At 49.6% G+C, this 71,048-nt stretch overlaps 1 protein-coding gene across 2 annotated transcripts; it reads right to left on the bottom strand.

The window, feature by feature from the left end:
- Window positions 1-21,745: 21,745 nt before the first annotated feature.
- On the bottom strand, window positions 21,746-63,571 carry RSPO4 (R-spondin 4). 2 transcript variants are annotated; one of them, XM_023220185.1, is made up of 5 exons: window positions 63,415-63,493; window positions 29,262-29,450; window positions 28,489-28,629; window positions 25,237-25,422; window positions 21,846-21,955 (listed from the first exon to the last, which is right to left on the bottom strand). In XM_023220185.1, the coding sequence occupies exons 1-5, from the start codon at window positions 63,491-63,493 to the stop codon at window positions 21,846-21,848; spliced, it is 705 nt and encodes a 234-aa protein (XP_023075953.1). The 2 variants fall into 2 exon arrangements, with proteins under 2 accessions (XP_023075954.1, XP_023075953.1); XM_023220186.1 differs by lacking the exon at window positions 25,237-25,422 and having other exon boundaries at window positions 21,746-21,955; window positions 63,415-63,571.
- Between the last annotated feature and the right edge of the window lie 7,477 nt (window positions 63,572-71,048).

Below are 71,048 nucleotides of genomic sequence, written 5' to 3'. Positions count from 1 at the left end.
CAGCCTGACCAACATGGTGAAACTCCATCTCCACAAGAATACAAAAATAAGCTGGGTGTAGTGGTGCACACCTGTGGTCCCAGCTACTTGGGAGGGTGAGGCAGTTGAATGGCTTGAACTCAGGAGGTGGAGGTTGCAGTGAGCCGAGATCGAGACACTGCACTCCAGCCTGGGCAACTGGGTAAGACTCCGTCTCAAAAAAAAAAAAATTAAAAAATAAATTTATTTTCACAGTTCTGGAGGCTGGAAATTCTAAGATCAGGGCATGGGTAGGTTTGATGCCTACTGAGGGCCTGCTTTCTGGCTCGCAGATGGAGCCTTTTAGCTGAGTCTACATATGGTGGAATGGGTAAGAGGCTGTTCTGGGGCCTCTTTCATAAGGGCACGAATTCCATTCATGAGGTCTCCACTCCCATGACGTGGTTCCCTCTCATTGTCTTCCACAGTGGTTGAAATAATTTACATTCCCACCAACAGTGTGAAAGTGTTCCTATTTCTCAAGGAGGATTTCTAATGAATGGTTTTGTACCATCTCCTTGGTACTGTCCCTGTGATAGTGAGGGACTTCTTGTGAGAGCTGGTCATTTGAAAGTGTGTGGCCCCCACTGCCTCTTTCTCTTGCTCCTGCTTCACCAGGTGGTGTGCCTGGTCCCCCTCTGCCTTCCATCAGGATTGGAAACTTCCTGAGACCTCCCCAGAAGCTGATGCCACCTTGTTTCCTGTGCAGCCTACAGAACCATTAGCCAATTAAACCTATTTTCTTTTTGCTCCTCAGACAACAGGAGCAGTTGTGGCTGGAGCTGCCCCTTCCCATGTTGCCTTGATCACAGACATGATATTTGAAGCACAGACCATCTTGCAACCAGGAGGAAAGGCCGAGGAAAAAAAATCATCACTATTTTTCAGCCCGGACATTGTTAAGTTGCTGGACTCCTAACGTCAGACTTCTTCCTAAGAGAAAAACAAACATCCGATGTTTAAGCCACTGCATTAAATTCCTTGTTACTTGCAGCTGAAAGCATCCCTGACTAATACAACTCTCTGTCTCAGGTCCCCATAAAATTCCTGGGAAAGCATCATATTGGTTCTAATGGGGTCATGCTCTCATTCTGGAATGGACTGTGGTGGCCAGCAGAGGTGGGATGTGCCAGTTGACCACTCCAGTGGCCACCCTTACTACGTAGGCTTCGAGTGGGTAAGGTTGTTCTCCAGCACAAAAGTTAGTAGAGTTGGGAAGTGGTGGCTACACTCCCCATACCTCTGAATCAGTGGAGGCAATACATTCCTTGTTCTTGGCTTAAAGTTTCTTCTGTTATTTCTAGGAACATGAAGATATTGACTTATTTACCCTCCAGGATTTTTATTTGGAATGCGAGGGGAGGATAATTCAGTGAACTGTCTAACTAGGGGATCTTCCTGGGAATAAAGGACAAGTAATAAAAACTGCATTACATGCCAGTGTGCACAATGTCCTTTCTATGCACCATTCTGTGCCCCCAAGACACTTTGCCTGCATGAGTTCTTGAGCCAGACAGACCTGAGTTCAAAGCCGTCTCCACCATGCCAGTGAGTGGGCAGCCTCGCCATGTCACCTCACCTCTCTGCACCTGCATCTCTAGGACTGGGGATGGAAGGACCTACTTCAAGGATCCAGTCTTCAAGAAAGAGTGGACCAAGTGCCTGCCTCATGGTGGCCCTTTGACCAGCAGCAACACCCAGAGTGCTTTCTCTGTGAACCCTTCCCTGGCAATCCCAGAATCCCAGGGAGAAAATCTGCTCCCACCTGAAACAGGAACCATCCAGCCATGAGTGAACCCACTGCCATTTCCTCCTGGCATATGGTTAGGCCATATTCCACAGCCTCCCTTGCAGTCAGGAGTGGCGCCGTGCCTGAGTTCCAATCCACTGCACTCCTTCCCCTTTGGTGGGCTTGATGCACACAGGTCTGAGGACCTCAGCAGCCACAGTGGAAGATAGAGCCGCAGGATACCAGGAGCTTGGGTCCTGAAATCATTGCGCGCTAGAGCTGCTCACTCACCAGGGGCACCCATGTTGGGCTTTCGGCGAGTAAGGAAAAAACCTCTTTGGTGTTTGGTGCATGGTGCCTCTTGGGCTTACTAACGTTACCCACATGCACCACTTCGGGGGCACCTGTACAAGTCTGCAGATGGTCAGCCCGGGAGGGCATTCCATGTGAGCACCAGCGAAGGCAGAGGGTGGGAGGTGAGGAGGTCTGAAGAGCCAATGGCAGCCACACTGTGGTGTTGGAGGAGCCAGATTGTCTTTCTTTCTTTTCTTTTTTTTTTTTTTTTTTTTTGAGACAGAGTCTCGCTCTGTTGGCCGGGCTGGAGTGCAGTGGCCGGATCTCAGCTCACTGCAAGCTCCGCCTCCCAGGTTCACGCCATTCTCCTGCTTCAGCCTCCCGAGTAGCTGGGACTACAGGCGCCCGCCACCTCGCCCAGCTAGTTTTTTGTATTTTTTAGTAGAGACGGGGTTTCACCGTGTTAGCCAGGATGGTCTCGATCTCCTGACCTTGTGATCCGCCCGTCTCGGCCTCCCAAAGTGCTGGGATTACAGGCTTGAGCCACCGCGCCCGGCCCAGATTGTCTTTCAATCCTCCCGCCTTGACCCCCAGATAGCAGCCCATGATCAGGATCACATCAAGCCTGTAGGCAGGGTAAGAGATTAATAACAATAACAACAGTAATAATAGGAGACTCTGCCAATATTCAAGAGCACTTACCACTCACCAGCTGCGAGCTGGTTGCTTTCTAGGCCTGATCTCATTTAATCCTTGCCATGGCCCAGCAATGAAGGCACTACTGATGTCAGTCCCATTTTACAGACAAGAATACAGAGGCCCATAAAGCGTCGGAGGACATTCTCCAAAGGGCATGTTCTTGAGCTCAGCTTCTTTCCAGCACAGCCTTTCATCAGGGCTTGGAGCTTCATTCCATTATATGTCCAGCATTATTCATAGGCTGAGGACACAGCAGTGAACAAAATAGATAGAAATATGGACCTCGAGGGGCTGTGACTCTAGTAGGAGAAAATGGGCAATAAACACACAGAGACATAAATACACAAAAGGAGTTTGGTGAAGGATGAGTGACATGAAGACAGCAGGTCAGGATGCTGCGGTGGGTGAAGGGAGGAGGTGGTGCTGTGCATCTCGAGGTCGGAGGAAACCTCTCTGACACGGAGCTGAAAGCATTGCAGCAAACGAGTGAGCCACGTGAAAATCTGGGGCAGGTTGTTCCTGGCAGAGGGAACAGCAAGGGCAAAGTGCAAGTGCTAAGGCCCTGAGGCTGGAAGGATCTTGTCATGTTCAGGAACAGAAAAGGGAGCAGTGAGACTGGAGTGAAGTGAGGACGGGGAGGGGAAGGATGAGGCTGCAGAGCAAGTGGGCTGGGACAAGTGGCAAGTTTTGGTGGGCAATGGTGAGAGGGGTAGAGGATCCTCCGAAAAGACTCATCTGGATGCCAGCTCTGGGGGGTGCAAGGAAGGTATTCCAAGGAGGAGGGGAGACAGTCTTGTGATGATGCCTCCGACCCTGAGAGTCAGCGCCCTCACAGCCCCTGCCTGGCCTCTCACTCGCTGTGTGACCTGGAGCCGACCACTGCTCCACTCTGGGCTTCCCTTTCCTCCTCTGTTTGAGGAGGGAGCTGGTCTGGTGCCACCATGTTCCAGCTGTCTGTCCTTAGGCAAATTATTCAGCATCCCTGTACCTCAGTTTCCTTACTCGTGAAATGAGGATGGCCCAGTTCCAGGCTTATGGTGAGTATTAAATGCACACTGCCTGGTCTCAGTGGCTGCTGGGAATTACCATCATTACTGTTGTTTTGCCATTCTATTGCTATTGCCAGTGTTGCTATTAGTATTCAAAATGCAGATTGGTGGCTGGGTGCAGTGGCTCATGCCTGTCATCTCAGCACTTTGGGAGGCAGAGGTTAGGGGATTGCCCAGGGGTTCAAGACCAGCCTGGGCAACACGGTGAAATCTGATCTCTACAAAAAAATACAAAAATTAGCCAGGCATGGTGGCACATACCTGTAGTCCTTACCTGAGCCCAAGGAGGTTGAGGCTGTAGTGAGCTGTGATTGCGCCACTGCACTACAGTCTGGGGGACAGAGAGAGACCTGTTTAAAGAGGTATATTCTGAGCCAAGCATAAGTGATCAAGACCTGTGACACAGTCCAAAGAGGTCCTGAGAACATGTGCCCAAGGTGGTCGGGTTCTAGCTTGATTTCATACATTTTATGGATACAGAAGTTACGGGCAGACATCAGTCAATCCATGTAGGGTGTACATTGGTTTTGTTGGGAAAGGCAGGACAACTTGAAAAGGGGACAGCTTCCAGGTTATAGGTGAATTCAAAGATTTTCTGATAGGTAATTGGTTGAAAGAGTTTTTATCTAAAGACCTGGAATCAATCGAAAGGAATGTCTGGGTTGAGATAAGGGGTTTTGGAGACCAAAGTTCTTATTATGCAAATGAAGTCTGCAGGTAGCAGGCTTCAGAGACAATGGAGGTAAAGGTCCCAGACTCTTCCTTAAATCTCTCCTGCATCAGGAAAAGCCCTGGAAAGGGAAAAGGATTCTCTACAGGATGAAGATTTTCTCCACAAGAGACAGATTTGCAGGGCCATTTCAAAAATATGTCAAAGAAATATCTTTTGGGGTAAAACACTTCAATGTCTTTCAGGTCTTGCTATCTGTTGTGTGATGCTGTACGAGAAATTTGGTATCTTATTGCTACAGAGAGTCTGCTTTGTCAGTCTTAAGCTCTCTCTCTCTCTTTTTTTTTTTTTTTTTTTTGAGACAGAGTGTTGCTCTGTCACCCAGGCTGGAGTACAGTGGCGGATCTTGGCTCCATGCAGCTTCTGCCTCCCAGGTTTCAGTGATTCTCCTGCCCCAGCCTCCTGAGTAGCTGGGATTACAGGCATGTGCCACCACACCTGGCTAATTTTTGTATTTTTAGTAGAGATGGGATTTCACCATGTTGGCCAGGCTGGTCTCGAACTCCCGACCTCAGGTGATCCACCCACCTCAGCCCCTCAAAGTGCTGGGATTAAAAGCGTGAGCCACTGTGCCCAGCCCATTTCTATGAATGAAAAAACCTCATAAACTACGGAACATCCCTACACGCGTTACAAGGATTCACACGTATTCAAGCCCAGAAAACAGACTCACAGGAGCCCGTGAGTCTGATCCGCCAGTCTTGGCCTTCCAGGCATGAGCCACCAAGACCTGCCAAGTTCTCTGTTTTCATGTTAATGTTGGTCAACTGTGCCTGAATTCCTAAGGGAGGAGGGTATGAGGCAGGCCTGATCCCCACTTTCCATCATGGCCTGAACTAGATTTTCAGGGTTTGTTGGGTCCCCTTGGCTGAGAGGGGGATCCATTCAGTCAGTTAGGGGACTTGGAATTTTATTTTTGGTTCACAGTTCTGAGGTCTCTTCTGGCTTTCAGACTGGCCTGGTTGCTTCCCATCTGGTCACCTCTCTGTCAGTGTTGGGGATCAGCGTTCATCTCCCCACGGATGTTCTGCCTGGAGTGGGGGTGGGAAATGGGACTGGACCTCCCTCCATGGGATGCACCCAGGCCCTCTGCTCCAGCCTTCCAGTGCTCCTCACCCAGATACCCTTCTGCAGGGACCCCAGTTTTACTCCCCTGAAAAAGAAAGTTTCCATCAGTAGGAGAAGACAGGACCTGAAATAGTCCCTGAGCCTACATGTCTACTAGAGTAGATATTTTTGAAAGCCTGGAGAGAGGAGGAAGCAGGCAGGAAGGAGACGAAACCCCAGGCCTGTCTGCGGCCTCCAGGAGGACTGGTCTTCAGGACCCAGGGGCCCTCTGCATTCCTCCTGCCTCCCTATCTCATCCTAGCTCCTGCCCCGTCCCCACACCGCTTCTCTCCCCTTTCCTAACGGGATGCCCTTTTCTCTACTCCAGTCCAGCCCAGTCCTACTGGAGAACAGCAACTTGAGCTGGTCTTTCTGTGCTCCGGTTGATTAAAATGTAGAAGATGCCTCTGTCCAGAAGACTTGGGTTGGCCCTAATCACTCCCAGCTCCCTTGGCTGAGTGACCACCCTCTGCTGGCTGCTGTCATCGCACATTGGAAGTGATGGAGGAGCAGAAGCACTAGTGGGTCACCAGTCGGTCTTCAGGCTCCAGGGCCAGCATTCAGACTGGGCAGGAGGTTTATGGGTGGAAGGTGAGGTGGGCAGCCCATTGGCCACTCCTCAGGGCTGGATGGAAATAGTGATTAGGAATGTGGGCTTTGATGTCAGACGGCTTGGGGTTGCAGCCTGATTTTGCTATTTACTATTTGTGAGTTAAGTCCTCTGCGTTTCAGTTTCTCCATCTGTAAAAGGGGACTGATATTGGAAGACGTCCTACTTAGAATGGCACCTGAGCCATTGTAAACACTCAGTGAATCCACGGTAAGACTTCAACCCCCAGACTCCCACTGCTCCCTTGCCCCAGCTTCCCTGCACCTCTCTTGCCGCTTCCCTCAAAGTTGCTCTCAGTCAGGCCTGGGGAGCCACAATCCAGAAATGAGGACTGTGACATCCCTCTTCACAGCTGTACCCAGCATCAAACAGTCAGTAGAGACTCAAAACACGGAGCCCCTACCATGTGCCGGGCACGGCATGGCATGCCTGTTCTCTTTCTTGTTTTGATACCGCAATGATTAATTCTGTGAAAAAAGTTCTAGAAGGATATAAGGCAAAGAGTTAGGCTGTGTCCCGTCCATTCGCTCATGGCTCCGCTCCCACCCATGGCTGCACTGTGGACACTGCTCTGCATCTTCTTTTGTCCGCTGCACAATGGGCTCTGGATGGAGCCCTGTTGGCACAATGAGTGAGCCCTATATCAAGCTTTGTCATTGCTGCATCGTTTTCCACTGTGTAGCTGGGCCACCGTCAGTACAGCCAGCTGTCTCTGATGGACAGCTGGGCTGCAGCCAGATTCCTTCTAACAGGGCTTCAGGGAAAGTCCTTCTCAGTGTCTCTTTGCACACAGGGCACGTTTCTCTAAGGCATGTTTCTGGACGTGAGACTGATGGGCAGCATGTGCTCCTTACATGTGGGGGCCCTGTCAATCCCCACCTCTCCCGCAGGCTGTTCTAGACTCCAGCCCCCGTGTGGGAGGATACCTATTGCCCTCTCTCTTCCATCCTGGCAGTCCCCAGCCTCCTTGCCTCTCTTGTTTTCTTGTTCCGACCAGTTCCAGGAGGCCAGAGGGTCGAGACTCCTCTCACAGTCGTGCAGTAGATGCTTGTCTCTCAACTGGTCAACTCTGGCTGAGATCAATGTTTGTCTTCATGTCAGTGGACATCATCACAGGCACCCGCAAGAATCAGCGATCGGCGAGGAAGAGGTTTGGGTGTATGGAGGAGTGCTTTGCAGTGAGGGCTTTGCAGCATTGTGCCCTGGTTCAAGTCCTGGCTGTGTTCCTTGCTGGCTGTGTGACTTCGGATAAATTATTTGATGCCTCTGAGCATAAAAGCTGGGTCATCAGAAAAGCCAAGGTAGTAAGAGCACGTAGCTCAGATGGCTGCTGTAAAGTTCAGTTAAGTTGATATATGCTTAGTGCTGGAAAGGGTGCCGGGCACATTAGCTGTTGGTATTATTTGGGCACCTCCAGCCCACATAATAATAAAGAGACTAGGAGGGATGTTGGGAGATATCAGATGTTGCTCATTGGAGGCTATACGGAGTGTGCAGAGAGCTTCAGGGAACCTGGAGCTTTGAGAGGTAAAGGAACTTGCCAACTGGAACTAGAAACCCACTGCCGCCTGCAGCTCTCTGGGCTGTTTCTCTGCGTGCAAGGTGGGGTTGTTTGGGTCCCAGTCGGGAGGGTGGCTGGTATGAGGGTAGCCTGGCCTGGATGGGAACTGGGATTTCCGAGGCTGGCGCTCAGTCCAGAGCACGAGCTTTGATGAGGAACAGATGCACTCACAGTCCGGGGTCCCCGCCCTCCCCTCCTCCACAGACCAGGGTTGGGGTGGCGATAGCTTCCAGATGGACTTGGCTCTGAGTGGTGCCTTAAATGACTCCCTCTGAGTCCCTGAGAGGAGGGGCCGAGGGCCTCTTCCCTGGTTCTCAACCCCCCTGGCCCTGGGGGATACCTGCGGTAGCTGGATTCAGGCCAGGTGACCTTGGGACTGTCAGCCCAGCTCAGAGCTTCAGTTTCCCCATCTGAGAAATGGGCATTGTCCATCAAGCTGGCTTGGCAGAGCTGCTGTGTCCTATGATAGCTAAGAAGAAACGTGAAGGAGGACCAGGAAGCCCCAGGGAAGTAAGGCTTCTTTGGTTTTATTTTCTTTTTGTATTTACTTTCTGAATGTATAGTACATATCCATAGCATAAAATGTCAAAGGTACAAAAGGGGTCATAGGTAAAAGTAAGCCTGTCTCCCAACCCTGCCCTCCAGACTGGTGGGGCTGTTCGGGTCTCTTCCCCGAGGCAAAATCCCTGTCACCAATTTCTTGAGAATCTGCCCAGAGATACTGTATGCATACGTAGGAATTTTTTACCCAATGATGACAAACTTTACACACACTATTTCACGTTGTCCTTTTGTTACTTTAACAATACCCTTTAGAGATCTTCCTATGTGACTCCATAAAGTGCTTCATTTTGTTTTCTTTGGATGCCTGGCTAAGATGGTTTCAGAATATTACACAACTATTCAACTGACCAATCGGGATGGACCCAAGCAGCGGATACCCCTACAGTTGTATATGGCTGCCGGCTGGATGCCAGCTCTGTGTCTTCACGGTTCACCATTGCATAGATGGGCCAATTGCAGGGATGGGTAATTTATAAAGGAAAGAGTTTTAATTGACTCACAGTTCCTCATAAGTGGGGAGACCTCAGGAAACCTACAATCACGGCAGAAAGGGAGGCAGGCAGGTCTTACATGGCAGCAGGCAACACAGTGTGTGAAGAAGCAAACGGGGAAGAGCCCCTTAACCAGTCTTCAAGAGATGAGCACTGGCTGTTTCCAACATTTTACTCTTTAAATGAAGGTTACAATACATACCCATTCTGTACATTTGTGGGAGAATATATGTAGAATAACTTTCTAGAAGTGAAATTGCATTTTACATCCATATGTTTAAAAAAAAAATCAATTTCCACTCCCTACCACACACAAGAATTAACTTGAAATCTACCATATATCTAAATGTAAAACCTAAAACAGTAAAACTTCCAGACAGCAACATAGAAGGGAAATCTTTGTGACCTTGAGTTAGGCAAAGATTTTTTTAGGTACGACACAAAAAGCATAAACAATAAAAGAAAATAAGATAAATTTGACTTAATCAAAAATCAAAACTTCTGCTCTTCAAATGATGCTATCAAGAAAATGAAAAGACAAGCCACAGATTAGGTGAAGATATTTGTAAAAGTCATACCTGTTATAAGACTTATATCCAGAATATATGTTCAGTGCTTTCACAACTCAATAATAAGAACAAATAATCCAATAACAAATGGGCAAAAGGTTTAAAAAGACATTTCACCCAAAAACCGATATTGATGGCAAATACACATGAGAAGATACTCAATGTTATTGGTCATCAGGGAAATATATTAGAACCACAGTGGGCTACCACTACATACCTGTTAAAATGGCTAACATGAAAAACAACTGATAATACCTGGAGAGGGTATCTAACAACTGGAACTTAGAAAAACAGTTTGGCAATTTCTTACAAAATGACCCAGCTGTCCTACTCTTAGATACAAAGAGTAATGAAACAGAAACTTGTGCTTTTAAAAAAAAACCTATATGCAAATATTATAGCAGCTTTTCTCATAATCACCAAAACCTGGAAATAACTGTTGTATTAGTCTATAAAGATACTACTCGAGATTGGCTGATTTATAAAGTAAAGAGGTTTAATTGACTGACAGTTCTGTGTGGCTGGGGAGGCCTCAGGAAGCTCACAATCATGGTGGAAGGGGGAAGCAGGGGAAGCAGGCACATCTTACATGGCAGCAGGTGAAAGAGCCTGTGAAGGAGGCGAAGGGGAAAAGCATCAGATCTTGTGAGAACTCGCTCACTATCATAAGAATAGCATGGAGGAAACTGCCTCCACAATCCAATCACCTCCTGCCAGGTACCACCCTCAACATGTGGGAAGTATGGGGATTACAATTTGAGATGAGATTTGAGTGAGGACACAGAGCCGAACCATATCAACTGTCCACCAACAGGTGAATGACTAAACAATGGACTACTATTCAGCAATACAAGGGAATGAATTAGGGAATGAATTATTGATACATGCAAAATACAGACGCATCTCAAATGCATTGTGTGGAATGAAAGAAGCCAGACTCAAAAGGTTGCGTCACTGGGGGAGGAGAACGGGAAGGCATGCAAGATGGACAGGGGGCCTTTGCAAGTGGCCACAGGGCTCAAGATGCGATGGTGTCGCGGTCTGAAGAAAGGGACCCCCACTGGTAGCGGGGCAGGGATATGGGGTGATAGGGAGCTATTTGGGACAGGAGGCCCTCTTAGTGCAGTACAGAAAGTATGAGAAACTGATACTATGTGCAGCCTAAAACCCTCCCACCCTAAGCTGTGTGGCCTCAAGCAAGAGACTGAATCCCTGTGACTCAGTTGACTCTTCTATGAAGTGCTCCCTTCTCTGTTGGGTTGCCTCAGGAGTCAACTGTGCCTTGGACAGAGGGAGCAGCCTCACTGCATTCCTTCTCTCCTTCTCCTTCTCTCCTTCTCCTCCTTCTCCTTCTCCTTCTCCTTCTCCTTCTTCTTCTTCTTTTTTAGACAGAGTCTCACTCCGTCACCCAGGCTGGAGTGCAGTGGCTCTATCGTGGCTCATTTCAACCTCTGCCCCCGGGTTCAAGCAATTCTCCTGCCTCAGCCTCCTGAGTAGCTGGGATTACAGGTGCCAGCCACTGCAGTCGGCTAATTTTTGTATTTTTAGTAGAGACAGGGTTTCACCATCTAGACCAGGCTGGGCTTGAACTCCTGACCTCGTGATCCACCCGCCTTGGGCTCCCAAAGTGCTGGGATTACAGGCATGAGCCACCACACCCGGCCTCCTTCCTTCCTTCTTTCATTCATTCCACAACTATAGATTGTCTGCCAAGTGCCAGGTGCTCTTCTGGGTGCTTGGGACATGGTGGTAAACAAAGCAGATACAGTCCCCATGCACAGTCTAGTGGGGAAGACAAGTACAGTCAGGTGAGGGAGGCAAACTATAAAGAGGTAAACTGGCCGGGCGCGGCGGCTCATGCCTGTAATCCCAGCACTTTGGGAGGCTGAGGAGGGCAGATCACTTGAGGTCAGGAGTTCAAGACCAGCCTGGCCAACATGGTGAAACCCTGTCTCTACTAAAAATACAAAATTTAGCTGAGTGTGGTGGTGCATGCCTGTAATCCCAGCTACATGGGAGGCTGAGGCAGGAGGATCACTTGAACCTGGGAGGTAGAGGTTGCAGTGAACCCAGATCATGCTGTTACACTCCAGCCTGGGTGACAGAGTGAGACTCCCTCTCAAAAGAAAAAAAATGAGGTAAACAGATAAAGAAAATAATTTTAGATCATGATAAAAGTTAGGAAGAAAATATTTTCAAGGCACTAAATAGAGAATGACTTGGAGGGGGTATGGTATTTAGAGAAGGTTATCAGCAAAAGCCTCTCTGAAGAGGTAACATTTGAACAGAGATTTAGAGGGAGAGAAGGAACCAGCCATGTGGAGATCTGGGGGAAGAGTATTCCAGGCAGAGGGGATAGCAAGCGCAAGGGCCCTGAGGCCAGAATGAGTTTGGTGTTTTTAAGGAAAGAAAAACACCAGTGGATGGGGCAAGGAGGAGAGGGCAGGAGGTCAGGTCAGAGGAGTGGGGAAAGTCTAGCTTGCACCAGCCCTGACATGGGACAAGACGCCCTCTATGCCCTCGGTCCTGGTGGCTCCTGCTTCCTCCTTTGTGTCCACCCAACATGATGGGTGGGCTTGGCCATCCCCAGATCCCTCTTGATGCCCCAATACTTGCCCTGCCCAGCCCAACAGTGAGGTCCAGCCTCCCAAACAGCTCCTCTTGCTTGTCATTGGATTAATGGGCAGGAATTTCTTCTGTTTTTTCAAAGCCATTGCCCCCAACCACAGTCCCCTAAGATCATGACGGTGCCATCAATCATACATGAACTGTTGGATGATGAATGCATCACTGTTGATGTGCAGGTGGCGCCCCAATGTGAGGGCTCGGAGCAGAGTCTCAGCCTCTCACAGACCTGGCTGTGCCCTTGGCTCCACCTCCTATGACCTAGGGCCCTGAGCCTCAGTCGCCTCACCTGTAAAATGAGGCAAAAAAACATGCAAATAGATGTCCAACCTCAGTAGTAGTCAGAGAAACAAGAACTAAATAGCAGTGAGGCGCACCCTTTACCTCCATTTCCTGGATTAGCAAATAGTAGAGTCAGGAACTTCCAAGTATTCATGAGGATGTGGGCCATGGGAATTCCATGTTCTGCTGCTGGGTGTTTGGACTGGTTTAGTACCTAGGAGCTTAAGAAAGAGCGTATCTGATGACCCAGGCATTTTCCTCCTGGGTGTATACCCCAGAGAACTTCTCCTGCAGCTCCAGAAGGAGCCCATTCGAGGTCATGGGTCACTGTGATGGTGTTTGAGGATGTGAGCAGTAGATGAGAATCCATGTCAATGCCTGGAAGAGCAAACTGCAGGGGCCTCTAAAAAATACCAGATGAGGGCCGGACGCAGTGGCTCATGCCTGTGATCCCAGCACTTTGGGAGGCCAAGGCAAATGGATCATTTGAGGTCAGGAGTTTAAGACCAACCTGGCCAGCATGATGAGACCCAATTTCTACTAAAAATACAAAAATTAGCCAAGTGTTGTGGTGTGCACTTGTTATCCCAGCTACTGGGGAGGCTGAGGCAGGAGAACTGCTTGAATCTGGGAGACTGAGGCTGCAGTGAGCCAAGATCACAGCACTGCACTCCAGCCTGGGCGACAGAGTGAGACTCCATCTGAAAATAAATAAATAAATAAAAATAAACAAAAAAATGAATAAAAAACACCAGATTAAAAAAGGAAACCAAAAAGTAAAAATAAAAAACACCAGGTGCATGGGAGAAAAAAATTGAAGACGGGGAAATCTGTAGCACAAGATCATTTATGTGAATTTTTTTTTTTTTTTTGAGACAGAGTTTTACTTTGTTGCCCAGACTGGAGTGCAGTAGCACAATCTTGGCTAACTGCAACCTCTGCCTCCTGGGTTCAAGCGATTCTCCTGCCTCAACCTCCCGAGTAGCTGGGATTACCAGCATGCACCACCATGCCCGGCTAACGTTTGTAGTTTTAGTAGAAACGGGGTTTCGCCATATTGGCATGGCTGATCTTTAACTCCTGACCTCAGGTGATCCACCTGCCTCAGCCCTTCAAAGTGCTGGGATTACAAGCATGAGCCACCATGCCCGGCCCATTTCTATGAATGAAAAAAACCTCACAAACTACAGAACATCCCTACACACATTAAAGGATTCGCAGGTATTCAAGCCCAGAGAACAGACTCACAGGAGCAGACGCTTGGGTGGGAGGGGGAGGGGCTAGGGCAGAAAAGCGTCAAGAGCGAAATCCAATTCAATCCAGTTGTGCAACAGACAGTTTGCAGAATTGATGAGAATGTTTAACCCAGGTCTTGGTGCCCAAAGTCCAAGTAAAAAAATAAATACGATAAAGCAGATAAAATGGGGGATGATGAAAGGGTGGCGATAGTAGTGCCTTTCTCATGGTGAATCCTCAAGGCTCCAATGAGCGAAGCCATGCAGAGTACTCAGCCAGGTGCCTGGCACGCGGCAAAGTGTCCGGTGCACAGTAGGGCTGCCCAGCTGTGAGCGGTGTGTGTATTTTCTCCAGCCTTGAATTCTGGCCTGGCTCTTTCCGCTTCTTGCGCAGTGCTGTCCTCTTGTGGCCTACACAGTGATAGGACTTAGACTAAACAGAGATTGGCCATGGTCCAAGGTATCTGATGGAGGGTCGGAGGAGGGAAGGGAGGGAGTCACACGGGGGAGATGGGATCACAGGAGGGAGATGGGGTCACAGGAGGGAGATGGGGTCACAGGAGGAAGAGCGACTTCCGATCGGGGAAGAGATGGTGGATCAGGCCTCCTGGAGAACGAGTGTCTAGGCTGAAGGACAGATTCGAATGGGAGTCAAAGGGATTGATGAGCAAATGAAAGAATGAATGGAGTTAGCATATTGAGCTTGAGCATTACTTAGCCCTACTGTGTGCCAGGGCTTTACATGCCTCATATCATTTCATCCTCTACCATCCCTGGGAAGGGGAGTTATTGCTTCTGTCTCCTTTGCAGCTGCAGAAAGGGAGGCTCAGCGGGTTAGTGACTCGTCCAAAGTCAAGCCGCCAACTGCACACAGAGCTTGGATACACACCCAGGTCAGTGTGACTTGCTGGGGGACTCTACCTTCTCCACTTTAGGGTGGACCGAGGGACCCCAGTGAGTATAGGCACGGACCACCCCTGAGTCTGTCTGGACCATGTCTTAGCAGAAGTTTAATACTAGACCTGCACAGCAGGTGGAGATGGGTGGGACCTGTGTGGACAGCAGGAAGCAGATCATGGGACAGTGTGCAGGGGCTCACTCCAGGGCTGGACCCTCACTCTTTGGCAGGCAGCTGGGGCACCACACCCAGGGGTTAAAGGTGGAGGCTCACTTCTTAAGCTAAAGGATGTGTCTCCAAGGCACTCTCTGAAAAATGCCTCATTTTGGAATTTACGTCAAAGCCATTTAAAATCCTTATTAAGAATATTTAAAGATCAGTTTTCAAAATGTCTCCTAAGTATTTCATTTTTATTTTTCTTGACTTGGTAATATATTCCCATGGCTAAAAGTTCAAAAGGAACCAAAGAGAAAGGTAAGTCTCCTTTCTTTCCTCCCAGTCTAACCTCTCCCCACCCCAGAGCCATCACTGTTACTGGTTTCTAGAGTGTTTTGTCACCTGTAGGTTTTGTGAATTCATGAATCATACACACATGTGTATTTTCACTCCTTCCCTTCCCCCTACGTGGGGGCTTACTATGCACACTGTTTTGCAACTTACTTTTTTCACTTAACAATTCATCTCAGGGATGCCCCGTCATTGTGTCAAATCCTTCCTCATGGTGCTTCTTGGCCATGCGGTGTTGCACTGAGTGCTGTGAGATTGCATCGCAATGCCTCTCCTCTATATATTTAGGATGTTTCCAGCGTTTTGTGATCATGCACAGGACTGCAGGGAACAGCTGTGTAAGCAGGTACACCTGTTCTGCTGCACGTGGGCCAGGCTAATTGGAGGATAAATCCCTAGAAGTGGATTGCTGGGACAGGGGACATGTGCACTGTGATCTGAATAGATGTCGACTCACCTTCTGTAGAGGTTGGGTCAAGTCACTCTCCTGAGGAAGGTAGGGGAGGGTGGCGACTTATCCCCACCCAGCCAAGGCCCTGTGGTTTCATTTTTTTTGTTTTTCTTTCTTTTTTTTTTTTTTTTGGCTCTTAGCCAATCAGATAGGTGGAAAATGGTAGCTCTGTGTGGCTTATTGTCATCTAATTTGAGTCAGGGTGACTGTTTGGAGTTCCTTTTCTGGATGAAGCATTTTTGCCTCACGGGGACAGTGCTGAGCTGATGACATGGCAGTGCCACTCTGGACACACTGATTCCCCCTGACACTCATCTTCTCGGGCTGAGTGGCACGTGCGCCTGTGGAGGCCTGCTCATGGAGTGGTCGCCTGGTGGAGGGCAAGGTTTTTGAGTTCCCATTGCACTACTTACTTTCTGAGCCTCAGATTCCCCTTCTGTAAAAAGTGGAAAGAATAATAGAACCCACTTCAGATGGCTCTGAGGAGGATGAATTTAGGTTTTTAATGTGAAATACCTGGCACAGTTCCTGGCTCAGAGTTAGTGCTTAGGAAATGTTTGTTGAATGAAGAAATGAAAGAGATATAATCATCTAAAAAACTTTTATTGAGTACGTATTGTGAAGGCTTGCTCATGTATTCATATATTTAAACCTCACAGTGACACCATGAGGGGTACTTTTCTTATCCTCCTTTAAAGATGAGAAAACTGAGGCACAGAGAAAGATACAGGATCTTGCCTAAAGGCTCATAGCCGGTCATTGGTGGCGACGGGATTTGTGATCTTCTGTCTGCTCTTACCCATCTCCCTTCCCTGCCTCCCACTCTAGGAGAGAGGTACCACCCTAAACCCCATTCCAGCTGTCCATTGCATGAAACAACCTCCCCAACCTCAGAGGCATAAACAAACAACCATTTTGTCATGTTCCTGGGTTCTGAGGATCAGGAGTTCAGACAGGATAAGGTAGGCAGCTTATCTCTGCTGGGCCTTAGATGGGAGGACTCTGTGGCTGGGAGGATTCTGCAGTGGGGAGGTAGGACAGCAAGGACTAGAAGACCCACTTGTGTGAAGGCTTCTTCAGCTGCAAGTCTGGCTGGAGGATCCATTCCACCTTGGGGATGGTAGGTTGGCTATGGCTATGGGTGAGGGTGGGAGTCGTGGGGGGCTGAGTGGGAACCATCAGACCCCGGGCTGAGTCCACATGTTCCAAGTCTGACAGCTTAGGAGGCTTAGAAATTCCAGGGCTAGCGCCCCAATCAGTAGCTTCTCCAGAATTTTGCAAGAGCCGTTTGCTCCCTCTCCCCACCCATCTCATTAACACCTCGAACGCTTTGGTTCTCAGCTTGGCTATCGGGTCCTGGAGGAGGAGCTCCCTAACCCCTGTATGCCTTAGATGGGATATGCTAGATCCTGAACTCATGGAAGGTCTTATCACATTGTTGGGATTGACTGTCTGCAGACTGAATGCTTGGAGGACAAGGCAGGGTCTTTATCACCAGCACCCAGCACAGTACCAGGCACACAGTAGGCACTTTATGCATATTCACTGAATGAATGAATGGGTGAGACTGATGGATTTTGAACGACTTGAACTTGAGCCTGTTTTTCCTCCTAGAAGTTAGCTGGCAACGTAGCTGTGAAGGTGGCAGGAGATAGGTGGGAAATGCGAGGTTAGTAAGAGGAATTGGTAGAAAAATGGTAGTCATGATTTATGCTGAGGAGAGAAAAGCAAAGGAAATTAGATACTGCACCTGAAATACTTAGCAATGTTTGGTGCATAATAGGTGCTCCATAAATATAAGATGATGTCATCATCCTCATCCTCATCATTACTATGATTTATATTATAAGAATGCACATTTCCTGAGTTAGAAGGTCCACATAGGATGGCTTGAAATATTCCTCTGGGCTGGGTGTGGTGGCTCACACCTGTCATCCCAGTACTTTGGGAGGCTGAAGCAGGAGGATCACTTGACCCCAGGAGTTCAAGACCAGTCTAAGCAACATAGCAAGACTCTGTCTCTACAAATAATTTAAAAAGTAGCTGGGTGTTGTGGTGTGCATCTGTAGTCCCAGTTACTCGGGAGGCTGAGGTGGGAGGATCACCTGATCCCTGGAGGTTGAGGCTGCAGTGAGCTGGGATCATGTCACTGACCTCATCTGGGCGACAGAGCTATTACCTATCTTTAAAAAAAAAAAAACAGAAAAAAGAAATTTTCTTCCAAGTGAAAATGGAGAGGTGTAATCCCCACAGGTCACCTGGGCCAGATGTCTGGGCAGGAGGTCATGCTGCAGTGACTCACTCAGGGATGCTGGGCTTGGGTCATCCTCTGAGTCAGATTTCCCTTCTGTGCAAGGAAGGGCCTGAGACAGGGAGCTGTGAGTCTGACACTCTCTACACAGCTGAGAAGGCAATTCAGCTGAAGTCCTCATTGCAACTATTGTTCCTTCAGCCTGAGGCAGTCAGTCCTTCGGTCTGAGGCAGCCTGTCCCCTGCCCTCCGCTGCCCTCCACCCTGCTCCAGTCCTGCTAGGAGAGAACAGCAACAAGTCCCCGTTTCAGAAATGCGCTCGTTTAGAAGCCTGGCTGCGAGCTGTTCCTGATTGATTGGCGCCATCCAGTGGCAGAATCTGGGAATGACATGCAGGGCTGGGGTGAGGGGTCAGGCAAAGATGAGGATGGAGTGAGCAGGTGGGGGAATCCGCAGAGAGGGCCCTAGTGTGACCCAGTTGGAAGCGGTGACAGGAAGAACCCAGCAGGGATTCCTTATCTCTGGCCGAGGGGTTGTTCTCTCCCGCTGGCGTAGCATCCGGAAGGTCAATAGCAGCGGAACCTCCCCCTGGGCTCTGCCCAGACTGCCCTTCTTTGGCTGTGTGACCCCACCCTGTTTCTGAGCTTCTCTGTGAACTTCTCCAAGCTTGGCTTGTAAGAAGGGAGTGGATGATGCCCACCTGACAGCAGGGTCTCCTTCCCAGAGAGGTGCCTCAGTCCTCCAGAGAATGTGGGAGAAGCTGAGATTTGAAAGGATTGGAGCTGGGGGACAGGGAATGTCTGAGATGGAAAGGTTATAGGAGGGGCTTGGGCCCTGAAGAAATTTCATCTTGTAATCTGAAAATATTAAAAAACCGCCACAGCCCCCACCTGAGGACAGAGGACCAGGCCCCCCGAGGGGAAAGAACATGGCCAGGGGATTGCAGGACTGGAAACTTCCACTCTTATCTTGGTCTTTTAGAACCGTGAAAATTAGAACGCTCAGCATCCTACAATTGGAATCTTAACAGGAAACACTATATAGTGTATGTATGTGTGTGTGTGTGTATACATACATATATTTATTTGTATATGGGCTGGACATGGTGGCTCATGCCTGTAATCCCAGCACTTTGGGAGGCTGAGGTGGGAAGATCATTTGAGGCCAGGAGTTCAAAACCAGCCTGGGCAACCTATTGAGACCCCCCATCTCTACAAAAAAAATTAAAAATTAGCTGGGTGTGGTGGTGTACGCCTGTAGTCCCAGCTACTTGGGAGGCTGAGGCAGGAGGCTTGCTTGAGGCCAGGAGTTTGAGGCTGCAGTGAGTTGTGATTGCACCACTGCACTCCAACCTGGGTGACAGACCAAGATCCTGCCTTAAAATAAAAATAAAAATAAAAAGATACATATACATACACACACACATACACACTAAACTCTATAGCATCAGATCATTGAGCCTTGAGGTCAGAATCAGAATTGCAGGCACAAATCTAGACTCAGCCCTCTGAGCTGGAAGTCATCTGAGAGCCACCTCTCCCCTCAGCTTGTCTTTGAATGAATGTTTGCTCCTAAACGTGTTCACAATGAATAGATCTGGGGGAGGGCCCTAAAATCTGAATTTCTAAAAAGCTCTCCAGGGGATGCTGTTGCTGGGTCTTCCAGATTTCGGCAACAGATTCAATTTAGTCATGCTTCCTCTTCATCACATGGGGAAACTGAGGCCCGGGAAGTGGAAGTGACTTGACCTAGACCCTACCAGACAGCTGGTGACAGGCTGGAGCTCCCAACTTGCCTCCCAATGCCAAGGCCACTCTCACTAGCACCCCAGGGTGTTTAGATGGCCCCGTGGGACTGTCAGCCTCCTAGGTGCCCCTGGTCCCTGAGACATGTGGCTCGTGAGACTGCGAGGTTCTGGGGCTCGAGGTGTTACCCTCTTCTGCCTCTGGCTGAACCTGCTTCTTGAGAGTGGCCTGGAGGGGCTAAGGGCCCGTCTTCTTTTGTCAGCTCCCCCCAAGCTGAAACCCCACCCCATCCCCAATACACCCTGACCCCTCTCAGCCCCAAGCATTCCTGCAAAAACCACTGCACATGTTTTAAATTCTGCTACTCCAAACTCATCAGTATCATGGTTTTGCAACACCCTCTTGATGCTCGAGAAGCATTTGCAAGTTTCTTTTCCCTTTATTAAAAAAATTTTTAAAAAAGTTAGGGTCTTGAAACAATAACAACAGAGCATTTCAGAGGCACAAACGTTTGCAGAAGAGAAGCTGGTGGCCTGGCCAGGCGAAGGAGGGGGCTCTAACTGTTCTCAGGGAGGTGAGAGGAGGGAAGTCAGAGAGAGAGTGGGCCTGGGGAGGGTCAGCCAGGGGCTCCCCAGCTGCCAGGTGGAGGGCAGGTCTGAGGGTGGGTGCTCTCTTGGGGTAGGGGATATAATATTTCGTCACCTAGAGCCTCTCCCCCAGCCTGCTGACCACTTTCCTTCCCCAGGCCACCCCTGGGCCCCTTGGAGCTCCGACTCTGGCTTCTCCTGCCCATTCCTGTCCCAGCCACAGAGCCCTATGTGTTCAGGCCAGCCAGTCACAGCAAATACAAATCCCCTTTCTGAAGATTCCGGGGAGCAGGGCAGGAAGAGGGTGTTATGATGGCAGAAGGACAGGCAGGGAGGACAGACTGGTTTCCAAGCTGGGTCTGACCTGGAGACTCCCCGCAGCGTCCTTCCTGCCTAGGGCGAGGGGCATCACAGCGAAGCACAGATGCTCAAGTCACTGGTGGTGGGTGTGGGCGAGTGCGGTGGTGGGTGTGGGTGAGTGCGGTGGTGGTAGTGGGTATGGGCGAGTGCGCGGATTTTGCCTTGCTCCCAACCCACAATTTCCTATATTTCCCCCCTCAAATGACCCCCAAAGTCTCCTCTCGGCTGTGAATGTGCTGAGCAGAGCCGTCAGGTAGAAGCAGAGCCTGAAGGATTCCTGTGTGACCCTGGGCAAGCCCCTTCCTTCTCCGGCCTGTTTCCCCACACGGGCAGGAGGCGCTGAAGTGGTGAACGGAGCCGCTGGATAATCTCAGCTTTCCTTTCCATTTCAATGGCCTCTTCTGGGCTGGGCAGGTGGATCCCCCAGCAGTGACAGTTCACCTGATCCAGCTCGGGAAAAAGGGGCATGGGACCCATGAGACGGAGGCCTGTCGGGCATTGCTGATGAGGGTGGCAGGCAGCGTGCAGAGGATGACCTGGCTGGCCCAGGGCTGGCAGCCCAGCCAGAGGCCAGGTCGTGGGCCCCATGGCCAGCTGGGGGAAGTGTCCAGGCCAGGCTTCTGGAAGCCCTGGAGCCTTGCCCAGCCAGTTCCTCGGGGTGGCTGGTGGCTGAGGGCTGTGGAAATGGCCTCCGGGGACTGTCCAGAGAACCAGGTACTCACAGCTCAGGGTCCTGGAGCCTCCCCCAGAGCAGAAGCAAGGCCCTCAGGACTCACCCTTGCTGTGCCCCAGCTTTGCCCTCTGGAAACCCTTTCTCTGCAAAGATGGGGTCAGGGAAAGTCCTGGGAAAAGATGTTTGCTCACTGCAAGCTCCGCCTCCCGGGTTTACGCCATTCTCCTGCCTCAGCCTCCGGAGTAGCTGGGACTACAGGCGCCCGCCACCTCGCCCGGCTAGTTTTTGTATTTTTAGTAGAGACGGGGTGGATGGTCTCGATCTCCTGACCTCGTGATCCGCCCGTCTCGGCCTCCCAAAGTGCTGGGATTACAGGCTTGAGCCACCGCGCCCGGCCGATGTTTGCTTTCTTTAAGTTGTAGTTAGAGAGAGCTGCAGGGGAGGGCACAGGCTTATGGTCCCTCTTAAAGTGTGTGTGAGAGGGAGAGAAGACGAGGGAGAGAGAGAAGGACGTGGTGAAGGACAGGAAGAAACACAGAAAGAAAAAGAAAGATAAAAGACAAGTGAGAAAGAAGAGGAAAGAAGGGAAGGAGGGAGGGAGAAAGGAGAGGAGAATGCAGGTGGAAGAAGTAAAGTAAATAAAAAAGAAAAAGAAAGGGAAGGTAGATTGACAGAAAAATGATAGAAGGGTGGAAAGAAAGAGAGGACAAATGGAGAAGACGGAGGAGGAAGGGTAAAAGGAGAGGAGGAGGAGCAGGAGGAGGTGCACAGGGGCCGAGGACTAGGACCAGAGAGCCGGGACAGCTGGCGGTCAGGGCTGCAGGCCGGGCTGGCGCGGCCTCACGTCCAGCCTGTGGTCCAGCTTCCTGTCCTTGCGTGGGCGCCGGTCCTTCCTGCCCTTCTTCTGGCCGGAGCTCCTCTCTGCAACGAGAGCACAGGGCACTCATTTAGGCACTGACCTTGCAGTCCCTCCTGTTGAGAGTTTGGACCGCGGGCTAAGTTACCCCAAACTGAACCTTTCTCTCTAGTTCTTCAGGGAGTGCTGAGGGCCACTAACTTGCTAGTTTAGGCCACTAACTTGCTCAGGGCTCTTTTGTGCTGGAGATCTGGCTTGGCCAGGCCTGCAGGTTCACCTGGGGCCCCCCAGTCAGCACGTAGGGTGGCCTCATGGGAGTCCCATGCTTTCTCCAGCACACTCCTTCCATAGCCACGCAGGCTCTGTGCTGGACACTGGGCACCTTTCATCTGTGTCCCTGCACCAACTTCTCCATAACACTGTGACAACAATACTTGAGCATTTAGCAAGTGCTCACCGTATGCAGGTCACAGCCCCAAGCGCTTTATGTATATGAAACTCACAACAGCCGGGAGAGGCAGGTAGGGTCTGAGCCGCACCCAGTCCCGTCTTCTACAATTGTCTTCTCTTTCTCTCCACCCTTCTATCATTTTTCTGTGCCAGTCTACCTTTCCTTTCTTTTTCTTCTTTATTTCCTTTATTCCTTCCACCTCCATTCTGGCTGTGCCTGCTGCCCGGGGAGTTCTTCGGAGCAGTTGCTTGTCATTGTTATTGACAGGTGAGAAGACCACAGCATGGTTGGGAGCAAGGCCAGCCCTACGTTTCTGCTTTACAAAGTGTCTCCACACCCAGGACATTCTTCTACATTGCTTGGGCCCCCTTCAGTTCCCTGCAAGGAGCTGTGTGTCCATTTGAACACGATGAACCTCAGGCTCCACAAGTCACTTTCTGAAGGTGTCAGCTAGGCTGTTAGAGACCCTCCCAGCCTAGTGGCAAGGAAAGGGCAGTTTTATTCCTTAGGTGTCAACTGTGTGCCTGTCTCCCCAAGAGTCAGGACTGTGCAGAGCTAAGGCCAGGCTGCCCACTTTTGGGACTCCCCACGCCCACTCTGAGCCCTTAGGGAGCACTGAATCCAACTCCCACTCTGTGCTGCAGAACTGACTCTGCAGGCCTCAGGTAGGACTGCATCTGGAGATGGGGTGTGGGTGCTGCCTGAGTGGCCCTGCCAGCTCTGATGTGGGGGTGTGGGGTCCAGTGGCTTTGTGTCCCTACCCCTTCCCTAGGCCTGCCTGACAGCTGCTCATGTACCCATACAGTCACCCACCCATCCCTCCACTTATTTACCCACCTACCCGATTGCCGTCCACTGAATTGCCGTCCACCTGTTAACTCATCTGCTTACCTCCACACCCACCCCCATACCCAATGACCCATCCATCCACCTAGGCACCCACCCATCAGCCATCCATCCACCTGTTCACCTACCGACCTACCTACCCACCCACCCATCCATCCACTCATCCAACAAATATTAACTGGACACCGACTATGTGCCAGACTCTGTTAGAGGCACTAGAGAGACAGCTGTGAACAAGGCAGACAAAGCCCTTGCCCTCACTGGAGATCACACTCTAGTAAGGAAAACAAACACTGAACAAAGCAAACACGAGAATGAGCAGGCTCGTTTCAGAAGGGTGCAAGTGCTACCATGTGATACGATGGAAAATGACTCCTGGGAGGGGGACTCGTGGGAAGCCTCTCTGAGGAGGAGCCGCTGCAGCCGAGACCCGGATGATGCAGGGAGCTACAGTGGGGTTGTTGCAAGGATTAGAGTCATGTTTCACAGCACTGCACACAGCCAGCACATAGTAGGTGCTTTACGAATGTTTGCTGCTGTTGTGATTATTATTCTCCGGGGGAAAAGTTTTCCCCTCATGACCCCCCACAGCCATTCACCCCCAGCTCTTGGAGCCATGAGAGGTGCGATGTGGTAATGAGTGCGGGAGAACTGTCTGCCTCCTGTGTGAGTGCTTCCCTGGCTCTGGGGTCTCTTAGGTTCTCTGGTTCCATCTGAACCTCACTCCATCCTCACCTGCCCAGTATGACTCCCAAAGGCTCCCATCTCTGCTATCTGCACTCCCAACCCAAACAGCACAAGTCCTTCTGAAAGAGGAGTGTCCCTGAGTTCAAATCCTGGCTCCACTACATCCCACCTGGGTGCCCCGGGTGGCCTGGCTCCAGGTCCCTCATCCTTCATCATGACTTTAGATTCCTGTTTGCATGACGAGTTATGTTTGAATTCTAGGTCCACAGCTTCCTGGCTTTGTGACCCTTAGGTGAATGACTCAACCGCTCTGGGCCTCAGTCCCCTCATCTGTAAAATGGGGATAATGTTAGTAACACCTACTGCACAGTATCATTGTGAAGATTACATGAGTTAACGATTATAGAAATTCGGCACAGTGCCCAGTCAACACTGCCAATTCCGCGTAATTACTACTCACCATTCACATCTTACAAATACACCCTGTGGCCTCTCTTCTATGTAAATCAGTGGTCCTTAATAGCTCCCAGGCATTTTGGAAATACGTGTAGTGGTCTTGGATGCCACAGTGAAGGGGGTTCCTGTGGCATTCAGTGGACGGCAATCGGGATGCGGCGTGGGACCGTCCCCCACAAAGACGAGTTGTCCCCCATTCCATCCAGTTCTCTCACATCGTGCCCCACCCTCATGTAGCTGAAAAGTCTGCTTGCTGGGAGCTGAATTCTGTTTTACTCATGAATGCCGAGTGATTTCGAACACTTGCACTCACTGAAGACTCTAGGGCACCGCGAGTGTGATGTCAATCAGAGATCAGTCTGGTTGGACCTTACTAACCGCTGGTCACTTTTGGGAAATCGCATCTCTGATGGCAATGCGGCCACGCACTTGGGGCGCTGACCACGGCTGCGGTCTTCGCTGGGATTATGCTTCCCTAAGTGTCTGCTGGTATGTTGGGCCAAGCGCTTCCATCATGAAATTTCTTTTCTTTCTCCTCTATATTACACTTAGGGCACTATACTGATAAAAAAATTTACCTTTGCAAGTAGGCTACATTCTCCATGAACTTCATTAAGAATGGTATAGAAGGTACTCCCAAATCCTTCTTATTAAAAGGGGGGTGTTCAGTTTGAGAAGATTGGGAACTGCTGGCCAGCTCAATTTCCCTAATGTATTTGGGACTGAAGCCAGCAAGGAAGGTCCTCCTTTGAAAGGACACCAGGGAAGACGATGTGTACTCCACATGATGGTATGGCTAATGGTGGCCTTTCAGTCAGTCTCATAGGTACTATTTGTGGGGCAGTGTCCTGAGTCCACTCTGTCCCTGTGCCCACCACAGCCTCATGTGCCTGTCCTGGCGCTCACCTCCTGGGCAGGGCCTCTGGATGGGACATTTCCTTGACTCAGAAAGCACCTGGCAGGTGGTTGTCTCTTCATGCCCAGCCCGGCCCGCCTCTCGTACCCTGGTCTCCAGGCCCCAAGCTGAGCCGCAGGTCTTTCCGTTGTATGCGCAGGGGCTCCAGCTGCCCCAGGGACCCGGTTCACACTGCCCTGTGGAGTGAAAGGAGAGACAGACAGACAGGGTCAGCCGGCAGTGAGGGTCCTTCAGTAGGCACAGAATAAGGGCAGGGTTTGAGGGGTTCAGCTCTCTGAAGACTGAAGACACCACTTCCACCTGCTAGGAGCAGAGGGGGAACATTTAAAAGTTATTTATAAGAGCCTGGAATGAGAGCTAAACTAATGCATGCACAGACTAATATGGGCCTGAAGACAGAGCAGCCGACTGCCTAGCTTTAAAGGGGAAGGCTTCCTGGAGGAAGTATGAGTGATGTATGAGTGAAAGGGAGAGACAGGAGCTCACCAGGTGAGAAGAAGGAAGCCCATTCCAGGCAAGTGTGTAAAGCCTTGGGAGCTGGCCCAGCATGTTTGGGAGATGGGGCAGCATGAGTTGGGAGTGAAGTCTCAGGAAGTGGGGGGCGGGAGAGGAGGCTGGAAGGTTGCCTGGGACGTCCTCAGGACGCAGACACAGGTTTTAAACTTGATCATGTGTCTTTCATCAACATTGGAAGGAGGAAAAAGGAGGCCATGGACATAAAAGTTCTTAATACATATATATGTATTTTAATTTAATAACATTTTAATTTAATAATTAATGATTAATAATTAATAATAATTAATAAATATATAGTTGATAAATAATAAATAAATAATTAATAAAATAATATAATTAATAATTAATAATATTTAATTTAATAGCACATAAAACAATATATGTGTGTGTGTGTGTGTGTGTATACTTTGATTAGTTTAAAAGTCCATGAGAAGTAGGCACAGAATATGAGTAGCTATGACTACTCCTATTCTGTAGATTTGGACACTGAGGCCTAGAGCAGGGCTTTGCTAAGGGAACGCAGCAAGAGGCTCACACAGCAGACACAGCAAGTTCGAGACGCAGTGGGGCCAGACCTGGTTAGATGCACACATTTGACAAGTAAAGACTGAGCACCCAGTATGTGCTAGGCGCTATTCTGGGTGCTGAGGGAGCAGCAGCAGACAAGACAGACCAGGGTCTGCAGGCCTCCTGGAATTCACCATCTGGACACCGCCGTGATGAGGGAAGCGCAGGCACTGTGGGAGCCCAGAGGCGGCATGGGTTGGGTTGTAGGGGAGGAAACTCCTGGACTGGGTCTTGAAGTGGGGGTGGGACGGCAGAGAAGGGGAGCCTAGCCAGGCTCAGGGAGGGACGGGAGGTGCTCTGGGTGAAGGCATAACCCCAGCAGAGTCCCCAGGATGATTTGGCCCGGAACTGGGCAGGCTGGAGAATGAGTTCAAATGGAGGAGGAAAAAAATGTTGGGGGTGGAAAGACTGGCAGATGGGACAGATTGCCCAGGTCCTGGGTGAACTCCGCCCGAGGGCAGTGGGAGCCACTGAAGGGTCCTGGGAGGAAAAGAAATTGATCAGACTGTCATTTTGAAATACTCCCTCCGCTGTTGAGTGGAGAGTGGGTTGGAGGGACTGAGAGCTGAGGCAGGAGACGGGCAGGAGCTGTGGCCAGAATCCTGGCGATAGGCAGGGGGTGGCGAGAAGGCGGGAAGAGTGGGGCACAGAGGAGAGAAACAAACGGGTGGGGCTGGGGTGGGGAGAAAGGGATGAGCTGGATGGTGTGGGTTTGGGAGCTTTGTGCTACTTCATTTTCCCCCCAAAGTTCCTCCTGCCACCCGAAATATTATGTATTTGTTCTCGGGTGTCGCTTCTGTCTCTCCACTGAAATGCCATGTCCATGAGTGCAGAGGCTTTGTTTTGTTCTCTAACATGTCTCCAGCACCTAGGAAAGTGCCTGGCCATAGCAGATGCTCCAGTCGATATTTTCAGAGTGAATAAATGAACAGATTGGATTGAATATAGGGTGAGGGAGAGAGAAGAGTCAACAGTGATATCTGCATCTCCGGCATAGTCACCCAGGGATCAGGGAGCTGGTTATTGAAATCCAGAGGAAACCCAGAGGAAGCGTTTGGTGGTGGATGGTGGCAGTGGGAGTGGAAAGGAGGAACCCAGGGGGCAGTGGAGGTAAGGGTCTGCTGCTCAGGGAGGCTAGCGACACGGAGTCAGGGGCCATCAGCAGCTGGAATGACCATGAATGTGAGCCCAGAGGGAATGCATGGGCAGAGATGCACAGTTTAGATGAGAATGCCAAGGAGCAGCCTAGTGCAGGGACGGAAGAGGGCTCACAGGCAGGAGTATGACAAGGAGCTGTCAGGAAATAATCAGAGCAGCAATAACACTGATACTGACATGTACTGAGCACCTACTGTGTGCTGCTGGCTGCTGTACTGAGCACTTTAAATTGTACTAATTCACTTAATCCTCATAACAATTCCTCCCCATGAGGTAGGCTCTATGTTCTATTTTTTTTTTTTTTTTTTTAACGTTTGGAGAAACTGAAGGACAGAGAGCTGAGGTGGTTTGCTTAAGATCACTAAAGGGTAAGGTTTGGAGCTAGGATTGGACCCCAGGCCAGTCCTATTCCAAAATCAGTACTCAGCCAGGTGAGGCGGCTCATACCTGTACTCCCAGTGCTTTGGGAGACTGAGGAGGGAAGACTGCTTGAGTCCCAGGGGCAGCCTGGGCAACACAGCAAGACCCTGTCTTTGCAAAAACATAAACGCATTGCCAGCTGCTATGGTACATGCCTGTGGTCCCAGTTACTCGGGAGGCTGAGGCAGGAGGATTCCCTAAGCCTAGGAGTTTGGGGTTGCCGTGAGCTATGATCACGCCACTGCACTCCAGCTGGGCGACAGAGCGAGACCCGATCTCAAACAAAACAAGCAAACAAACAAACAAAAATCAGTGCTCTTCTTCTGCACTCTGCTGATTCCCTTGGCATTAATATCGATGCCAATGTTGGCTGCAGTAGTAATCATAGTAATGGTGGTTACGTTGGCTCTAGTGTAACGCAGTTACTGTGTGTAGGTATCTGGTGCACCTGACACGGTGGTGCTCGGCCTCCCCTAACCATATGGCATTCTACTGGGATTTCTTCCAGGCCCCCAACACCTCTCACCAAGCCCCCACTCCAGGGAGGTGGGGGGCAGGGTCAGGGCGGGGAGGTCACTCACCCTGGCACTCCCGTGTGTTCTGGTGGGCCAAAGTGCCTGGCGGGCAGGTGGGCAGACACTTCCCCTTGTACAAGTAAAATCGCCTCTTGCACCGGATGCAGAAGTCCTGGCTGAAGCAGCTCTCACAAGTGGCCCCACATTCTGTAACAGAGCCAGGGATACCCTGGGTGAGGGAGATTGCCAAGGATGGGGCTCACTGGGTCTGCCCGAGGTGGAGGGCCTCTGGGTAGTTCCAGGCTTGATAGCATTTGTATTAGGACTCAGTATCTCCTTTGAAACCCAGACTTGGCCAAGGTCAAACTGGGCTACCTGTGAAGAGAACTCCCTTTCTCATTTGAGGGGAGGCTCAGAGAGAGTGAGTGACTTGCTTGAAGCCACCGGTAAATCAGGGCTGGAGTGAGGACTCCCTGCTTCTTTTTCACATCAGAAATAGTGATGATTTGCCCAAAGTTACAGCAAAAATTAGAGCCTGGAATTAGGACTCCTTTTCCTATTTGGGCTAGGACCAGAGAAGGTGAGCTACATGACTAAGGCCACACTACAAACTAGGGTAGAAGTGAAAGTTCCCTGCTCTATTAGTGCTAATTAAGGCTGAGAGCGGGCAGACTTGCCTTAGGCTGCAGAGCCAGCCTGGATGCAGGCAGGTATCTCAGCGTCTGGGCTTAAACATGCACCTACTTCCCTGCTGTCTGTGCTGAGGTGAGAGGGTGGGATCTAAGCCTGCGGTGTCTAGGAGCCCAGCACTAGCATAGAACAAGGGAGAAGCCACGTACTTTTGCACCTGTTGACCTCCTGGCCGCGGATGCCGAAGTAGCCAGGGGGACAGTCGTGCAGGCACTTGCCGTACTGGCGGATGCCTTCTCGGCGGATGAACAGGAAGAGCCTCTGCTGGCAGGTGGAACAGCCATTCTCCTCTGAGCAGATGATACAGCCTGTGCAGTTGCCTCCCAGGCCAGTGCCCACTGCCCGCCAGACCAGGACAGAAGGAGGGAGAAAGGGAGAGAGAGATGGTCAAACCATATATGTGAACAGCTGAGAAGGTCTCATTGGGATAGCAACTGGGCACATGGCCACCCAAACAAAAGACTACATTTCCCAGCTTCCCTTACAACTAAATATGGTCATGTGACAAAAATCTGGCCCATCAGATGTAAGGTAAAGTAGCATGTGCCACTTCAAGAAAGCTGCCTTAAAGGGCAGGGGTGTGCCCCTTGTCATCCCCTCATCCTTTCTGTTGGGTGGAATGTGAACAATGACTGGAACACAAGCAGCCATTTTAGATCACGAGGTGGAAACTGTGTCCTGTGAGGCGGTGGAAAAATCAGATAAAAAACACCTGGGTCCCTGAGGAAGGCAGAAGTGCTGTACTAGCCCTAGCCTGCCTGTGCTGATTGTTACATGAGAGAGAAATCAACATCTATCTTGCTTAGATCACTGTTACTTGGAGTTTTCCATTACTCACCAGCAAACTTAATCTTTACCAAAGTAGTATGTATTTTTGAGTGTGTGTGGGTGCACATGCATGAGTGGGGTGGGGTGAGACCCTCACCCTCCTGCTGGATTCCTGAACAATACTCAACAATACTCCATTTCTCACTGTCACCATCAGCAAGGGCTCCCCCCATCATCAGGAATAGCAATGGGATAAATATATTTAAGGAGAAAAATTTTTGTTGCCCCAGAATTGGTACTCAGGAGCCAAAGCCGGGGAAAAAGAGGTGGAAAGTGCTCTAGAGTCTTAAGTGAGCCGTTCCCAGGCTCATAAGGAGTCTCTGTTACCCTGACCATCACCCCAGGACTCTGATTAAGCTGAACACTCGCAGGGAGGAACTCATGGGAGTTAGGAATTGTCAGCCTGGCCAGGCACAGTGGCTCATGCCTGTAACCCCAGCACTTTGGGAGGCCAAGGTGGGAGGATTGCTTGAGTTCAGGAGTTTGAGACCAGCCTGGGCAATATGGCGAGCCCCTGTCTCTACAAAAAAAAAATTACAAAAATTAGCCGGGTATGGTGGCACACACCTGTAGTCCCAGCTACTTGGGAGGCCAAGGTAGGAGGATCACTTGAGCTGGGAAGGCCGCAGTGAGCTGTGTTTGTGCAACTGTACTCGAGTCTGAGAGACAGAATGAAGCCATGTTTCCAAAAAAGAAGAAAACAAAAAGAAGTGAGTTGTGGTGCTGTGACTTTTCCTCCGTTCCCAACCCTCCCAACGAAGTGAGGAGATGCCAGAGAAACTTACAAAGACAAGGGGTGCTAGCAAGAAGGTGCCAGCATCTCATGTCTTGCTTGGACATAAACTCATGTCCATTGTCCTGTGAATCTGCCCCCTTCCCATTCCTCTTTGAGCAGACAAAGGAGACCAGGAGACAGAAGGGCAGAGCTGAGGGGGAGAGTGTGGTAGAAGAGGCTGCACATCCTTCCCGGCATGCATGAGGGGTTTCTCAGTGGTAAGGGGCACCTTGGGAGTAGCCAGGCTTGGGTGGTATTCCTGCTGCTGGCACAAGAGGGCTGGTTGCTGGGAGGTGCCCCAGCAGTAAGAGGCATCGGGGAGACCACTAGGAGTAGGAGGTGGGGGAGAGTCAGAAAATGACCAGGTGTCATTAAGTGACAGGAAAGGATAGGGCAGCTTTTGAGAGGTGGCAATTGGGGAAACAGTAAATGGTTTCATGTTTATATGTCATTAGGGTCAGACTGGTAAATAATCCGGTTACGTGCCTTGATTCATCTGAGCCCCAAGACCACCCGGCAGGAAACATTCTTAGCTCTCCAGCTCCCAGATGCTCCCCTCTTCCCATTGGTGCCCCCTCTCCCTTTTAGAGGAATTCCCCATTGTGCGAGGTCCTGATGAGAAACACATCCTGGCACCTTCCCCCTGGAACAGAAACCAAAAGAGGTCTGACTCTTCTTTAAATTGGCAGCAGGTGAGAGCTAGCGAAAGTCTGGCCAGATACACATTCTGGTGACTCCAGTCCTGGGAGTGGGACTCAAGAGTGAGGGTCACACAGAAATGGGGTTCATGGTGGAGGCAGAGCAGGCTCTCTGCCTAGCCCTGGCTGAGGCCTTTCTCTCACCCTTCCATCCCTCAGTCCCTCTGTTCCTTCCTTCCTGCTCCAGCTCTCAGATGAGTACTGCTATGTCCCCAAACCTCATCTTCCGTTCCTTGGATTCGGTGAGGCCCCACATCCTGCTGATAACCCTGTTTCTGTGGCTTATAACTCAGGAGCCTGACTGATCCAGGGTACTAATGTGTACCCTGGAATCCTGTTCCCAGCCAAAGTTGGCAATGCCCTCAATTTTCTTGCCCTGGGAGGAGAAACTGCAACAGGAGAGCAGAATAAAGAGTTTTGTGTTCTGGAGCTGTATACCTGGCAGGGACCTGAGGACAGAGAGCAAGTGTGATGTTGTAAGGGGGATTCCCAGAGTCAGAGAGATAAGAACATCCACTGAGAATTTAGCAGAGTCCAGACTTCTCACTCAGCAAAAGATTCAGATTCTGATACTACCAAGAGCTGGCAAGAATGAAGGAAACCTTCACCTTTTCACCTTAGATAAGAGTGTCAACTTTGGGGAAAAATCTAGCAGTATCTAATAAATCTGAAGATGTCTCTTTTCTTTTTTGTGTTAAAAGGTTTTTTTTTTTTTTTTTTTTGACAGGATCTCGCTCTGTCACCCAGGCTCCAGTGCAGTGGCATGATCCTAGCTCACTGCAGCCTCAAACTCCTGGGCTCAAGCAATCCTCCTGCCCCAGCCTCCTAAGTAGCTGGGACTACAGGCATGTGCCACCACACCCTGATAATTAAAACAATTTTTGTACAGATGGTCTCTCTCTGTTTCCCAGGTTGGTCTTGAAATCTGGCCCCAAGCGATCTTCCTGCCTCAGGGTCCCAAAGTGTTGGGATTATAGATGTGAGCCACGACGCCTGGCCTGATGTCTCTTTTCTAAATGCAGCAAATTAGCTTCTGGTGTATATCCTAGAGCAGCAGCTCTCAAACTCTGGCGCACAACAGCAGCTCCTAGAGAGCTTGTTGGAGTATAGGTCCCTGCGTTCCACGCCTGGTACGTCTGATTCAGTAGGTCTGAGAATTTGTATTTCTAACAGGTTCCCAGGTGATGCTGATGCTGCTGGTCCAGGGATCATACTCTCAGAACCACTGACCTAGAGAAACCCTTGTATATGTGTAGAAAGAGACAAAGATATTTATTGCAGCATTATTTAATAGCAAACAACTGCAAAAAGCTAACCCTCTGCCAAAGGAATAAATACATTGTGGTATATTCATACACCACTGCCAGATACCACATACACAATCCAGCCATGATAAATGACTGAGGTAGCTACAGTTATCATTGTGGACACAGCTCAAAGATGGGGCTGAGAGGAAAAAAGCAAGGTGCACGGTGAATCATATAGTAAGAGCCATTTATATAAAGTTCAAGGACCTGCAAAGCAATATTTTGTAGCATTTGTTATTTGTAAATATGTATTCAGAGCAGAAGACATGAGACTAACCAACACTGAATTCAGGATCGTGGCACACAAATGTTTATTGTATTATTTTAAATTCTTGACTTTAGGTTTGAAATAGTTCACCCTAAAAATGCATAAAGAACAAAATAATTTAGCCTCTACTGTGTCCTGGGGCAGAAGGAGGTCTACATTCTTTCTTCTTCTCCACTAGCTCCCCTCCCAAGCCCTGTCCCATCTTCAAGCTGAGGTCTTGAGCAGGGGAAAGTGACACATTCTGAAGACATGGGACTTGGGTTCCAAGAGCATTGGAGACTCATGCCTCTGTACACTTTGTTAGTCATCCCCTCGTCCACTCTCCCCTCGTCCTCAGTAGTGAAATCCTGATTTTTATTTTATTTTTTTGAGGCAAGGTCTTGCTCTGTTGCCCAGGCTGGAGTGCAGTGGCGCGACCTTGGTTCACTGCAGCCTGGACTTCCCGGACTCAAGCAATCCTCCCTCCTCAGTCTCTCTAGTAGCTAGGACTACAGGCATGCATCACTATGCCCGGCTAATTTGCGTATTTTTTTTGTAGAGAAATGGTTTCGCCATGTTTCCCAGGTTGGTCTCAAACTCCCGGGCTCGAGCAATCCTCCTGTCTGAGGCTCCCAAAGTGCTGGGATTACAGGCCTGAGCCACAGCGCCTGGCCAGAACCCTGATATTAAGCGGAGTTTACATCCTCTAAGACTACATTTCCCAGGCCCTTTGCAGTTATATGTGGTCATGTGCCTATGCTCTGACCAATGGGATGTGAGCGGGCATGCCCTGTGCAGCCCCTTGGGAAATGCTGGCGCTGTTCTCCTCCCATTTTCCCTTCCATCTGCAGGACTGTAGGCTTGAGAGTGGAGCCACGGCAGATCCAGGAGGCAGAGGGATCTTACAGAAAGACAGCTTGGCGTGGCTGTATTAACCCAGGACTGCCCACCGCTGAGATTCTTTCCTGGGGAAGGAAGGAAAGCATTGCCCATCTTGTTCAGGTCACTGGGCCTTTCTGACGCACACACTGACTGATGATGTCGGGTCTTCTGCCATGCAAGGCAGCACAGAGTCATATCAGTGGAGACCAAGGTGCCCTGCTCTGTGCCTCGGCACTGTGGAAGCCCACTGGACCTGAGATGCGACCCCACTACCAAAGAGCAAGGGGACCCTCAGTTGACTTGTGGTGATCTCTACCACCTGGCAGAATAGGACTTCAAATTGCAAATTATGTTAAATTACAGAAAAACAAAGTAGCATTTCCTGCAAAATGAATCTGTGGACAGAGACTCACACCCTGACATGGTGTTGCTGCCCATTTTGCAGCTGAGAAAAACCGAGAATCAAGGAGGTGAAACGACATGTCCAGGGTCACACAGAATCGGCAGGGGCGGACCCACATCACCCTGCCCCACGCTGCCCTCTTAGAGCATCTGTCCAGGGCCTCCTGTGTCAGGCAGAGCCTGGGGCCATGCTGGTGAGCCACGCATGGCCCCTACCCCTAGAGGACAAACAGCCTGGTGGGAGGAACTGAAGTCCACAGAAGTGACGGCAAAGCAGGATGAGATAAGGGGTCAAGATGGAGACAAAGCAAAGCTCTTACTACTCTTAGAAGAGCTTAGAGGTCACTCAGCATGACTCCTGCAGTTTCACTGGGGACACTGAGGCCAGAAGGGGTGGAGCTTTCCCCAAAGGTAGGCGGCCAAACTGCAGAGAAGCCTCAGTCCTCTGTTAGAGTTACAGTACTATTTGTTTTTGTTGTTGTTGTTTGTTTGTTTGTTTTTGAGATGGAATCTCACTCTGTTGCCCAGACTGGAGTGTAGTGGTGCGATCTCAGCTCACTGCAAACTCCGTCTCCCAGGTTCAAAGGATTCTTGTGCCTCAGCCTCCCGAGTAGCTGGGATTACAGGCACCCGCCACCAAGCCCAGCTAATTTTTTTTTTTTTATTTTTAGTAGAGGTGGGGTTTCACCACGTTGGCCAGGCTGGTCTCGAACTCCTGACCTGAAAAAGCTTGGGTATATGCTGAAAGCCAAAGAACCCAACAAAGACCCTCCCAGACCTCAAAGAGTGTTGGCTCGCAGGATGGTGTTTAGCATCCTTCAACACCCCAGTCTTTGAAGGGTAGTGGCTGTTTCCGGCCTCATCCTCGACCCTGGCAGTTGACTAGGATGCCCTCTTGTGCCTCTATGTTGTAATGGCACCTCTTGCTTTTTGACTTCTGACAGCCTGTCTGGTGTTTCATCATGTCTCTGTAACTCATTAGAAAAAGCAGTGCTATTGCCTCTCTCTACCCCCTACCCTAAAGTCATGGGTGTAGGCACTTGAATATTCACTTTGTGAATCATCAGTGATGACAAGAGTCTGTACAGTGCTGCTCTAGAAAGATCCAAACGATGGTTCTTAAACTTGACTGTGCATAACGATCTCCAGAGAGGCTTGTAAAGTGTCTGCTTTGGGCCAGGAATGTGCACTTTAACAAGTCCAAAATAAATGTAACAGGAATTTTGGAAGTGTCTTCCCTGTTCACAGTCTCCTTTCCCGGAGAACTGGCCCCAGTAATCATGTTTGTAGGGCATGACTCTGACCCTAGCCAATGGCTGTCTCTTCCAGAATGGGCCAATTAGACCTTCTCTCTCTAGGCTGATGGACAATGGTTTGGACTGGCCTTGACCTAAGGCTATCTGCAGGTGGGAGGGTAGCGTGTTCCGATGCATATGTGTGACAAGCCTTGGTGGGCACTAGCTAACAGAGGCCCCGCTCCTCTGCACTGTCTGGCTTTGAGGTTCATGTGCTGCCATCTCCACCCAGATGCACTTAACCTGGGCTTGGCCAATCAGAGCATCAGGTCCCCTTGACTACAGTGGTTGTAGGTTCAGACACAGGCGCGCATCCCCACAAGAGCTAGTCTTGGGGTTTTTGCTGAGGTCAACAGATGTGTGTGGAGATGTGTGTTTTCCTTTCCTCTCTTTGGATCTAGGAGGATATAGATCAGAGCTGATGGGTGCCACATGAGGGAAGAGCTTCTGGAGAATGGAGGCCACACAGCAGAAGCAGAGCCAGGAGACACAGACAAAGACCAAAAAGAGTCATCTGTGCATGTGGATCCACCCTGGGGATCCATAAATTCTCTTTTCTCAAGTCACATTGAGTTAGGTTTTCCGTCACTTGCAACCAAATGATTCCCGACTAATAGAGAAGTAGAGAGAGAAAAATAAATCAGATGCAGAGAGAGAAGCGGCAACCAGAACCTCATGGGCTCCTTAAGACAGAAAAAGTTTCTCACTGCCTCCCAGTCCTTCCCAAAGCTTGGCTTGTCCCATAGCTCCAAATAAAGTGACTTTTTCACTTGAGCTAGTTTACTTCTGTCAAACTACAATAAAAATGGAAGTAGCTCACTAGATAGCAAACAGATCACGGCGGAGCAGCTCTGCTTTGGCACGGATGAGGAGCCTGGAGCACCACCTACCCAACCTGATCACCCTGGTGCTCCAGGGGACACTGAGGTTCCAGGGAGCACACTTTGAAAGCCCCTGGGTCCTTCTACACATCTCGGCCTCCGTCGCCGTCCTCTCCCAGCCGAGATGCACATTTTCAAAGCATTTAAGCTCTAATTGCAACCTCCCCAAGTTTTCTTGGGACATCACAGTGGATGGCAGGCACCCCATGTAATTTCCATTAACAAACGTCTCCCATAATCAAGACCATCCTCCCTCAGTCAAAACACCAGTAGGCCACAAAAGCATGGCCCTGTGTTGCTCCAGCAGCTGGAGAGGCTTAGAATGAAATCTGAGTCACTCCATGTTTCCCCAAGCACCCGAGGGATGAGTCCAGACTTGGATGTCCATTTTATGGAGAATGACAGTGGAATCAAACACACCAGATTTGACAGTTTGCAAAATGATAAAGGCTTATGACAACTCTGAATGCATGCATTAACCCATGGTTCAGTGATCCATTCATTCATTCACCCATTCACTCAACAAACAATTACTGAGCCCCTATTCTGGGTCAGGTCCATTGCTGGGACTCAATGGTTATGAGCTTCGGGGGAGCTGTGTGACATTGGGCAAGGTACTTTACCTCTACAAGCCTCAGTTTTCCCAGCTGTAAATGGGAATAATAAGGCTTATCTTGCAGGGCTGTTGTGATTAAAGGAGATGGTACATGAAAAACTGTTAGCTCAGACCACCTGCAGCAGGCATCTCATAAATAATACCATTATTAAATCGAGAATGATGTGTTTTCTGCCCTCAAGGGACTTAAAAATCTAAAGATGTGTAATGACGCAGGTTCCCAGATTGATCTCCTGGCCCCATCACTCATTGAAGAAGTCCCCTCCTCTCTGTGGGACTCAGTTTCCCCATCTGAAAAATTGTGGCAGCAATTCCTACCTCCACGTGACTTGTTATGAGGGACGTGCAAACCAGCAAGTGCTGGCACATAGTAGGTGCTCCTCTGTAAACCTAGGTTCCCTCCCCGTTCCCTCACCATCGTGACACATAGTGGGACTGTCAGCCAACATCTGGACCCTTCTCCTCTTTCCCAGGTGAGCAAAAAGAAGGCAGAGATGTTGGTGAGGCTGGAAGGAGGCCAGCAGGGTCCAGGGACATGGTCTTTTGCCCTCTGGATGGTGACGTGCTCAGGGCACAGATATTAGCCAGCAACTTTGGTCCTAGGTGAAGGGCAGGCTTATTCTTTCTTTTGGGAACAGGGAATAACCTGTGTTCTTCAAACAAGGGTCCCTAAGCTCAGAGTCACCCATATCCTGAGAACTGCCCTAAGCACCTTGTTTCAACAGGAGTCAACGGCTCAACATGTGCAAGTGATTGCTGTATTTTTTTTTTCCATTTCAGGGTTTTGAGTGAATTTAGGGTCATCTCTGCCATATCATGCCTTCCGTCTGCCTTCACTCTGCAGAACTTCCCTGAGGGGGTCAAAAAGTGCAGGGTGACATCTGGGGCCCTGAAAATGTTACCTTCTCCTATGCAAGCTCGTGTCCTCAGCAGCCCACAGTGAGTCTGTCATTGAAATTTCCTTAATACGCAAGCCAGAAACTCTAGCCCCATACATTTTTTAAAAACAAGACTAATTTGGATAGATTTCTAGCATTTAAAAAAATCAAGAGATTTCACATTAAAAAGCGGGAATTTGAACTTCCTTGGAAAAAGTTAGAACATCTGCCAACACTGGGTCTGCTGTCACAGGGCAGTGAGTGGTTAGAGTTACATAAATAAGGCACATGCTCCCCAGGTTACTGCAGACCCTACCCCTCTCTGTTGTATTCCAGATACTGAGGGCAAAGGTCAGCTGCCCTACATTCTCTTCCTTGAGCTACCTCTTAACACCCACTTCACTCACTCACAGTAGAACACAATGTAGAGCAGGGGTTCTCAAACTTGGACATGCATCAGATTCACCTAGAGGGCCTGTTAAAAACACAGGCTGCTGGGCCTTACCTTAGAGTTGCTGATTCAGTAGGTCTAGGCAGGGCCTGAGAATCCACATTGCTAACAGATTCCCAGGTGATGCTGACCTTTGCTGGGCCTGGGCCCACACTTTGAGAACTACTAGTGTGAAACAGGGTTAGGAGCCAGACTGGTCGGATTGAAATTTCAGCTCTGCCCCTTACCCTTGCCATGTGACCTTGAACCAGTGCCTTAACCTCTCTGTGCTTCAGTTTTCTCATCTGTAAAACAGGAATCCTCCTGGCTGACCTCCCAGGTGTGCTGTGGGGGCCTGGGCACGGCCGACACTCAGGCGGGTCTCCATGACATCACTGTTACTACCATTATTATCACCACCCATCCTGCCTGTGTTGGCATTTGTGGTCCTGGAACTGCTTTGACAATCGGTGCAGAGCTTTTGGTTTTGATGCCAACATTTTTGGGGGTAGAATTTCTTCATAATTGGGGTGTGCCCCGGGAAGTATGTCTTGCATGAGAACATCATGTCATGGTGAACTAAGGATTTAATACAGCTGTCCTGGAGGACTCCCGGGGGGTAAGAAGGATGGGGAAGGACAGCAAGACACCACTACCCCCTGCCCCAAGGCAGTGAGACTGAGGAGGGCCAGACCCTGCTGAGGACCCTGCTCTGTCCTTGGGAAAGACCCAGAACCATGCAGGAGGGCCCCACACAGACAGTGCTGGGCAGTGCATCCTCCGATGTCCGCCTGGCAGTGCAGGATGCATGTTACCGATGACCAAGGGAAATAAACAACATCTGGGCACCCGCCTGCCCACTCAGGCCTCCACATATGGGAGGCAATCGCCACCGCTGGAGGCTTGCTCAGAAGATCCCCCAGCACATTTCTGCCTGGGGGTGGATTGCACCATCCCTAGCAAGGGGGTGGGCCGTGGACATGACTCCCAGCTTAGAGACTCCCTGGAATCAGGGCTAGAGGTTGCTAGCCCACTGGACCCTTCTCAGCACTCAGGAGGTGGGGGGACCAGTAGGGCGGAACATTCAGCAGAATGTTGTGGTTGCCGTGGCTTTGGGGCCTGACAGACCACCACTTCCTAGCTGGGTGATATTGGGCAAGTGGCTTTACTGTTCTGAGCTTTGGTCTTCTCTTCTGTGAAATGGGGACAACAGTAGCAACCACCTCCCAGGCAGTTGTGGGGATGCCATGAACTCATCCACGCAAAGTGCTTAGCACAGCTCACAGCAGATGAACGAGCACTCTGTTGCTACTTGATTCATGCGAGATGCTCCCTTAAGAGCTGGGCCCAACTTGGCTTGCTCACCTTTAAATCCCCACAGCCCTGCACATTATAGGTGTCCATTAACTACCCATTTATGATTATACCCATTATGCCCGTTCATTATTTCTTAAATGAATGCATGAACGGTGGCTCAATAAAGGTTCTCAAAAACTTTAGGGTGAGCTCTTAGGGTGCTCACAGCCTATTTGGGAGGACCAGGCCCATACAAATGTGGAGAAAGCCAATGACCTCCGCCGAGCAGGGCTCAGAGCCAAGTGAAGGACCCAGGCAGGGTGGGAGTGAGAGTCCAGAGACTGGAGACATCAGGGGTGGTTTTCTAGGGAGGCAGATGTAGGGACACAAGCTGAGGCCGGGGCAGGACTAGTTTGTGTAGATGGAGGAAAGGTTTCTAAGAGAGGTGAGCACAAGATGATATTGTACTCAATTGGTAGAAAGGGCGGGGCTTGAGCAAGGAGCAGATGGCAAATCCCTGCCAAGGTGCCAATACAGGACACCTAAGGGGCTGATAGATAAGACTCTCAAAATACAGTAAGAATAGGCACACAACCAATATGGAAACTTTTCATCCTTTGTCCTCCAAACCTGCTACTCCTGTCCATTTTAGTCAATGGCTACTCCACTCAGGGCTGAAGACTTCAGCAGCATTCTTGTCTCTTCTCTCTCCTCCATATCCTACTATTGGCACATCAGGAATCCGGTCAGTTCTACTTCTGAAATATGTCCGGGAATACTTCTCTCCACCTTCCTTGTTCCCACCCGCTTCCCTGCTCCTGCCCTCTTTCTCCACCACTCACCTTCTCTGGCTATGCTGGCCTCATACTCCACGTTCCCCAGCTGCCAAGACCACTCCCACCACAGGGCCTTTGCACTTGCTCTTCCTTTTGTCTGGAATGCCCTTCCCACATTCACCCACAAGGCTTCCTCCCTCAAATGTCTCCTTGTGGGGACAAGAGTGATTCCTTCTTAGATGCTAATCTGCCACGTCGACTCCTGACTAACCTTGAGTCCAGTAATGCCTCCAAGGTGTCTAGCTGAAGCATTACTCTGTATGCAGAAACACTTATTTGCTGCGGATTTCACTTTTCCTCCAAAACAAACCTTGATGCTGCTGCAGGAATCATAGGCTACGACACCCATAGCACAGTGCCAGTCACCTGTGTACTCCTCTCAGAGCACGCAGACCTTTCTCCCCAAGATATATAAGCCCTGGGTCTGGGGGGTTACAGCTCGGAGATCTACCTATCTTGAGGCTGCCCAAGATCTTGCTCTGTTCGTAAGTTCCCCAACTAATAACCCTTTACCAACAAATTGGAATTGTCTGCCTCATTCTTTGGTTTCTCAGCTCCTTCTGCATTTGGGGTTGCCTTGCGTATACAGCCCTTTCACGGAACACCCCTTCCCTGTGATCCCCCCAGACCTCCTGCCTGCAGCAGCACCACACCCACACCCCACTCCTCTCCCACGTTGCTATGTTCTTCGTGCCATTTATCCCCACCTGATAGGGTCTAAATTTGGCAAGTGCTGTTGTCTCTTTCCCACCAGTGAAAGATGAGTTCCAGGAAGGCAGAGATGAGCCACGGCACACTGGACCAACTATGCAGTACCTGCCTTCTCACTTAACCAATTATTTCTTTTATAGCTGCTTACCATTCCGCACAGAGGGGCTGCAAAACTGATTCAAGTACTATTATCACACCCATTTCAGAGAGGAGGAAACTGAGGTTCAGAGCAATTATGCTGCTTGCCTGAGGTCACTTAATAAGAAGTGGAGCAGATATTCAAACCCAGGCAGTGTGACTCTGAACCTGAGGGTTATCCTTGAGGCTACACTGCAGCCTGGATACTCAACATATCCCCGTGCGCCTCCTCAGTCCTCCATGCAGAGTCCCTTACCTACTGAGGCCTTGCTAAGTTGCCAGTGCTGTGCTGAGGCCTTCTTCAGCGTCCACTTGACCTCACCTGAGACAGGAAATTGGCCAAATGGTGGCAGTGCAGGCTGCCCCAGGACTGACCCTGCCCCCTCTGCATTCCTCATCCATCCTCCCCTCACACCCAACAGACAGTGAGCAGATCAACAGGTGTGTGTTCAATCAGGGGATGAAATGCCCACTCCATCTCTCAAATTCTTCAGGAGTGAGTCTCTTGCCTCGCAACTGGGACTTGGGGAGAATGCAGAAAAATTACCTGCTAAGTTGCAGCCACTGCTGGACATTCTGGCCAGAATCCTCTTTAGACATTGACCTATATGGGCTGGTCGCAGGGGTGGAGAGGGTGGTGGTAAAACCGAGGTTCAAACTCACATTTGTTGATTTTGTGGCCAGTGGTGATCTCAGATTTCAACCCACATCAGAATCACCTGAGGCTGCTTATGGAAAACAAGAGGTGCTGTCGCCTGTTGACACATGCAGTTGTTTTAACGTGTATGGTGTGCCCAGGTGTATGTGCATGAACTCGGAGATCTTCAAAAACTGCCCTGTGAGGTCAGCCAGGGCTTCCCAAACTGTAATATGCACACAAAGGAATTTAACTCAGGGATCTTGGGTTAAAATGTGGATTTTGATGCTAAAGTTCTGGAATGGGGCCGGGGTGCTGGCCCGAGAACCCACTTTAAGAAGCGAGGAGGGAGATGCTATTATCATTCCTCATTTTACAGCTCTGGAAGCGAAGGCTCAGAGACCAACAACTCTAAGTGGTGGAGTTAGATTTAAAACCACAGCTGATGAAGACCCCAGACTCATTCTACTGTGTCACACTGCCTTACCCTGTTGGTCTGATGCTGAACGTGGGGGGGGGACAATGGGAGTGATACTCAAAAGGGGCAACCTGACTGGGCAGAGTGGCTCACACCTGTAATCCCAGCACTTTGGGAGGCTGAGGCAGGTAGATCATAGGAGGGTCAGAGTTCGAGACCAGTCTGGCCAACATGGCAAAACCCCATCTCTACTAAAAATACAAAAATTAGCTGGGTGTGGTGGTGCACACCTGTAATCCCAGCTACTCAGGAGGCTGAGGCTTGAGAATCACTTGAATCCAGGAGGCGGAGGTTGCATAAGCCAAGATTGCACCACTGCACTCCAGCCTGGGTGACAGAATGAGACTCTGTCTCAAAAAAGATAAGATAAAATAAAATAAATAAAAAATAAAATAGAATAAAATGTCAAAGGGGCAATCTGACTCCTTTTGCCACTCATAGTAGGCACATTTCCCCAAGCAGCCTGAGTTGGGGACAGTCCCGCCAGGCCCAGCATGACAGAAAAAGGAGGGGCTGGGTTCGTGTGTGTGTGACGTGTGTGTTTGGGGGACCGGGGCAGGTGTGTGCTGACGCGTGAGACCCCCGTCTAAAGGGATTTGCCTGCCCCCAGGTTAAAGCATGGAGGAGGCCGGAGCCCCTGCTCCGTGCTGGTCCTGCAGGGCTCAGCTGGGGCCCATATCGGGGGTTGACACAGTGGAACAGGCTGCTTGTGCCTGGATTCCCCACTTCCTGACCCACATGAACCAAATCTCTGCTTCCCCATCCTCATGCACCTGCCCTGGACCACATTTATTCTGCCCTCCATTAGCTACTCATTAAGAGAAATTACATTTGTGTTGTTGATGGGAGCTCTGGGGGCGCTGAGCAGCCCAGAGCAACCACTAGTGACCTTCAGAAAAATAATATTAAAGAAAAAAGGGTTGTTTTTGGATTCCTCATCATTCAGCAAGCTGTGCTGAGGGTAGAGCAGCCAGCTGAGTTCGGGACCGGGGCAGAGAGTCTACCCTCCAGCTGGCTTCTCCAGACCCGTCGGTCCAGAACTAGTGCCCTGTTAGCCGTGAACACAGAACTGTCACAAAGCTGTCCTGAGCATGAAACTGTTACCAACCAATCTGTCTGTGGAGTTGTTACAAAACTGTCTTGTGTGTGAATGTGTCACAATGTTGTCAAGTATGTGACTTTGTATAAGAAATTGTCGTGCAATTGTCCTCTAGGTAAAACTGCCAAGAAGTCGTCAAGTATATGCAGTTGCCACTCATTTGAAAAACTACTGGGAAAAAGTTTCTTTTCCTTTCACGTATGAGGGACAGGTTGCTGTATATGTGATCTTGAGTAAGCTGCTGACATGCACTGTGCGTGGCTGCTGCTTCTGCAATAACAGTGCCTGGCACACAGTAGGTGCTCAATGAGTACTTGCCAAATGTCTCCTCAGGGCTGCAAAGTGGACTCAGATAGGTTCCGGTTCTTTCAGGTGCCGGCTTTGTCCCATAGTGGGCTGGGCTGGGTGCCTCGGGTAGGTCTGCTGCCTTTTGTATCCTCTGAGCCTGCTTTGGTTGTCTGGGTGCCTCAGGTGGGTCTGCTGCCTTTCACATCCTCTCTGAGCCTGCTTGGGTTGTTGTAAAGTGCACTGAGGCCTGAGTATGACGTGCCCAGCAATACTGGGGAAAATAAATGCTGGCTGCTAATTCCCTCTCTCCCTCTTGTGGGGGGTTTATGATTCCTCAGGGCTCTTCAGGGTAGCAGAGGCCTCTCGTGGCTCTTTGGGAGGCTGTGGAAGCCTCAGCTTTGGCTGAGTAGGACGTTTGCTGTGGTTAGGACTCTGGCAGGACACCTCCAGTCAATCAGGATGCTCAGTGTCACAAGGATTGGGGGCAATGCCCACTGCTCCAAACCCAGGAGGCCTCCTCTGGGGAGGATGTGAGCTCCAGGATTCCAGGAAGGGTGGGAGGAAACCTAAGGAGAGCTGAAAGCTTGTAATTCCTAAGATAAGCCCGTGTGAGAAAGGTACCAGCTTTTGAAGTTCGTTCTGCAAACGACCTTCTTCACTTTTTCGCATTGAAGTCCTGCAATCAGCAGAGCTCAGGGCTAGGAATTAGGGCCTTTACTCCTGTCCCAGCTTGGACTCAGACTCCTTGTATGACCTTTGGCAGGGCACCTCATCGCCCCCTGCCTCAGTTTCCCTATCGGAAAAACAGAGGCGTAGTCTTGATAAAGAACTTTTGAACTTTTTCTTAGCCAAAGGAGCCTTCTTTTTTCCAAGATGAAATGTGATATAACAGATCGATTCCTAAAATGAATGAGTTGAACTGTTTTGGCTGAGGCCAGGATGGGGGTGAGGGTGAGGATCTCGAGCTGTCTTTTTGGTTTCCTTTGCCTACTTCTAGAGGCAGGCTCTGAGGGCTTGGATACTCCCTAAGGACCCTTTGAACCCCAGACTTCCACAGGGCTAATGGCTGTAAGGAAGGTGATATAACTTTGTGGGACTCTGGAGCCTGGGTTCATTCCCACACTAGCTTCTCTGAGCATTAGTTTTCCCATCTGTAATGGGGATAATGACTATGCTCACATGTTGTTGTGACAGTTCAGTAAGCTGGTTTTGTGTGTGGCATGCCAAAACAGGGTTTGGCTGACATGGGGTGCACAGCAATGCGGGAGCTGCTAGCAGTTGTGGATCTCTTCTCTCACGAGTGAGACTGCCTCAACAACTCTGTGATATGGGTAGCAGTATCTGGTCTTGCAGACAAGGAAGCTAAGGCACAGAGAAGGTAAGTAAGTTGCCCAGATCACACAGCTGGTGAGTGGCAAACTCAAAGCCAGGCAGTCTTAGTAACAGATAGTTATTATTATTTTAAGTACTGGGGAGAGACTAGGCCCCAGAATAGGTCCAAAATAAATACCCTCCTCACCTTATATAATTAAGCCCTAAGAAAGCTTAGAAATAGGCCGGGCATGGTGGTTCATGCCTGCAGTCCCAGCATTTTGGGAGGCCGAAGCGGGTGGATCACGAGGTCAGAGTTCAAGACCAGCCTGACCAAGATGGTGAAACCCCGTCTCTACTAAAAATACAAAACACCCGCACTGGGTGCGGTGGCAGGCACCTGTAATTCCATTACTTGGGAGGCTGAGACAGGAGAATCGCTTGAACCTGGGCAGCAGAGGTTGCAGTGAGCCGAGATCGTGCCACAGCACTCCACCCTGGGTGACAGAGTGAGGCTCTGTCTCAGAAAAAAAGAAAGCTTAGAAATATAACCAGCTCCCAGTGCTGAGAAGACTTGGGGCCCCGCTGCCAGTGAGCATCAGGAAAGGGGGCAGGTCTAAAAGTCAGGGCTGACTGAGGCAGGCCCTTGGTCAATGTGTCCCTGCCAGTGTTCCTGGGACAGCCCCAGTTCTTCTCAGCCAGCAACCTGGGTATCTGGAGCTTCCAAGGGGTGGCAGAGAGTTGGGAATGCAGTTTGGGCCTCCAGCCACTTGGCACAAAGTAAGCATCTTCAGAGACCCTATTCTGGGTCTGGTCTCTCCCCATGGGCCTTCTTCAACACTCAAATCCTAGTACAAGGGAGAGAGCCCCAGATGTGGACTCTTGTCCAGTTCTGCAGGTCCTCAGGCAAGTGTCTCTCTGTCTCTGGGCTTCAGTTTCTCCATCTGTCAAATGGATGTTTAAACTCGGTGTTTCTAAAGGCCCACTGTTCACCCATCCATCCACCTACCCACCCACCTACCCATCCACCTACCCATCTGCCCATCCATCCATCCATCCATCCATCCATCCATCCATCCATCCATCCATCCATCCTTCCACCCACCCACCCATCTATCCATTCATCCATCCACCCACCCACCCACTCATCTATCTACCCATCTATCCATCCACTCACCCACCCATCTATCCATTCATCCATCCACCCACCCACTCATCTATCCATTCGTCTATCTATCCACCCACCCACCCATCATCCACCCAACCATCTATCCATCCATCCATCCATTCAGCAGATATTTCTTGAATACCATCTATGTGCCAGGATCCTTTATTTATTAAAGTTAAAAGACAAATCACAGACCTGTAGAAACATTTTAGAAAGACACACAAAATCATACTGGATTGGAAATGTAAATTTCCCAGGGACTTTTATTCACCAGTGACTCTCCAGCGCCATGCATAAGGCCACATGTCTACTAGCTGCTCTGTAAAATACTTGTTGGCTGTAAGAATGAATAGGACATATTTTGCTGTTCTAAAGAGAGCTGCCTCCTGAATCTGAGAGTGCAGTCAGACATCCTCTCTAGGACTTATTGAGAGGGGGCCAACTATCTTTGTCACCCCCACCCCTGACCTGCCCCACTGCCTCCCCAGCCCATATAATCCAGTTTCTAAAAAGGATCTAAGGAGGATTGGTCAGCAGTGGCTGGGGCAGGGCAAGGCACGGCATGTCCCCAACTCCCAAGCCCAGGTGGGCTCATGGTTTGGAGGGGAGAAACTATGAACCATAGGGAAACAGGCATTCCATCCCTTGATTGAACACACACTTGTTGATCTGCCCTATGTCTATTGGGAGTGAGTGGAGAATGAATGAGAAATGCAAAAGGGGTGGGGTCTGGCAGGGGCAGCCTGCATTGCCACCATTTGACCAATTTCCTGTCAATTTCCTATATTCGGTCAAGTGGACATTGAAGGAGGCACTTGAGCTTAATCTAAGCCATGGTTTTCCAGCCCAAGGGGCATGAGGCTGTCGAAGGGGAATGGGGTAGTGAGGAAGCTAGGGTGATCTGAAGAGGTCAAGCTCGTGCTCCTTGCCCAATAATCACACCTGTGTCCCAATTAGGCACCTGCCACACGTGGGAGAAAGGGGAGGGCATGGATGGAGGCAGAAGAACATTTAGTCCCAGTCTCTCCCTGCTGCTCACTGGTGATGGCCCCGGAGTGTTCTAACACTGGGAATTATGGAGACCACAGCAGCAGCAGGGTAGTGACAGCTGTCTCTATCCCCATTCTTTCTTCTGCCCCCCAACATACAGGGGAGAAATCAACCCAGAGGGTGGAGAGAAGAGAGTGAGACAGCATGACATATCTCCCTACAGGGTAAATCAGTGGAGTCAGAAGCTGAGTCAGGCAGTGATGGGAAAGGAGAGCTTCAAATCAGACCTATGTTTTAAAAATTTAGCACTGGACTAGGCTTTTTAATAGCTGAAAGTTACCAGAAAGCTTTGAGATCTGCCCAAAGTTATTAAGGATTGGAGTTAAAAATATGACTGTGTATTGGGGGCGGGGGATGGGGGATGTGTGGAAAGCATGTCATGTTTGTAATCCTCTGTTACAACTTCAGCATCATCATTAAGCCAGTTACACACAAAGTAGCCAAGAATATCCTTAATACACAAAGAGCTCCTATAAATCAATAAGAAAAAGGGGAATGATCCAAGTGTGTTGAGGGAGAATGGGCAAAGACATTACAAGTAATTTAAAAAAGGAAGACAAATGGGACAATAACCATATGCAAAGCTGTTCTACTTCCCTAAGAATTTTCAAATTGAAGATGAGAACAAGAATGAAATACTACCATGACCTACAAGATACAGAAATTGTAAAAGACTCTGGCACCTTATTTTGAGAAGGCAATTTAGGCAGAGTCTATTATCTGTAGCATGAGGTAGTAACAGCATTTGACAGGCAGTGTCCTGAGTTCAGAGACGGGTAGGCACTTGTTAGGAGCCACACAGTGAGTCACGGGAGGGGAGGAGCTAGAACTCAGACCTCTGGATAGGCACCTTTGACTCTTTATCTCCAGCCAGCTGATCCTCTCTATCTGGGCTAGTGTACAGCCTGGCCCCTGGCTCCTGACTGGGTAGCCCAGGTCTGCTATATCCATTGCTGCACCCTGCTCTGGGCCTGAGGATGGCTGGGACACTGCTATTCCAAATGACACGTCTCTCATGGTTACCCTGTCCTTCCCAGAGATCAATCTTTCAATTAGTCCTGCTGGGCAGCAGCCTTGGAGGGTAGAGGTAGGACTCCAAGTCTGGGGATAAGATAAACCTGTTCTCAAATCCCAGCCCCCACCTTTACTCCCTGGGACAGTTACTTAACCTCAGTTTGCTCATTTGTAAAATAAACACTGTCCAGGTGTGATGGCTGACACCTGTAATCCCAGCACTTTGGGAGGCTGAGGTGGGAGGATCACTTAAGGCCAGGAATTTGAGACCAGCCTGGGCAACACAGTGAGACCCTTATCTCTATGAAAATAAAATTAAAAAAAATTAGCCAGGCATGGTGATGCATACCTATAGTCCCAGCTACACAGGAGGCTGAGGTGGGAGGATTGCTTGAGCCCGAGAGATCAAGGCTGCAATGAGCTATGATCATGCCACTGTCCTCCAGTCTGGGTGACAGAGAGAGAGACCCTGTCTCAAAAGCAAACAAATAAGATTAAAATGAACACAATCACCCACCCACTGAAAAGCTTGTTCCTTCCTGCCAGGCACTTTTCAAGGCACTTGCGGATACATCAGTGAATGAGACAGACCTTCCCCTCATGAAGTTTACATCCTAAGTGGGAGAGGGAGATCATTTTAGAGAATGACAGGGAATTGAATTTGGGTACACAGAGTGGCAGGAGGGAGGGCCTGGGCTGCCTAGAAGGGCATCTCTGAGATATACAAGAAAGCACTCTTGGCAGAGGGACCAGTGGGTACAAAAGCCCAGAAGCAGGAAAGAACGTGGTGTGGAAGAGAGCAGCGAGGCCAGAGTGCAGTGACTAAGGGGAGAGTGGTGGTTGGTGAGGTCTGGAGGCAGAGGGGCCAGACCCTCAGGACACATGGACGAGTTTGGATGGTGCTGGGTTTTCCTGGAATTGAATCAGGAAGCACTGTGGACTGCAAGCCGAGGAGTGTCTGCCACCTTGAAAGTTTCTCTGGTGCTGAGGGGAATGGACTGTAGAAGCTGGGAGCTCAGGGTGTAGGGGTTCTGGTCATTCTAGTGGCCTAGACGAGGCTGGCAGCTATGAGAAGCGGGTGGATCCAGGGAGGATGGACAGACAAGCTCTGCTCATGGGTTATTATGAAAATTAAAGGGTAAGTGACTTAGTCCACAGTGCAGCACATAACACATGCTAGACAGATCTTAGTTTTTTTATTTATATATTTATTTATTTTTGAGACAGAGTCTTGCTATGTCACTCAGGCTGGAGTGCAGTGGTGTGATCTCAACTCACTGCAACCTCCGCCTCCCAGGTTCAAGCAATTCTCCTGCCTCAGCCTCCCTAGTAGCTGGGATTACAGGTGCCCGCCACCATGCCTGGCTAGTTTTCATAATTTTAGTAGAGATCGGGTTTCACCATGTTGGTCAGGCTGGTCTCGAACTCCTGACCTCAAGTGATCCACCTGACTCAGCCTCCCAAAGTGCTGGGATTACAGGTGAGAGCCACTATGCCCAGGCAGATCTCAGCTTTTAAGAGACCTAGACCTAGAATCTGAGATATACAAGAAAGCACTCTTGGCAGAGGGACTAGTGGATACAAAAGCTCAGAAGCAGGAAAGAACGTGGTGCCTCCTCCATAAATATCCCAAATCGCTTCTGCCTCTCCTGGTCATTGGTTCAAATTGTGATTCCTTGACCTCTTGTTGCCTCTTGACTTTTGCAGCCTGCTGGGATGAGGTACTTGTTCTGAGTTCCTCTAGTTGTTATTTTAAGCAGACTGCATATCCTCCGGCCCCCATCTCCCAAGCTGGTGAGAAACCCAAGGCAGTATCAGGGTGGCTCCCTAAGTCATTTTCCAAGTTGAGAATAGGTAGTAAAGTCACCTATTCTCACAACCGTGACATCCACCCAGTCCAGGTTCCCAGACTAACTGCCCAGTCCCCAGAAGTAGAGAGATGGGAGGCAGCGCCAGGCAGGAGGGAACCCAGGTCGCATACACAGGTTTGAGTCCCAGCTCTGCCACCTTGGCCCTAGGAAGGCCCTCTGACCTCTCTGAGTCTCTGCACCTCATCTGCAAAATAGGAATGATGTTATTAAAGGATTGCTTGCAGGGTAAAGTGAGGTAATAACCTGCAGAGAGCACCTGGCTGTGTGCCCAGCTCATACGGCAAATGCTCACCAGGTAGGAGGATCCTAAGGTTGTGGGCAATGCATACAAAACCTCTGGTGCATTGTAGGTGCTCAATAAATGGTAGGATGCTAGTAGGGAGGAGTTGAATGAAAGAAGGGGAAAGAGACCCAGTGCATGGTGGGGGAGGCAGGAACACAGGGAGTTGGGGGCTCCACCTTGGAAACCTCTCCTGGCCCTGGGGGCACTGTCTCCACCAAATCCAAATCCAGGTAGCTAGAGGGACCTGGGCCTGCACAGGCATGGAAATTCTGCAGTCACTATTAGTGGGCCTCAGTTTCCTCATCTGCGAAGCAAGAACCATAACCCTTCTTACCCAGTTATAACCTGGATTCTGGGCTGGAAACAAGATGAGCAGCTACAACCTGTCCTACACCACCCCCAGTTGGAGATGCGGGCCTCTGGGAGCTCTGGCCGATTTTCAAAGGGACTAGAACTGCAAAGAGCAGAACCAGGCTAATGCTGGCTGAGTGTTCACAGTGTGCCAGGACCTGTGCTACCCAGGTCCTTGTACTAAATCATTAAAACTTGCCATAACCCCACAAGGTGGGGACTACTCTTACTCCATTTGCAGGGATGAGAAAACTGAGGCTCAGAGAGGTGAAGGGGTTGGCCCAAGCATTCACAGGAGGTGCCAGGTGGAATGCAAACCTGAGCCCAGCTCCTAACCACTGGGGAGGAGCCTGCCTTGTGGCCTGTCACCCCTCCTTGCCAACTCCTGCCAGCTGGGCCTCCAAAGGCCAACAAATGCCATTTAAAGCCATACCTCTCTCAGGGCACACCAGGGATGAGCCCCAAACTGTGGGGGCAGACAGGAGGAGTTATATCAGCCAAGTGAAGGCAGGAGGGAGAAGGCTACTCCAAGTGCCTTTATTCTGGAACTGTTTGCATTGCAGGGATGGAGCCCTTAGCAGCAACCCCCAGATCATCAAAAAAGCTGGCTATGCACACAAACGTCCTGAGTGTATGTTTCCCTTCATTCTCTCTCTTTCTCTTTTCCCCTCCCTCCCTCCCTCCCTGCCTTCCTTCCTTCCTTCCTTCTCTCCCTCCTTCCTTTCTTCCTTTCTCTCTCTCTCTTTCTCAATCTCTCTCTCTCTTTCTTTCTCTCTCTCTCTCTTTCTTCCTGGGGTGGGGAGTTGTTGATGCAAGAGAATAAGATGATCCACAAACTGAACTGATTCAGCCAAAGCAACCCTCAGCCAGAGGCGAGCAGGAAGTGTAATCTGTTGGCTGGGGATACTCCTTGTGGGGGATTTTGAACCCCTGTGGGGTGTTGTTCAAGCCAATGTCACTCGCCTTCAAGGGCAGGGAGTCTCCAGCTGATGTCTCTTTTACAAGAAAACTCACTGCTGCTGAGGCTACTACCTCCATCAGAGTAGAGGGGAGGGGGACCCCCAGGACAGGGTCTGGTTTGGAGCATATGCGTGCCAACTGCAGGCAGTGATCCAAGGGCACAGTCAGGAAGGAGGGTGGACAGAGGAGCATCACCGCAATTGAGCGTCCCAGTAGCGTGCTCAGGAAGGCCTGAGGGCTGCTGCAGCAGCACTAACACTTGCCGGAAGAATCCCTCACAGGAAGGGTGGTCCAATGGCAAGCCATAGTGGATCCAAGCTCACACTCTGAAGTGTGACTTTGCTTGTTTATTTTAAGAGAAGGGGTCTCACCGTGTTGCCCAGGACGGCCTCGAACTCCTGGACTCAAGCCATCCTCCCTCCTCAGCTCCGTGAATAGCTGGGATTTCAGGTGAGAGTCAATGCACCTGGCTCTGGAGTGTGGCTTCTTGTAAGACCTTCTTATACAGACTTTTTTGTTATTGTTTTTGAGATGGAGTCTCACTCTGTCACCCAGGCTGGAGTGCAGTGGCATGATCTTGGCTCACTGCAAGCTCCACCTCCCAGGTTCACGCCATTCTCCTGCCTCAGCCTCCCAAGTAGCTGGGACTACAGGTGCCCGCCCCCACGCCTGGGTAATTTTTTGTAGTTTTCAGTAGAGATGGGGTTTCACTGTGTTAGCCAGGATGGTCTCGATCTCCTGACCTCGTGATCTGCCCACCTTGGCCTCCCAAAGTGCTGGGATTACAGGCGTGAGCCACTGAGCCCAGCCCAGACTTTTTAATAAGATCAGAAAACCCAGACCATAAGGCAGAACAATCCCCCTCTCCCCCCTCAAAAACCAATGGATTTGACCACATTGACAGCATGGTAAGTAATGATTTCTACTCTCCGAAGGTGAGGACTCTACAAAGTCAGATTTAAAAAGATATTTTTTGTGTCAAAATCAACACAGGATTGATATCTAGGTAATACAAGGAAGTCCTATAAGTTGACAAGAAAACTTCAGGAAATCCAATTTTAAAAGTGGGAAAAATAAAAATAAAATGTTTAAAAAGTGAAAAAATAAAATTAGAAATTAAAAATCAGGTGAATAAGAACGACATAATTAAAACAAAAAGTTAAAATAAAATCACATTCAGAAACAAAATTAAATAACAAAATAAAAATGTAAAAATAAGGTATAAAAATAAAGTGTAAAAATCCATTCAAATAAAAAATACATTTGTAAAATAATTTAAATGTATTAAAGTTAATACAAACAAAATATTAAGAATAAAAGTAACATGTTTAAGTGAAATAAAATTTAAAAGTGTAAAAATACATGAAAGAATTTTTACGAGTAAAATAAAAAATCAGCTATTTTTAACAATATAAAGAATAAAGGAAAAAAAATAGAACATCAAAGGAGAGCAAGGTCTTGCTAGACCTTGCTGATGACGTGCTGTGAATTAAGGAGTCTGATTGGCTCAAATGCCTGCAGGGAGGCGGGGGAAGTGAATGAGGAGGGTGGTGTAGGGGGTGAGGGGGAGGAGGAAGGAAAAGCATGCCCTCAGGCAGCATCTGACTCGGTTTTTCCAGCCCGCTGTGGGCAGAGGGCAGGATGTCAGGCCCCACCATGGCCTCACCCCAAAATAGCCATCACATCATTTATGCATTTGTAACGTGCTGGCAATACACACACACACACACACACACGCACACACACACACACACACACGCATGCATGTTACATCATCCCATTCTCACTGCCGTCCTCTGAGGTCCACTTTCATAGAGGAGTGAACAGAGACTCAGAGAGGGTGGGTCACTGTGCCACAGTCACACAGCACTTAGGACCACCCTATCCTCTGAATCTGGCATCCTCAAAATGACCTTCTTTGGACGAGTTAGGTCTGCCGAGGACTTTCAAACAGAGGCAGGGCCATCTCTGACATCAGGCTCTAACTTTTGTACGCTAGGAAGAGCCCACCCCCCATGACGCATGACAGTTATCACCATTAAAGAAGCACTGACTGTCTTCCAGGGGGTCACATGCATAGTCATCTTGACAACCATATGAGGTAGATGCTCTTATTGTCCCATTGTATTGACAGACAACATCGAGATTCAGGAGTCAGACACTGTCACCCAAGCACGGCAGTAACAGAACTGGGAGCTGAGCCCAGGACTGGCACAGCCCAAATCTCACACTCCCTGCATGTCACCAGGCCCTTTTAACCATCACTGACGAGCACTCCCTGTATGCTAGCAATGTGTTTGTTTATGTTACATGCCTCATTTTAAAAATTAGCCAACAGGAGCACAGAAGGGAGAGATGACCTGCCCAAGGTCACTCAGCCAGTAAGTGGTAGAGCCCACAGCCTTCGGGACAGCCTGCCAAGGCCCCAGTGCTCATCTGGGACTTGCTAGAGACAGCTGTGCCCACTGGCCAACCCCAGAGCAGGCTCAGAAGGGCAGCTGTGACATTCCTTCTCCTCACGTCTCCACCCTGGCGGATGTGGGCTCTGCCGTCGGGCTCCAGGGAAAGTGGAGGTTTCCAGTGAAAGGGAGTGGTTTCCCCATGTGGCCTGGGTCCTCTGGGCTTGGGAATGCCTCTGTTCTGAGTTGGTGAAACAGAACCTCCCACCCCGTGCGCAATGGCACATCAGAGCCCCTACTATGGGCCACAGAGCAAGGGCCCTATGAATCATGCTGTTACTGCAAGTAATCATTCCAGGGCAGGCAGTGGCGGCCCAGCATGGGACAGCAGTGTCCGGGTGGAGTTGGCGTCACCCATCCGGAGATGGGAAGCAGACCATTCCCGACGGGATCTGGAAGAAACTCTGAGGGCGGGGCTGAGGGCACATGTGTCCTGGATGTTGCTGTTACACAGGGCTAGGAAAAAAGGCTCCAGCCCACAGAGACCTGGGAGCACATCATGACCTTCCCCAGCCTAGCTGTGTGTCCTTGGCAAGTCGAATCCCCTCCCTGAACGTGGAAGGTCTCGTCTGTAGAAGAGGGAGAATAATAGGGTCAAGCCACTTCATGGGGCTATAATGTGGGTAGCCCGGGAGGAGGGCTGCCGTGGTGGTTATGGACTCAGGCTTGGGAATCAATCATCTGGATGGAATCCTGGTTTTTGCCAAACTTACTCTGCCAAGCTATGGGGCAGAAACATGAAATTGCTAATATTTGGCTGTTTATAACCTACAAAAATGGCAACTGCACATACTTCAATGAATGTGCCTCTCTTTTAATGGCTTCCTCCTCTACAAAATGTGGGTAATGACAGGCCCCTCAGAGGGGTGCTGTGAGGATGAAATAAGGCTGGGAGGCAATTAAGTTCAGTAGTTAGAGCTGGGCTCTGGGGCAAGGAAGGATTTGAACATTGGCTGAGTGGCCCTGGGCAGTTACTTAACCTCCCTGTGCCTCAGTTTTCTCGTCTATAAAACAGGAATACTACTACCCACTGTGCAGGTTTATTAAGATACTCTAATCAATGAATACATACAAAGTACTCAGAACAGTGTCTGAAATTGTTAAATAAAATAAAGGAATGCAGGCAACATCTGGCATCTCCTGCAGCCTCACGTCTACTCACCTAAATGCTCAACCACAAAACCAAATCCAAAGTGACTTTTGTTAACCTTTGATGCCAATGAAAGTTAAGTATTTTTAAAGAAAAAATATGGTTTGGGGAACATATATGTGTGTAGAGATGTAGGTGAGGAGTGTTCCCTGATGTCCACCCCTAGGGCTGTTCTATGTCCTGATGGTGCCTATAGCCCAATACTCTAAGGACAGGACTAGCCTTGAGACCATGATGGCTCCGTGGCTTGGTCCCTCTCAGGAAAGCACACAGCCAAGCCTCGGACCCTATGGAGAGGCTCACGTTGCCCAGGTAACTCTGGAGGCCCTTAAGAGGCACCCAGCCCTGGGCTGGCCTCTGGTTATTCAGAAATTCCTGCAGACAGCCTTGGATGTGTGAAAGCCCTCCAGATTCCATCCTGTCTTAACTTTTTTTGGAGACAGAGTCTTGTTCTGTCACCCAGGCTGGAGTGCAGTGGTGCAATCTCAGCTCACTGCAACCTTTGCTTCCCAGGTTCAAGTGATTCTCGTGCCTCAGCCTCCTGAGTAGCTGGGATTACAGGTGTGCACCAACACACCTGGCTAATTTTTGTATTTTTAGTAGAGATGGGGTTTCACCATGTTGGCCAGGCTGGTCTTGAACTCCTGGCCTCAGGTATTCTGCCTGCCTCAGCCTCCCAAAGTGCTGGGATTACAGGTGTGAGCCACTGTGCCTGGCTCCATCCTGTCTTCTGACATTTGTCCCAGCCCTGGGAAAAAAGGCAAAGCACACTGAGCATTTCCAAGTCACATGGGGGAAACTGAGGCTCTGAGAGGCTCTCAACCTGTCAGGCTCTGGAGCAGGCTGCCTTCCTCTACCAATTCAAGTTTTGCCTTCACCGCTGGTTGCCTGCACCCTCACTTCTACTCATTGCTGGGTGACCTTGGGTAAGGTGCTTCCCTGCTTGAGTCTCCAATTTTACAAGGATTGGTCTCAAAGATCTCACTTGACCTTTTTGGCCTTAACACTTCATTATTCTAGAACTCCTCTCCAGAATTTCAGAGAGAAAATGAAAGCTGAGCTGCTCTGCAAACTATAAAGTGCTATACGAACAAGGAGGTGGTTAACGGCAGCATTAGATGGGTTGTCAGGAGAAGTCTACCGTAGGCAGGATTTGCTGTGGGTTTTGGAATTAAGAAGACCCAGCTCATACATGTATTTGCGATGTGACTTTGGATAAGCCAGCCCCCCTCTCTGAACCAACTTCCCTCTTCTGTAAGCTGGCGGTGGGGGCATATCCACCAGGCAGGGCTGGGGTGAGGACCAAAGGAAAGGAGCGCGCAATGTCTGCCACACCCCAGCCACGCAGAGGTGTTGATGCAGGAGGAGATTTAGGGCCCCAACACGTGATTCCACCTTCCAGGAGCTAAAGTCCACACACGTGGGGAATGATGTCGCTGTCAGATTCAGGGTGATTAGAAACAAGCATCTGAACTAAGGCAATTGTTTGGAGCTCCAGAGACAGACTCTCTGGGCTTACATCCCAGCACCCCTGTCTGTTGCTGTACCACCCACTGGGCCTCAGTCTCCTCAACTGTAATATAAAGATCCTCCTGGAATCTGCCCCTTACAGCTGTCAGGAGGGCCTTCATTAGGCCATAACTGAAAGCGGCTGAGCACAGAAGATGGGCTCAGCTGGTCCAGCAGCCGCCACACTATTTTGACAATGGTAAGAAATACACTTTTATATCAGTACACACACTAGTACACACATGCACATGCATGCACACACTCACATACATCCACATATATGTGCATGCACACTCACCCACTCATACACACATTCACATATATGTGTAAACTGAAACACATTCCTTAAAATAATAGTTTTCACACTTACAATGCACTCTGATAAGAGTCTAAAAATGAGGTTGGCAAAAACCGTAGCCTCTGGACCAAATTTGGATGTTTTTGTGTGGCCGGTGAGTTAAGAAGAGTGGAGGATGTGACAGATCATATGTGGCTTGCAAGGCCTAAAGTATTTACTATCTGACCCTTCACAAAAAATGTTTGCTGACCCCACTCTATTTTATTCAGTTATATTCCATTCCGTTCTGTTCTGTTCCGTTCCGTTCCATTCCATTTCATTCGAAAATGCTGGCTATAGTTAAATTTATTGCCCTCACCTGCTAATGCATCGTAACCCTCAGTTTGGAAAACTTTAAACTAATGGGAGCTTCAGTTTTTTCACCAGATGGGAGGACGGATGACTAAACCCTATCCATGTGACACCTTAGCCAAGCAACGTCTCCTCTTTGTCTCGGATTCCTCAGCTGAGGCTGGGACCACCACCAGCCTGCTCTCAAGGGTGTGTTGAGGTGCAGCCTCAGAAGTCTTGTCCATGATGTTCTCACTGATGGATCTTAAGATCCCAATGGTAAATATTTTAGGCTTTTTGCGCCACATACGATCTGTTGCATATTCCAATATTCTTAGCTTGAAGGCCACGTAAAAATAGTCCTCTGGCCGCAGAAATGGAGGAACACCCATCTCTGCTGTCCTTTTCAACACCTAGCCCAGGGCTTGGCCTAGAGAAAGGACCCAATAAGTATTTCTTCATGATGATGGTGACCGGAGAATGGCACCCAATGCCTTCCATGACTGGACTCCGGCCCAACCTGCAATCAGAACTTCACTTCCTTCGGCCATGTGGTCCCTTGTGCCATTCCCACTTGGCCACACTCTCCCGTCATCCTGCAGAGGTCCTCACCCTACTGCCCCCTCTGCCTGACAGAATCCTAAATCCTACTCCCCACGATGGGGTTCCTCTCAGACGCTTCCACCTTGCAGTCCTGGCAAATCACTGACATGATTCATTTCTATATGTATTGCACAGGCTTCGGAGCCTCCAAAACTCTGGGTCCAGGTCCTGGCTCTGCAGCTGTGAGCTCCTGGGCAGGCCATTGATGCTTTCTGAGCCTCAGTTCCTGTGTCTGGGAAACAGGCATAACACAAGGCAGTGGCAGAGTGAGGATGTGAAGCCCCACCTGCACAGTTCCCGGCACGTGGCCCGCCTCCCTCCTTGCTCCGTGGCCTCAATCTCAGTGGCCTGAATCTCCTTCGGTGGCCGGGCCGGGGGGTTGGACAGTTTCCATCCACAGGAGAGGGAGGTGGGGCAATGGGATGGAAAAGCAGTATCTCTTTTGCACCCAGGCTTGGCTTCGGAACGCTGAGTGGAAGAAGGATGGCAAATAAAACTCAATTGATTGACCACCTACTATGTGCCAAGAACTCAGCTTTCCATTTCTCAGCCAGCCCCTATGTTATGAAGAAACCCAAGCCGAGAGGCCCAAGGTTACCTTCTATTAAGACTCAGTGCCATTCCCTCAGTCCTCAATGTCCAGTCATTACCCACCCCCGCCCTGTAGGAATCCCCTTCAGAACGACGCCTGCATCTAAACCTGGCTTCACCTGGATGCCAGCACTCAGGGGACATACTTTGTTCTGTGCCCAGCGATGGCTCCTGCTTGCCCAGGGCTTGGTGCATCTGTGTGTACAGCAGACAGTGCTGCCTGCCTGGCCCTCCACACGGGGCTTTGCAATTTAAACGGAACTGTCATATTCACTCCACATAACAGGCCTCTGGAGTGGGCACCACCGCAGTCAATTTACAACAAAGAGAAACAAGCCCAGAGAGAGGAGATTTGCTTCGGATACATCACAAGCAAGAGGCGGAGGTGAGCTTAACCCACGTGAGACCGCACTCCCTTCCAGTCCAGGGCATGTCTGCTCTGCTGTAAAATGGGAAGGGAAAGTGGTCAAATCCTTAGGAAGCCCCTACTGTGTGCCTTCGGCCCCCTTCCCTCTTGGACTGTGGTACATCTTCCCAATTGCTCAGAGGTAGGTGCAAGTTTTCCCATTTCACAGGCGGGGAAGCATGGATGGGAGAAGGCATGTGGGCTGCTTAATGTCACATATCTAGGGCGGGAGAGGGCTCAAGGTTTGAACCCAGGGCTCTTCACTTTGCCCCTTGCTTGCTCAGGTCTAGAAAGATCCAGAAACTCCATGTGAATGTGGGGATCCCTCCCCAGCAGGCCTTGGATGTCAGGGAAAGTCAGTCACAGGCTGGCATCTCCTCCTTGCCTAAATGGACCTCCAGATCTAGGGATGCGAACCAGAGCCCCCTCACTCTGCCGGACTTTCCCATTGCCAGGACACCCCAGCATGTTTCAAAAAAATGTCCCCATCTGGTTCTGATTCATTTATACTTAATTAATCAAAATGCTGTTTTGTAAGAGACACTTGAGATCCGAGAATCTTTCTCAAGTCTTTTATTTCATTCTTTCTTAGAAACAGAAAAATTGGGCTTCATTAAGAAGCAGTTACGCCGGAGCCTGAGGAAGGATGGGTCTGTGGGAACCAGGCCTCAAGGGGGCTCAGACAGGGCAGATGCCAGCCCAGCAGATCACTCCTCCGGATTGTGCAGACCTGGCCAAACGCTAAGGCCAAAGACTCAGGCATGGGGGAGGCTGGAGAAAGGTGGGAAAGGGTCATCCCTCTGTGTTGGCCGTTCCCCAAGGACAGGCCCAGGGCTGCTCACCTGGGTATCTCCAAGGTCCCCAACACAGAACCTGGCACAGAGGCTGCCCTGTGAAACTTGTTAAATGAGCAAGGAAATGAATAAATGAATGAAGTACTGCCAACAGCCAGGTGTTTTCAGGACACATTCTCCCGCCAAAGTTAGAATAAGGTCAAAGTTGGTAGGACCCTCAGAGATTGTGTACAGAATTTTCCAAGCAGATGCCTTATGAGAAATGGTCTCTGATGTGTAATATGTTTGGGAAAGGTCACTCTCTCTCCTTTTTTTTTTTTTTTGGAGACAGCGTCTGTTCTGTTACCCAGGCTGGGGTGCAGTGGCACAATCACAGCTCGCTGGAGCCTTGATGTCCTTCCTGGATGGAAGTGATCCTCCCACCTCGGCTTCCTAAGTAGCTGGGACTACAGGTGTGCACCACCACCACCATGCCTGGCTATTTTTTGTATTTTTTATAGAGACAAAAAAAAAATGTATTTTTTGTAGAGTTTTGCCATGTTGCCCAGGTTGGTCTTGAACTCCTGGGCTCAAGCTATCCTCCCATCTTGGCCTCCCAAAGTGCCAGGATTATAGGCTTGAGCCATCACACCTGGGTTACACTGTGTATCTCCACCTCTTCAGCATGCTCTAATAAGTCTCGCCGCCAAGAAATCTGCTAAACCCAGCATTTCCCAATGTATTTGACCAGAACTCCTGTGGCTGCCTTGCAAAAGATGCTACAGGAAGGGTTTATCTAGCTCTGGTCCCCACTCCAGTGCCAATGGGCAACTGAGGCTATGGGCGGGGGATGGAGAAAATCTACTCACCCAAGGTCACATGACACAACTGGGTCAGGGGTGTGACTAAAATCCAAGGCTATCTCCATTGTATCCAACAAATAAAAGGAGCCCTAAGCCTCTTCTGAAGATGCTAGGCAGGTGTGTGTCCCAGAGGCAAGAGATCAGGTACTGGAGGAGGGATACTGAGAGCCCCTCACCAAACTGCAGCCGTATCCCTACCTCCTCACTGAGCTCCTGGGGAGGTGGTGGTGAGCTGTAGATGGGGTGGGGGGCAAAAGGGGCAGGATAGAAATTTATCATTTTTCTTTCTTTTTTCTTTTTTGAGCTGAGAAGCATCTTAAAGTCTTCTAAACCAGCTCTTTTTTTTTTTTTTCTTTGTTGTTGTCATTGTTGTTGTTGAGACAGAGTCTCACTCTGACACCCAGGCTATAGTGCAGTGGCAAGATCTCGGCTCACTGAGACCTCTGCCCCCTGGGTTCAAGCGATTCTCCGGCCTCAGCCTCCCAAGTAGCTGGAATTACAGGCGCCCGCCACCACGCCCAGCTAATCTTTGTATTTTTAGTAGAGACAGGGTTTCACCTTGTTAGCCAGGCTGGTCTCAAACTTCTGACCTCAAGTGATCCGCCTGCCTTTGGCTTCCCAAAGTGCTGGTATTACAGGCGTGAGCCACCACACCTGGCCTAAACCAGCTCCTCTTTAGATGAGGAAACTGAGGCTCTGAGAAGGGAAGACCAGCACACCTCAGAAGATATCTTCTCAGCATATGTCAGGCAGATTGGGATTCGAGCCTGCTTTGCTACTCACCTGCTGTGCAACCTTGGACAAGTCAGTTTCCTTCTCTGAACCTCAGTTCCCTCATCCAGAAAACAAGCATCTCTCCCCTCCCTCCACTAGGCCATTGTGAGTAGCCAAGGACACAGTGGATAGGAAATGAGAATGATTAATACTTACCAGCACCCATTAGGAGCCTGTGTCCTCAGCTACTCATTTCCCATACACACTCAGTCTTGCCCACAATCATCCTTATGAGCAGGATACTTAAGTAAAAGATGGGTTAATGAAGGGAAAGGGAGTTTGTTTGATTTTTTTTGGTATTGTTTAGAATGGAGAAGGATCTCAGATATCTTCTAAAGGACCCTCAGATGGGTAAAGTGAGAATTGGAGAGGCAAAGTGACTTATCCAAGGCCACTCAGTTGGTAACTGGGGAAGCTGGGATTTGAACTCAGTTGACCTGGCTCCAGAGCCCATGCCCCTAACTACTAAACAAAGGCCATTCACAAAGGAGTGTCCCCATAGAGTCCCAAACTCACCCCAGCTCAGCTGAAAACCACATGCCTCTCCATTCCCTTGTCCCACTGTCACAGCAAGAACCGGAGCCTCTTGGGCCACAGTCTCCCTGATCCTATCCAATCCCACCTCCCAATTCTCCCACAGCCTCTGTCTGCTTCCTGCTCCGTTTCTGGAGTGACTGTCACTGTAGGGCTTTCACACAGATGGAAGGCCCCAGAGGGCAAGCCATTCTCTCTCGTTTTCTCTCCCCTTTATCCTTGCTCACACCCAATGCCAGGGCTGGAAAGAGAGAAGACACCAGCTGGACAATGCAGCAGTTATTTAAACTAGTCTGAGCCTTGGTAATCCCAGGCTTTATTAAAACTGGACGACCCCTATGTCATGAGGATATAGTTGGGATTTGATGAGCTAGGACATGAAAAATCCCTGGCACAGTGGCTGGCATTCGGCTGCTGATCTTAAGAGTGGCACCTGGAGGCCAAAGGGCTGCCCGGCTCAGGCAGGCAATTTGCTCATTTGCTCACCTGCTTACCCTTCTCTGAGGCACAGTCTCTACCAATTCCTGCTCTTCGGGGACAGCCTCCAACCCACCTTCTGAGGATGTTCTAACTCTCACAGCGAGGCTGTGGCATAGGACTCCCAGGTGAGAGTGCATTGGGCCCCTGGTACATTTATGATCTGAACCTTGGCTCATCTCCCTAGCGGCCTGGGAGGTCAAGATGGAAAAACTAAGGCTCTCTGAGGGGCTGGACTTCTTCTAGGCCATCCCTTATTAGAATAAATGAACCTGAACTCAGGTCTCAGGTCTGGCTGAACTCAACAGAGGGGGCCAAGGAGGATCACTGCCCTCTGGGAGGTGACACCAGGAGTCAGGGTGAGTGATGAGGCTGGGACTGGGGCCTCTGGACTCCCAGCCCAGGGCTCTCAATGTCACTTCCTGGCCCAGTGTGGATGCTTGGGATGGCTTCTAAGCCACTGAGTCTGTCTCCTAGTCCCTGTGCCCCCCAGTCTGGCTCTTGAGGCTTCTGTCTCTGCACGGAGCCGTCCTCCTTTCTGCCCACCATGTGGCTACAGAGAGCCCTGCTACCCTCTACCTTCTGGGAGAGTCTCCTTGGCCCACCCTGCTCAATGGCTCGCTCACTGGGTGCCCCGGAACCTTAGTCTCCCCATTTAAAGTGAGGTTGAGACTCATCTGGAGGAGCGAATGATCCAGGGCGCCAGGCACCAGGCAGATGCCCCCTAAGCCGCCACCCCGGCCTCCCGGCCCCCGGTCCGCCCAGCAGCTCCTGCCCGGCCGCCCTGTCCTGTTACCCCTCGTACCTTGCTTCTTCCTTCGGTTCAGGGCGAGCATGTCCACGGAGTGGGCGACGAGCAGGAGCAGGCAGAGTGGCGCCCGCATCTGGGCAGCCTGGTCCGGGCTGGCGCTCCCCGGGCGGCCCGACGGCCCGGCGGTGGCGCGGAGGGCGCGGGGGCTGCTGTGGGCGCGCCGGGCGCATCCGCCAGTCGCGGGTCGGTACGGCCGCCAGGGACCCGCGGTCCGCCCAGAGGCCAGCAGCCAGGTCGAGTGAGGGCGTTGGCGGAGCAGAGGCACTGCCCTGGCGGGGAGGAGCCGGCGCAGCCGGGGCGGCGCGTTAACCAACTCGGGGCCCGGGAGCGCGGGGGGAGGGGCCGGGGGTCGCCCGGGTCAGGGTGCTCGAGTTCGATCTGTCCCGCAGCACGCGGTCTCGCGTCTTTCCCGCCCCCGGCACTGCCCCAGGGCACGTGCACATGCCCACCGCCAGGCACAGGTACACAAGCGCGCGCAGGTACAGATGCACGGACACCCGGAGACCCTTACCGTCTCCCGCGCCCTCTCCGCGTCTGTGGTTTTCTTTCCCTCCCCCCAGCCCCTTTCTCTGTTTGTTCCTCCTTCTAGCCCTTAAGGACCACTCCTTGGCTCCTGCTTTCTCGGTCTTTCCGCGTCCCGCGCTCCCCCGCTCTGCCCCGGACCCTGCCTGGCTGTTCCTGCATCCTTTACTCTTGCTGGTGGTCTCTCTCTCAGGCTCACTGTCTCCTCCTAGCTGGGCCTCTGGTTCTCCCTTTTCTCTGTCTCTCCCTTCAACCCCATCTCTCCTCTTCTCTCCTCCTGCAGGGTGGGGTGTTTGCGGGGCTCCTGCTGCCTGGTTTTCTCTTTTTCTCTCTACCCTGTCTCATTCTTTTAACAGAGTCCGAGCCGCTTCTAGCCACTAACCCTGAATGTTTCCTGCGCAGCCTGCGGGGATCATCTACTCTGACTCAAAGTGACCAGCACCTCATAAATCCGCTTGTGACAGGGCTAGGGACCTGGACTGTGTTTCCTCCAACCTTATCACCAGGACTGGGAGCAGCTGATTCTAGTTTAACCCTTTCAGAGCAAATTCCTCCTTCAACCCAAGAGCACGCTCACCTCTCCTGTCACTATACCCACCAAAAACAACAACAATAATGCTAGCTGTCATTTGTGAGGCATATATGGTGGGCATTGCTAAGAACTTTACATATAATAGAGTCTTCAAAACAACCCAATGGGTTGGGTTTCTATTCTGAGTAACCCCACTTTTCTGGGGAGCAAAGGGAAGCTCAGAGAGGCCAAGTGACTTGCCCCAAGGCCACGCAGCAGGTCAGTGGCCATTCTGGTCCAGTGCCTGTCCCTGTTAGCCACTTCTCAGGCACAGACTCATCAGAATGGAAGGGGCCTTGGAGGGAGGCCCAGTGGAGCTTACATTTGACACTCTCTTGCTGAACAATTGTCCTTCCTTTTTTTTTTCTTTCTTTGTTTCTTTCTTTCTTTTTCTAGATGGATTTTCACTCTGTCACCCAGGCTGGAGTGCAATGGCATGATCTCAGCTCACTGCAACCTCCGCCTCCTGGGTTCAAGCGATTCTTCTGCCTCAGCCTCCCAAGTAGGTGGGATTACAGGTGCCTGCCACCACACCCAGCCACTTTTTGTAGTTTTTAGTAGAAACAGGGTTTCACCATGTTAGCCAGGCTGTCTCAAACTCCTGACCTCAAGTGATCTGCCTCCCTCAGCCTCGCAAAGTGCTGGGACTACAGGCGTGAGCCACCCTGTGCAGCCTGTCCTCTTTTTTACTACGTGTGAAGTTTGTTCCAAAAGAAATGGAAGGTAAATGCTGGTACCTCCTCTAGCTCCTTCTCCCAGTGCAATGAGGGACACTTGAAGGCATAGCAGGGGCAGGAGAAACACACAGAGAGGGTGGCAGCTGAAGGTACAGCCCTGGCCTGGCCATTCTTTCTGTGGGGCTCCAAGAACACTGGCAGACAACATGGAGATCTTGGTGCAATGTCAGAGTCAGCCCACCCAAACTGCTCCGTTTCACAGATGAGGCCACTGAGGCTTCAGGACTGGGGGTGCCTAGATTAGGCCACTCAGTGAGTCAAGGACAGAGCTGACATGGGCATCCACGTATCCCATTGTGGTCACCACCATGGCCTGCAAGGCCCTCTTGTTCTGACATCTCTGATCTCAGTCTTTCCCACTGCCCCACCCCTCTCCCTTTAGCCTTAGAGATTTCAACTCTTGATTATTTCACAAACACCACAGGCCTCTCACACCTCTGAGCTTTTCATGTTGTGGGGCCTCTCCATGGAATACCGTCCTATATCCTACCTCCTTCTTCGCTGCCTCTGCTCCAGGAAGCCTTCCCTGATTCTCAGGCCAGGTCCAGTACCTCCTCTGGGCATCCACAATCCCTTTATCACAGCTCTGATCACATCAGGTGGTAACAATGGATGTGTCTGTTCTTCCCTCTAAACTGTCATCTCTTTCAAGCCAGAGCCAGACACACAGCGGTGCTCAGAATGTTTGCATGATGAATGCATAGATAAATGAATGGTGAATGAATGAATTCTCCAGATGCACAAGTCTCCCAGCCTATACATGGAATGCAGGTACTTGGAGAAACGAGGTGACCCCAGAAGATCAAGCTGTAGGAAAGCAGAGGTCATCCTCTGCCCCACTACCCCTAATACTAGAGCCTCCAAAGTCCAAAGGAGACAGCTTCCATATGGCAGGGCCAGAGAGGACCAATGTGCATTGTGAATTGACAGCCAGCCACATGGCTCTGCAGGACAAAGCTGCTCATCCCTTTTGAATTTCTTCCCCTATTCATTCCCCACTGCCTTTGCTCTAGCTAGCCTCATGTTTCTCAGACTCTTGTCACTCATCCTGCGGTTTTTGCTGTTCTCTCTGCCTGGAAAATCTTGCCCCAGATATGCTTGGGGCTTGTTTCCCCTCGATGTTGCCTCCTCAGAGAGGCCCCCTGTGACCACTCCAGTAAAACGGACTCCCATTCACTTTATCCTCTTGTCTTGCTTTACCTTCCATAGTACCTCTTCATGTCTATCAGTTCCTGTTTGCTTGTTTGTGAGTTCCATGAGGACAGGAATCTTCTATTTTGTCCCTATGTGCCCTATACTGCAGTGAGTAAGACATACTTGTGGAATTGATTTTTTAAAAAAATTAATGAATGAATAAGCACTCATTCATCCATAGATTCATTGCGGGGCCTCAAGTACTTTCTGCTGTCTTAGGCTCAGTTTCCCCAGTTGTTCAATGGCACAGATGGGATTTTGTGTTCTGTGAGAGCCCCTTTAGTGCTTCCAGAATCGGATATTTCTAGGGTTCTAAGGCCCAGAACTCAGGGCCCTTTCTTGCCCTGAGATGCTCAAAGGGTGTTTGGTTCTCTTTAACCATGGGGGCTGTCTGAGCATCTCAGCCTGCTATCCAGTTCCCCTACCCCAATACAGGTGCCCAGGGAGGCTAGCAATGCTGATGGCGTGCTCCGGGGGGTGTGCACCCAAGGGGTATCAGTTAAGGCACCATTGTCACAAATAGATGAAGACAGCTATAATGGCTGAAACACACTAAGCTCACAGCATGTGTTCCTGATCAGCAGATCCTTCTCTGTGGGATAGCAGGAGCTCAGATTCCTTTCAGCTTGTGTTCTGCCCTGTTCAGTACCTGGTTTAAAGCTCATCAAGAAGGGGCAGGGCTTATGGGAAGCACAGAGACTGTCTACCTATGTCCCATTGGCCAGAACTCAGACACATGGCCACACCTACCTGCAAGGGTGGCTGGGAAATGTACTCCAACCATGTGCTAGACAACACACAGGAGGAAAAGCAAGAGTTTGGTGAACATCTGGCCCATTGACCAACGTTGGGCCACCCTCATTTCTTGCCCCAGTCATGCAGTAGCTCCTTCCTGTGTCTGCTCTGACCCCTACAGGCTCTTCTTCTTAAGCAGCCAGAGGACCTGTATTATGCACCTGGTGAAGCCCAAATTTCTCCTCAGAGATGCAAGGGCTGCCTGATGGCCTCTACTAGGGGTCCATCTGCTAGGGTGACCAGCTGTCTGGTTTGCCAGGGATTGAGGGGCTTCCTAGGATGCAACGTTGACCTGTGTGTAGCCTTGTAGAACACAACCACAATCAAGATACTTAAATGTAACATCATCACAAGACTCCTTCATGCTATCCATTTATGGCTCCGCCCTCCCTCTCTACTTCTAGTCCTAACCCCTAGCAACCTCTAAGCTGTTCTCCATCTCTGCAATTTTTTATTTTTTTGAGACAGGGTCTCACTCTGTCACCCAGGCTGGAGTGCAGTGGCACGATCATGGCTCACTGCAGCCTCAACCTCCTGGGCTAATGCTATCCTCCTGCCTCAGCTGACTAGCCTGAACTACAGGTGCATGCCACCATACCTGGCTAATTTTTTACTTTTTGTACAGGTGAGGTTTCACCATTTTCCCCAGGCTGGTCTTGAACTGCTGGGCTCAGGTGATCCTTCCACCTTGGCTTCCCAAAGTGCTGGGATTATAGGAGTGAATCACCACGCCTGGCCTCCCATCTCTATAATTGTTTTCACATAAATATTGTATAATGGAATCATGCAGTATGTATCTTTTTGAGATTGGCTTTCTTCACTCAGCACAATTTACTTAGAGATTCATTCTAGTTTTGCATGTATTAGTTATTTGCTTTTTACTGCTGAGTAGTATTCCGCAGTATGAATGTAATATAGTTTGTTTAGCCATTCATCCACTGAAGGACATTTGGGTATTTTCCAGTTTTTCATTATTAAGAATAAAGGTGCCATGCTCACTTGGGTATAGGTTTTTGTGTATCCTCTTTGGTGAAATGTCTGTGCATATCTTTCACACATTTTAGATTGGATTTTTAAATCACTATTGTGTTTTAAGAGTTCTATGTATATTCTAGATAGAAGTTCTTTGTTGGTTACGTGATTTGCAAAGTGTGAGGTTTATGTCAAGGTTCATTTTGTATTTTTATGTTTTTTATGTTTATGTTTGTTTATGTTCATTTTTAATTTTTGTTTATTAAGAGGTTCATTTTTTAATTTTTGGTCTGTGGATGTCCAGTTGCTCCAGTATGCTTTGACGTAAAAGCTTTTAATTGCTTTTACTTCTTTATCAAAAATTAATTGGGCATATTGGTATGGATTTCCTTGGAGCTGTCTCCTGTATTCCACGTCTTTCTGTCTTCCAATACTACACTGTATTGATTACTGTAACTGTATAATAAATCTTGAAATTGGTGGATGGATCCTTCTAACTTTATTCTTCTTTTTCAAAATTCTTTTAGCCATTCTAGTTCCTCTGCCTTTTCATACATATTTTAGAATAATCTTGTTTATATCTACTGAGAATCTTGCCGTGGGTTTGATTAGAATTGCATTAAACATATATATGAATTTGGGAAGAATTCACATCTTTACTATATTGAGTCTTCCAATCCAAAAATGTAGTATGTCTCTCCATTTGTTTAGATCTTCTTTGATTTTTTTTAAATAAATGTTTTGTCATTTTCAGTATACAACTCCTGTGCATGTTTTGTTAGATTTCTACCTATTTCCTTTTTCCTCTCTTAGAAATTATAAACGGTATTCTATTTTAAATTTTGCTGTCCGTGTGTTCATTGCTAGTCGATAGAAATACAATTGATGTTTGTGTGTTGATCTTGTATCCTAGCACCTTGCTGAACTCATATATTAGTTCTAGGAGTATTTTTGTAGATTTCTTGGGTTTTTCAACATTGACAATCGTATCAACTGCAAATAGGGACAGTTTTATTTCTTTCCTCCTGATCTTTGTGTCTTTTGTCTCCTTTACCTGCCTTATCAAACTTGCTAGAATTTCCGGCACTATGCTGAATAAGTGTGATGAGCATAGTCATCCTTGTTCCCAATCTTGCCTTGTTACCAATCTTAGTGGGAAGGCATTCAGTCTTTCACCATGACATTAGACTGTAAGACTTTCGTAGATACTCTTTATCACCTTGAGAAAGATCCTCTCTGTGGCTACTTTTCTGAGCATTTTTTAAAATTATGAATGGCTGTTGAATTTTGTCAAATGTTTTTCCTGCACACTGGTATAATCACTTAATGTTTATTCTTTAGTCTACGGATATGGTATATTACGCTGATTGATTTTCAAGTATTAAACCAACCTTTCTTCAATGGAATAAGCCCCACTTGGCCATTCTCCATTATATACTGCTGAATTCTACCTACTAATATTTTGCTGAGGATTTTTGTATCTAAATCCATGAGGAATATTGGTCTATATTTCTCTTTTTTGTTCTGTCTTTTGTCTGGTTTTGGTAGCAGGGTAAATACCAGCCCCAGGAGCACCAGAAGAACAAGGCTTACCAGAATAGAATTGCAAGGATTCCAGGCCAAGTGCGGTGGCCTAGGCCTGTAATCCCAGCACTTTTGGAGGCTGAGGTGGGCGGATCACCTGAGGTCAGGAGTTCGAGACCAGCCTGGCCAACATGGTGAACTCCCGTCTTTACTAAAAATACAAAAATTGCCGGCGTGGTGGCGCATGCCTGTAATCCCAGCTACTTGGGAGGCTGAGGCAGGAGAATCACTTGAACCCTGGAGGCGGAGGTTGCAGTGAGCCAAGATCGTTCCATTGCACTCCAGCCTGGGTGACAAGAGCAAGACTCCGTCTCAAAAACAAAAACAAAAAAGAATTGCAAGAGTTCCAACAATTTTACTGTCATTGGACCTAAAGCCCACAAAAGTAAATGAGGACTCACACGCTACATTTAAACAGGGAAACTGCCGCCTGCTAAAGTAAAGTATGAAATAGGACTTGAAGTTTCAACTGACGCTCAAACCAAAATGACTCAGATGTTGAAATTGTCTGACAAGGATTTTAAAGCAGCCAATTTCATAATTGGCAAGAAATTATGAAATCTATTGAAACAAATGCAAACACAAAATCTCAGCAAAGAAATGGAAGTTATATAAAAGGACCAAATAGAAATTTTAGAAATGAAAAATACCATAATTGGGGGAAAAACTTTGCTAATAGACTCATTAGTACAGTGGAGATGTCCAGTGATGGACAAATACCCCAACTCTCTATTGAATGGCCAGGATGGCTGCACGCCTAAAACATGCCATGCTGTCTCTTGCCATGCTGTCTCCTAGAATTCCCCAGCCCTGCCATGCTGACTTCAGAGGGACTGAGCTTCAGTTGCCCACGGTGCTGTCTGGATAACATGTCCTTCCTTCATGGGCTGCCTGCCCTTCCTGTTTCACTCCTTATGCTCCGTGCTATGTTTCTTGGGATCAATTCTCAAATCAATTTCTTGAACTCAAATCCTTGCCTCAGGGTTGGCTTCTGGCAACCCCAAACCAAGACTCATTCTTACTAATTCTCACGACAACCTATAAGGTTTTGCAGGTAAAACATGGAACAGCACCTAACCCAGAGTGAGTTCTCACTCGTAACTTTCGTTATCGGTGCCTCAGTTTTGTTATGTATAAAACAGAGACGTCGAACCCCCCCACCCTCTTCCTCTGGACTTCTTCTTGTTCTCCTTTTAAATAAAAATCTCTGCAAACCCACCTTTGTTCTTTGTTTTACCTGTTCTTTCCTGAGG

Source organism: Piliocolobus tephrosceles, chromosome 20 (assembly GCF_002776525.5).
Source record: "Piliocolobus tephrosceles isolate RC106 chromosome 20, ASM277652v3, whole genome shotgun sequence".
Classification (NCBI taxonomy): domain Eukaryota; kingdom Metazoa; phylum Chordata; class Mammalia; order Primates; family Cercopithecidae; genus Piliocolobus; species Piliocolobus tephrosceles.
The sequence above is the reverse complement of the archived record's forward strand: the minus strand, read 5'-3'. Positions and strand labels throughout refer to the sequence as shown.

Bases quoted from the DNA above. Each gene is read 5' to 3' on its own strand.
- RSPO4 (XM_023220185.1), bottom strand. From the start codon at position 63,493: ATGCGGGCGCCACTCTGCCTGCTCCTGCTCGTCGCCCACTCCGTGGAC. The intron at 29,451-63,414 runs GTACGAGGGGTA...TCTGGCGGGCAG, and splicing joins GAACCGAAGGAAGAAGCAAG to TGGGCACTGGCCTGGGAGGC. The intron at 28,630-29,261 runs GTACGTGGCTTC...GCTCTGTTACAG, and splicing joins GGAGGTCAACAGGTGCAAAA to AATGTGGGGCCACTTGTGAG.